The sequence below is a fragment of the Columba livia genome, chromosome 1 (assembly GCF_036013475.1).
Source record: "Columba livia isolate bColLiv1 breed racing homer chromosome 1, bColLiv1.pat.W.v2, whole genome shotgun sequence".
Taxonomy (NCBI): Eukaryota; Metazoa; Chordata; class Aves; order Columbiformes; family Columbidae; genus Columba; species Columba livia.
In genome coordinates this window covers 98,749,319-98,821,407 of record NC_088602.1, presented here as the reverse complement: position 1 = coordinate 98,821,407, position 72,089 = coordinate 98,749,319, and the positions used below count along the sequence as shown (strand labels likewise).

Below are 72,089 nucleotides of genomic sequence, written 5' to 3'. Positions count from 1 at the left end.
CTGTGCTGTCCTCTGCGTGTGCGTATGTGTAGCATATACACGCCTCTGTGTGTTTGCCTGCTGTTAGAACATGCTCAGCCTCGCTACAGGTTGGACTTGGGGGCATGGGGCTGTGGCAGCCTCACCTCTGTTTGCTTACCGGCTTTGCTAACTCCCTAGCAAACAGTGGTTTGGATGAACAGGTTATTCGGAAATTGCAACAGAGTGGAGGAATGAACCAGGAAAATGACGATCAGTGTCAGAGGAGAGAGAACTGGCATTTGCCTTTGTTCAGTCCCAAGGGAGCCACAGACACAGTGCCTCTGGGGCTTGGCAAGACCTGAGCACTCAGGCTCCTCTCCCTGCCCCATTTCCATTCCCTGACAGTGGGTTGGCCTTTCTGCTAGTGACCCAAAGCTGTGACCAGACCAGAGTGCCTTGAACTACTACTGGAAGCCTCTGTCTTGTCTTTGGTATTGGCTTGGCATTTCTGAAGGGCCAGGGAACACAAGCAGAGAGAGATAGGTGGAATATAAGCTTCTTGAATCTGAGCCAGAGACAATGCTAATGACTTAAACATTATTTCTCTTGCTAAGGCAATCATCACAAAGACAAGCTTATCCTCCTGAATATTGAAGAATCATGCATTTTTTATTATGCATTTTCCGAACATGTATTTCCTGACTGTGCATGTTTACCTGTTTATAAAATAATGTTTATCAGGAATGCCAAAAGTGGTTGATTTGACCTTTCTATGTATCATCCCATGTGCCAGAAGAGTAAAAGGCACTGGCGTAAATGCATTGGTAAGCATGCATGTGAATCTGCATCTAAAGCTAGGAAGGTAGGATGCATGCCTATGGTATTTCTTCTGATTTACTAGAGGTTAAGTGATGGAGAATTTGATGACAGAGAAAATAATGTTAACATCACAGAGAGCAGGACCATTCCCTTTCACTCTACATAGCTGTGGCCTAAAGGTTTAGCTACTCAGAAAGGTGCCTATATTGAAGCATGCTGGGCATGGTGAGAAAGCAGCCTTGCCATTGTCACCTGAAACTCACTTCTTTCTGCTTACTTCTACAGGATAATGTATCCTAAGAGACAACAGAAACATGGGTTCTTTAATTTTTGAAATAAATGTCAGTGAAGTAGTGTCAAGAAATCACTAAGATTACAGAAGTCTATGACTGGTCCCACAAAGCAGGCATTCCTTTGTTCGGGGAAGAATCACCTTCACCTACCTACATTGAGCAAACTGCTGAGGAGGTTTAAACTGGATAGTAGGAAAAATTTATTCACGGAAAGGGTTGTCAGGCACTGGAACAGGCTGCCCAGGGAAGTGATGGAGTCACCATCCCTGCCCGTGTTTAAAAGACACATAGATGTGGTGCTGTGGTTTAGTGGTGTACTTGGTAGTGTTAGGTTAACTGTTTGACTTGATAATCTTAATTCTATGATTCTATAATTTTTACTTGTCAAATTACAAAATAATCTTTGCCAGAAAAAGGAGGTAACTGTAATACTTCTAAAATCTGCCTTTCTTTATAAACACATGTATGTGCATGTAAATATGTGAGGCTCAGACCTGTGCTGCCTATGGATTCTCTGATGCCTAATAAAGGTTGAGTTCATTCTGTTTCCTCTCTTGGTCCAGTTGTTTTCACAAAGTTTGTGGGAACTGAGATCTGTCCAGCTCTGTCAAAAGTGGTGGTGACTATGAAAAAAGGGATTCAAAAGTAACTGGGGGCAGATGGGGCAGACACACAAGCAGCAAACATGGTTATACAAGCTTAAAAATGAGGCTGAAAATAATTTACTGCTACAGCAGTATGTGATTCTCTAGCTTTGCAGAGCCACGTTCTACACAGTGGAGAGATATCCTAGAGAAAGAGAAGAGTGAGATCCCAAAGCAGTTGCAAAACCTCTCTGAAGTACTAATGAGCTAAGGCAAAAATTGTGTAATGCCTGGAGAGTTTCTCTCTTCCACCCCCTTCCCATCTTGTTTTGGTTTTGCTCTTTTATCTGGGCAGCAGTTTTGAGAAAAAAAAAAATTAACAAATCATGTCATTTGCAAAAAAACCCAATTAATATTGCAGGAACACAGTACATACAGACAGTAGGATCTAAAACTTAAATTATTAAATTATCAAATAGTAAAAGCAGAGTTTCGTTGAAAAGACCCAGGGACCTGATATGTAGATGTCTTAGAAGATGATAGTTTGTTGGCTCTCCCTGTTCACAAACCATGTGTTCTATGTAGAAAAAAAATTATCAAATTATTTATTCCTAGATGACTTCTGACAGTCGTTCTGACAACAGACTACTCTCATGACTTGTACCAACCAACTTTGGTGAAAAAATACACCAGATATACCATGGAAATACAATTTTCGGTGTTACTTGCACATGGTGTTGGTAGGAAAACCATGCAAAATCCTACCCTTCAACCACACTTAGTGTTAGGGCCCTGAGGGTGCTCAGATGTCTTAATTGCCCAACCAACTTCACCTGTGGCATTCACCCACATCAACTGCCCATAAGTCTAGGAACATATTTAAGTCCAGTCCTGGGTCTTTACTATCTACTTGAGTTATGCTGTTGGAGTGCAGCTCAGCTACAGATGTGCTGTGCTGAGTCATGAGTCCAGTTGGTCCAAACCAGGACTTCAAGGCCGATTTCCCAGCTGTCTTGCTGGGCAACCATAAGATTTGACCTGTGGATTGACTTCCTCCATTGACCTTGAACCTTTCTCATTGCCATGAACTTGCCTGATGACATGGACTCTTTGTTGGGCCTGGCCAGAATCTCTAGGTTTTCCTTGTGGTGGGATGGGCTTGGCTGGTGAGACTGTGGGGATCCCTTGGGCATCCTGTCATGCAGGTTGTCTTGCTGTGTTGTCCTACTGCAGATAGGAGATGGGCAGGAGGATAGACCACTATTTGCTTGAGTGATGAACAAGCCTGACCACAGTAAGTATGATGTCTTTCCCAGGAACATACCCAGTTTCTGTTCTCCTTATGCAGGCTGCCAACAACTACAGATACATGTTTTGTGCAGACCCAGACAACTCTTTTGCAAGAAACAATGAAGGTCTGTGCTACCTTTCTGTTATTCTTGTGCCAGTGGGATCACTAGGTGTGCTCTATGGAACATTCCCATTCTTCTTCTCCTTCCTTTGGCTTCCATGGTGCAGAGTAATGCACCATGAGAAGCACTTTGACCTTGACCACGTGAGCTGGTATCTTTGGTTGCTGCAGTTACAAACTTTGAATGAAGCTTTTGCATCTTGGTTAGAGATGTAATATCTAGCTTGGATTGGATCATGGATGCTAGACTGACAAAAAAAGTAATTAAATTACTTTTTAATTGGCGTCCTGCAATTCCATTTAGGTTGATTCAAAACGGGCATCCCATTTTTAGCATAATGTGACCAGTATTATACATGGAATAGTAAATATTTTGGTTTGACCCTTGAGCTAAGGCTGAGAACTATACAATATAGGTCAAAAGTATGAGCTCTGAGGCTGATGAGCTGCTGATCTGCTTCCTAGAGGAAGTTTTGACAGCCATTGGACACAGCCTGCCTTTGTCTTTTTATGTGATGATGTTCTGCAGTTGTTGCTCATCTTCAGCTGCAGATTCAGGGAGGGACTCCTTTTCTTCTCGGAAATGTCCAAGGCTCCCACGTCATCTGGAGGGACAGAGAACCAGGCTTTCTTTCCAAAATTCAGTAGGCACATAACATATCTGGATAGGCTGCTGACGCTTTCGTCTTCTTTTGCCAAATAGAAATTACAGTGAGGGTGTCATTAATGGAAGAGTGTTATGGGTAGGTCTTGCTATAACACCCAAGGGTGACAGAGCTATTTCAAAGCTGCTGCTCAGGCTGTCTGCAGGCTTTGGAAGGTGTTTTGACATCTACTACATTTGTTTCCATTGTCATGCTCTACTTAAATATGTATGAAAGAACAGCCAAGCTGGGAATGTCTCTCACAATTCTTGAAGCAAGCCTCTGTAATGGCTGGGTTGGCAATGTCTGTGATTACATAGCCTGTATAGGAGCTGGTCCCTTTCCTCTTTTAGTTCACTTCAGGTTTTCAATTTCCCGCTGACTTAATGAGCTCACTTCCTCAGAATTTCTAAGATCTGGTTTTAAAATGACTTATGTTATTACTGTAGTTCACTGACTTGAAAACTGATGTGGTTTCTATGGTTTTATGTAAAGGGCAGGATGATCTCATTGCTATTGCTTTTAAAGTGATCAGCAGTGCTTGATGGGAACTTATTACAATACGAATATTTGGGAAAGGCTAGAAAGAGACACAAAGGTATAAGCATGTAGAACAAACTGGCAAAGTAATCCTACCATGCCCTTCAATTTAACTGAGCAGTCTGCAAATAACTCAAGCCTTTACTGAGTGTTTTCTGCTTTGAACAAAGTGATTACAAAGGGTCACAATGCACAGCAAAGAAAGAAGCAGCTGCAAACCACAATGGCACATCACATATCTCCATGATCTTAGGCATTTCTTCATCAGATCATCATGTAATGAGGCAGAAGAAGCAGTGCCATCTGCAGCTTTCAGACGGATAGAGCGGATAGAGAAAAAGAGTATTAATGTCACTGTTTTGCACTGAAAAACCACAGATAATCATTGTGACAGGCTAGGACAATATTGCCAAAGCAAGCTGGCAATGATAATATTCTTGACCACTGTTTGGTGTCCCTTCAAATCTGTACAATGGACTGACACACACCGAAAGCTCACTGCAATTTTAAGTCATTAGTAGGTGAGCTGCTCACATTATGATTGTGAGCAACATGTGGCTTTTTGTGCCTTTTTGGGCTAAGAATGGAACATGCATTGTATGGGATTAAACTTTTAATTACCTCAGACTTCAAATGAAGAAGTTCCTGGGCATTGGGCACTGTTATCTGGAGACTGAATTGGGAAGTAAAATCTCTCTTCTTGTCTATCAGTTCTGAATACCAGAGACTCTTGTATGTCCTGCTGATAGATCCAGCTGCAGAAGTGCAGGGGACTTGCTCTAAGCCATGTGCTGTGGCCATTACCTACTTCTCACATAGTTCTTTTACTAAGATGTTATGTGGTCTGTATGTTGTTAGAAAAGCTGTATTGCACACCCAGCACCCAATTTACTCTTTTTCTGGAGGGCTAAGTACAGGCCTTTATTTTGAAATAGACAGGAGCGTGTCAGGGCAGAAGAACATATGGTCCACCAAAGCCTATTCCCATAAAGCTTTAAAAATAATCAGCCACTTTTCTATGGTTCAAATCTAATTACTGACAACATCTTTCCAACCTTTTCCCTTGGCAAAGTGTGTCCAGTCATCTTGCAGGCACTCTTTTTACACGTCAAGTGCTGACTTTGAATATTTATTTTGCACTACAATCGCTTTTTTTAAACAGTCTGTCTACACAATGTAATGTGCTTGCTACCAGGGCAGGAGTGTCAGGTTCTGACTCATGGTTCACAACTTAGACACTATCTTAAACAGCTTACTGCATCAATCTGTTGCCCTTTTTATCTTATGGCTTCTTTACCTCTTGCAGTCTCTTTATTCACTAAGCCAGAGGCCACCTTAGGCAAATCTTTTTGCTTGAGTCATGCTCTCTGAACCCAACATTAGCTGTGGTTTCCATCCTACCAATCCCTCCTTAATGAGTAAAGGTGAAGAGCTAAACACCTCTTAGTTAAAATGCTATGTGATCTTGTCAAAGCTTGTGACAACCAATGCTGTGTTATTTCACACATCTGTTATATATTATTAATACATGACAAAAGTTAAGTTAATATAGCTTGAAATGTCTAATTTGCATCTCCTAACATCAGGAAATTCAACATGAAGTCTGAATGTTATCCTTTCAAGAGTATACTAAATTCTACTTATGCATCCCTAGGCTTCAAAATATGTGTAGTAACATCCAATAGACCGTATCACATTGGCAATGAAGAGAGGTGAAACTGTGCCCCATCTGAAAGTGCTAAAGGAAGGCTTGGTCGATATAAAATCATATAGTTCTGACTGCTAATGATTCCTAGGAATCAGAGAATGAGAACTTACCAGCAAAATATTTTTTTTAAACTTATTTAAATTCACTGTGTAATACAAAAGAGATTTGAGTGCCTTCATGGCATTAATTAAAAAGGTTAGTAACTTCACAGAGACTGAACTTCAGAAAGCTCACTGCTTTGAAAGATTCCATCAGTGTAAAAATAAATTCTTTATAGTGAGAATGGAAAGCATAATAAAATCCATGAGGATATCGCCTTGCCTAAGGCAACTGTGAGTGGTAATCTTCTGTTGATTCTGTTGGTGCCAGTATTTCACTTGGGGACTCAATGACAGGGAGTAGGAAGGAAATTATTTGTTTTATCCCAGAGGAGGTTTTGAGATCACTTTTTTTCCCTGCACAGACCAGGGAAAGAAAACTGATATCCTGAAAGCTTTCAAGGACTGGTAATCTGAAAATTACAGATAATTTCATTTTCAAGTACCTTTTTAGAGGAAATTAGTAGGAATTATTGAACAGAAGTGTTGCAAACTGGAAAAACTCCCGAAGTTCATATTTAAATTTTTGTATTCTAAAACCTGTGAAAGGGAAATCACCTATTTTAATAAAAAAGATTTATCAACAATTCTAAATAAATTCTATGATCAAATAATTTTTCACTGAGTCGAGGAATGATTGAGGTTGTATGGGACCTCCAGAGGTCATCTTGTCCAGCTCTCCTGCTCAGACAGGGACATCTAGAGCATGTTGCCCCGGACCATGTGCAGGCAGCTTTCCATTACCTCCAAGGATGGAGACTCCACAACCTTTCTGGGCAACCTGCACCAGTGCTCAGTCACCCTCACAGGAAAAAAAGTGTTTCCTGATGTTCAGATGGAGTCTCCTGTGTTTCAGTTTGTGCCTGTTGCCTCTGGCCCTGTCACTGGGCGACACTGAAAAGAGCCTGGATCCATTTTCTTTGCACCCTCCCTCCAGATATTTCTACTCATTGATTAGATCCTTCCTGAGTCTTCTCCTTTCTGGCTGATCAGTCCCAGCTCTCTCAGCCTTTGCTCCAGTCACTTCATCTTCTTAGTGGTGGGCCTTTGCTGGAGTCTGTGCAGTCTGTCCATGTCTTTCTTGTACTGGGGAGCCCAGAACTGGACACAGCACTCCAGGTGTGGCCTCAACAGTGCTGAGCAGAGGGCAAGGATCATTTCCCTAAGCCTGCTGGCAACAGCCCCTTTGGGACAGCCCAACATACGGTTGGCCTTTTCTGTTGCAAGGGTACCTTGCTACCTCATGTTCAACTTGGTGTCCACCAGGACCCCCACAGGGCCTTTTCTACAAAGCTGCTTTCCAGCTGGTCAGCCCTCAGCATGTACTGGTGCATAGTGTTGTTCCTTCCCAGGTGCAGGATGTGGCACTTATTGTTGTTGAACATTATTAGGTTCCTGCCAGCCCAATTGTCCAGCCTTTTGAGGTCCTTCTGGACGACAGCAAGACTCTCTGGCGTACCAGTTACACCTCTCAGTTTGGTGCCATTAGCAAACTTGCTTAGGGTACACTCTGCACCATCATCCAGGTCATTAATGAAGATGTTGAAGAGGATTGGAATCAATATTGACCCCTGGGGTACAACGGTAGTTACTGACCTCCACCAAGATGTCATGTCACTGATCACCACTCTCTGGCCATTCAGCCAGTTTTCAGTCCACCTCACCATCTGCTCGTCCATCTCATACTTCACCAGCTTCTCTTTTACAGTCTTATGGGAGACAGTGTCAAAAGCCTTTCTGAAGTCTGGGCGGATAATGTCCACTGCTCTCCCCTGGTCTATCAAGCCAGTCATTTTTTGCTTTCTAAAAGTAGACAAGTGCCAAGTGTGAAAGGATAACGAAGATTGACATTCCCTGATGAAAACAGAGAGGTGTGGATGGTATTTCTGAAGTCTGACAGTAGCCTTTAATATGCTTCTGTATACATAAGATATATTGTGTAAATATATACTTGAAGTTTATATGCTAACTTAGCAGTCTTGTCTGAGAATGAAAAAGAACAAACGAACTACATAAATGAAATAGGTTTCAGGCTGACTGGCATAACCTGTTTTTGAGCTTTTCTTCACTGGATTTGTATCCCATATAAAGTCTTTATGCAGATCAGTCAGTCCAGTCATGCTGTAGCTGTCCATCTGTACAGCAAAGGTGATGCTTTTTCTTTTGCCTGTCCCTGCTATCCAGATTGCAAGCTGTGTACAGGCCTGCTACTTCAGGTGGAATTCAGGTCCTCCTGCTTTATCCTTCTGCAAGCTCAGTGTTTAGTTCAAATGCTTCTCCATCGAATGCCAGAGAACCCTCCCCCATGTTCAGAGATAGGTAACTCCAAACTTTAGAGGGATGGTTGAGTCAGAGAACTGGACCACCCTTTGCTCTTCATGGGCAGTAGTGCCAGGTCACAAGCAAAATTTACTATGCTGAGTGGAGTCGAGAGAAGCAGACATCAGACACAGCAGCTTCTGGGTTTGCTTTGAGAACTTTTAGATCCTCAGGGAGCTGCTTCTGGGATTGCAGTGACCTCCCAGAAAACCTCTGAGGAACGTCAGGGTGGCAGCTGCTGCTGGGTAGGTAGACTTAGAGGAGTCATAGACTACTGGCAAGCCCTGGCAGCCTCTTATGAGCTCTGTCAGCTGTGGCTGATTAAGGGATGCATTAAGGTTTTGGATTGATATGACTCCTGATAAAGCAGAGGAAAGAACCCTCTGAGCAGCTATGAAGGGGAAAGCCTATGTAAAGGCCCACCTCAGGGCACATAACTGTTGTCCATCATCGTATTTCACAGAGACAGTAATGGCCATTGCTCATTATGTAGGGTGAATTATTTTTCTCCATTTTTTGCCTTCACAATGATGTATGAAAACTGCTTACAAAACATGCTTCTTAGTTAACATCGCAAATAGGTAATGTCGTTCTTTTTCTTAGTAAATATGCTTTGTAGTTGTATTTCATATCAATAGCTCCAAACTTCTCCATGTAACAGTTCAACAGATTTAGTATACTTGCCACAAAGATACTTCTTTCAGTGCTGTGCTGCACAACCCTACTCTCAAGAAGATGAGATGTTCAAGGGTGAGTGTGCTTTCTCTCTTCGGGAAAGCAAGACTATTTCTTGCCAACACCTTCCTAACAGATCATCTTCCTCCACTCCTACTGGCTAATGCACTTAGTTCTGCTGTTTCCCAGTCCTCTGCTTGTATTGCTCTTCTGAAGGGTTTGAGCAGCTGAGTTGAGATAGATCAGCAAGAAGCTCCCAAGTTCATCAAAGAAACCCAAATGTTAACCTTATGCCCAATGAAGACATTATCATTCTGTAAGGATGCAGAGGGTTTTACAATCAACACTGCCTACCGTGGGAACCCCTTTGTCTCTTCAAATATAGATATGTCTGTTTTCATGGATCTGGTCTGATGTGTCCTTCTGTCTTTCTGTTTAGAAGCAGATCTTAACTACTGATCAAACCTGAAAGAGTGAAAACAACCAAAGAACTTCCAGCCTGATATCACAGATGCTGTGGTTGCAAGCACAATACAGAAAGAGATTAATTACTTTCTTTTTCTGTAATTAAATAATCGGTATTTAATGTGGATCTGGACATATCTAACCATTCAGTCTCTTGACAAAGCAGCAACTGCTTGCTTCTAATTAACCTTAGCCTCTGTCGCACTCACAGACTCCAGTTTGTGCAACATCCAGCAACAGGACTCCTCAACATGGAATGGGACAGGGGGTCACTGCACCCACGCCTGTATTCTGCACAGGCTCCTACTATCAGATGCCCCTTCCTGTTCTGGGTCCTATTCCCCATTCTGTAAGCCATAGACTGCCCACGACCATAATCTTCCAGACAGCTCCACCTGAGCCAGCCCAACCCAAAGATAAGAGTCTCTCTGAATATGCATATGCAAGATCTTACCTGGAGATGGGGAAGAGCCAACTGTAGAGTGAAAAGTAACTCTGTCAAGCATGATTTGTTTGGCTAAATATGAGCATGTAAGGTCACACTGGATGCCCTCACATGTATTTTGCAGATGTTTGCAGAGGACTGGGAGATGTCACACAGGGCTTCGTGCAAGCAATACCTTCTAGAGAGACAGCTAGTGGCTGGTTGGGGTATCCAAACAGGAAATAAAATCTCAGACACATTTACACTGCTGAATACTCCCCTCAGAAGCAAGAACAAGAACAGGAAAAACCCTCAACCCTGGTGTAGCAGAAAATCATTACAGGGTATAGCAGAGGCTGGCTGCATCTGACCTGCTAGCATGAAAGAAGGCTGCGGTGTTGCACCTTCCCTGACCTTCCTCATTTCCAGAAGGGCAATAAAGTCTAATGTTCACTCCGATTGTCAGTCTGACCAATAAGCCTCACTGTTGCAGAAATAGTAATGAAAAAAAAGTGATGGTTTAGGTATATCCATCATTTTTAATGGAATTTGCCATACAAGTACTCACCAGTGAGAACAGAGACTGGATTACATGTTTCTGCATTTGTTCTTGTACCCAAGTACTGAAATGACTGTGCAAAAAAAGATCACATTGGAAATGGCTTATAGTTTGGGTTTCAGGAACATGAGCACAATTTTTTCTCATGAAAGTGAGACCCAAGGAGACAGCAAAACTCCCAGAGACTCTAATAAAAGTAGTAACAGACCTCTCAACTTTACTATGAGAATGAAATAAAGACAAAACAGAAGGGCAAGGGGGATCAGTCACTATCTGAACAGCCATCACTCTGGAAATCACCACACATACTGAAAAAATGTTAAAGCTATCATGGGACTGCATGAAAGATGAAAAGTTTTTATATAATTACAGGGTTTTTTGTATAAATATTCTATGTATTTTCTTAACTTTCTGTTTATACAGTGTTCCTATTTCAACCCCTAGGTGAACAAGGATATTTTTTAAGTCCACAAGCTTATTAACTTGACAAAAAGTCAACACAAAAGGGAAAAAATAGATTTCCAAACTTTCTTTAATAAGCAATGCAAATTTTTGTTTGTATTTTTTCCTTTTTATGTTTTTGCTGAAGTAAAGATGCATTCTGAGAAAGCTGACAGTTCTTCTTCCAGAAAGAAGCTTTTATATTTGGTTCTCTTTTAATGTCATTCGATTCTCTGTTGTGTTTTTAGCAATGCGAGAAGAACCATGAATTAATCAATTTTTTATTTCCTTTTTCGCTTTGCTATGTTTTGTTTTGTTTTTTTCACTGTGTTTTAACATATTTTTACCAGGTGTTTCAATCTTTATTTCTCATATGTCTTTGACATTGTAGTAAATGAGGTTCTTAACAATATTTAAACTTCCTTTTTTGGTGTGTGTGCATTTAGTTTAGTTTTGGTTTATATCATACTCAGAAGTCTCAGCTACGTAATAATACCATTTATTCTCCATAACTTATAAAGTCCTGCTGAAGTGACTTGGGAGCTTGGGATGATACCTCACAAATGCCTCATTTCAAGGAGCTTTACTCATTGAGACAAATGTATCATTTCAAGAAGCATCAGCCATTATAGTCTTATAGTCAGTTCTACTGCACATATGTTTGCTCTTTCTGGCACATATTGATCAAAATAATTTACATTAGGAATGCCAGATCACAGAGATGAGGTCACTGTTATTAAAGAAATGGTATTTTCAGTTATTTAAATTGTTTCTATGCCTTTCAGTCAGGACCTTCTATTGTAACCTCTTTCTTTAATTTGAATCTTTGCAAGCAGAGGATCATGCTTGCACTACTTACCCCAGAAATTATAGCAAGTATTTCTAATATGTCCTCCTGAACTTTCTGATGCTTCTCCAAAGCCCTAGCCAGATTCTAGAATTATTAGCAAGACAAAACCAAAACTAAACCCAGAAAATTATGCTAACAAACAGGAAGAAAACGTATGCATGTATTCAAACCAGTTTTTTATTTGAATAGATATGATCTCAATATTTTGACATAATCCTATCCTGAGCCCAGCTGTAATATATCAAAGTGTTTAATATCTAAGTTCCATCTTCAAAAAGTATTTAGAAACTTCATTTTTGTCAGGGACTTAGACAAAGATATGAAGGTATGTGTAAGAAAGATATCTTTTACATATACCTTGATAACAAGTTATATCAACAGGGTTTTAATTTACAGATACAATTAAGTACCTTAATTTTGAAAGATGATGTCCTGATTAAGAATTTAGAAAACTCTTAAAGCAAGTTAAGCATATTCAGCTATGTCTGCTCAGTGTGTCAAATAGCCTTAACTCTACCCTGAAGTTTTGCTATAAAAACAAGTTTGCCCTTAAGTACTCTGTTTTTTAACTGCAAACACTAGTTGTGTGTATGTCATGAAATTGGAGCACTATATTTTTAAAAGAAGGCAATTCAGAAAGGAGAACAGGAAAATGGCTACTTGCTGCTTTTAATTAATAAACTTAAATCATCTGCTCAGTACCCATGAACAGCAACAGGGCAAACAAGTATTTGCGAAGAACTTTATTCCAACAGTTACTGTAAGCTCAATTCTAGTTTACAGTGTGCTTTTTTCAAAGTACTAAAAGGTTATATTTTCTGAAATGTATTTTGACAAGAATGAATATTTGCAGTTATGACTGGTATAAAAAAATTACTTTAAATGAGCTAATGAGCACTCATACTTCACTTTTTAGATTTTTTTAAAAATATAAAATAATAGAATAACTCCTATGCTGCTACAGGAACATGAATTAATTGATGCGTGTCTGTCCAGCTAACTGGAGAAATCCATTTACCACCACACTCACACAGAACTCTGTGTACACCGGTGAATTAATGTATGTTAAGAAAATGTTTTATCATTGCAATACGCTCATCTGTTCTTGGTTTTAGTAGCACACTAAGAAAACAATTTGGCTATTTTAATGTTAAATCAGTGCAGAAATGAAGCTTTTGACATTCCAGAAGTGTCTGCTTTCCCCCTATTCCAAGCCCAGGCTCCCTGCTGTATGGATACATAGTGAGATTTGTCTTCCTTAACTGGAAGTCTGTGATCACAGGGCTGCTGAGGTGGGAAGGGACCTCTGAGTATCCCCTAGTCCAACCCCTCACTCAGAGCAGGGTCAGCTAGAGCAGATTGCTTGGGGTTGTGTCCACTCAGATTTTTAATATCTCCAAGGTCAGAGACTCCACAACCTGCCTGGGCAATCTTCTCCAATGTTTGACCACATTCACAATAAAAAGGTATTTTCTTATGTTTAAATCCCTATTCTAATTTGTACTTACTGCCACTTGCCCTGTGTCACTGGGCACCACTGAAAAGGGACTGTCTCTTCTCCAGGCTGAAGAGTCCCAGCTCTCTCAGTGACTCCTCAGGCATCAGATGCTCCAAGTCCTTAACCATCTCTGTGATCCTGTGCTGGACTTGGTCTGGTGTATCCCTGTCTCTCTTCTACTGGGAAGCTCAGCCCTAGACCCAGCACTCCAGGTATTTCTCTCCATGGCTGAGTAGAGGGGAAGGATCACCTCCCTTGACCTGCTGATGATACTATTTGCTTTCTCTGCTGCAATGGCATGTTGCTGGCTCTTGTGTCACCTGGTGTTCACCAGGACCCACAGGACATTTTCTGTAAAGCTGCTTTCCAGCTGATTGACTCCTACCAGTGCTGGTACCTGGAGTATTTCACCCCAGGTGTAGGGCTTGACATTTCTCTTTGTTGAAGTATATGAGGCTTCTGTCAGCCCATTTCTCCAGTTTGTTGAGGTCCCTCTGAATGGCAGCAAAACCACCTGGTGTGCCAGCCACTCTTCTCCGTTTTGTGTTGTTTGCAAACTTGCCGAGGGCACACTCTGTCCCATGATCCAGATCATGGAGCCTGGCATTTTGACCAGTTTTCAGTCCACCTCTTTGTCTAATTTCCTGGTTTGTATTTAATAATAGAATCACAGAATCACAGAATGTCCTGAGTTGGAAGGGACCCACAAGGATCATTGAGTCCAGCTCCTGTGATCACCGAGTTTGGAAATGGGGATGTTATGTGAATTAGTGTTGAAAGCCTTACTAAACTCAAGATAAAAAATATCCAGTGCTCTCCCCTTATCCACTGACACAGTCAAAGGCTACCAAGTTGTTTAGTCCTGATTTTCTCTTCAGAAATCTATGCTGAGTACTTCCATTCACCTTATTTTCCATTATGTTTGGAAACAGCTACCACGATTATTGTTCCATCACATGACCAGGGACTGATTTGAGCCTGATGAGCCTGTTATCTCCCAGATCCTCCTTCTTGGCAACAGCAGTGACATTTGTTTTCTCCCAGTCCTTGAGGAACTTCCCACAGTTACCTCAACTTTTCAAAGATAATTGAGAGTGGCCTCGCCATGACATGGGCCAATTATTCCAGCAGTGTTTCTTCCAGCTGCCTGAAGAAAGTCTCATCCACTATTTCGTCCTGATCAGGCAGTTTGACGATAGTGACAATGTGAAGATGTGGATGCTGTCTTTGAAGATCAGCTGAGAAACTACCTGGGACATGATCCAACTTTCCTCTGAAACCCTATAGTGCAAGTGCAGATGCAGCTCACAGCTGCAGCTGTTGAACATTCCTACAATATTTTAATCAAATTCCTCTCCTTATTCTTTCAGTAGAGGATTTCTTTGTATTTTTTCCCCTCCTCTCTCCTGACTTATTACTCCCCTTGCACAGGTAAAGCAGTTAGAAAGACCTGCTGTTAAACACTTCAACAGTAACAGTGCTGCCCTTGTATCAGAGATGTGGTGTCACTTCATCTCTTCTGTTTCTCCAGCTGTTTGCATTTTGTATCTGGGTGATGTACATAGAGGGTTTCCCTGGGGGAGGGACAGCACCACCCTATGTGTCATAAAGCTAAAGTAAGATGCTTCTATAGGAAATTAAAATCATAAACACAAAGCCTGAGCCTTTTCAGCAAGTAACTGAAGGACTGGAAGTAAGCAGCTCCCTGCAAAACTTTGTTTCCGCATCAGCCAGGCCAGTCACCAATTGCCCTGTTTCAGCTTCCTTTGGACTGGGACCATTAAAATGTCTCTACAGCATCTGGAAAGAATATTTTCCATATATATATATTTTTAATTTTAATTTTAATGTTATTTTTATTTTTATATAATTTTGGGCTAGTTTAAAGTTTCTTTATCATCAATGTCATCAGCTAGCAGTCCTTCATCTAGGGACAAAAAGGTGTCTTTGGCCCAAATAACTTTGTAAGTTATGATTTTTGCCAGTCATCTGACAAGTCCTTTAGATGATTTTTGCTTGTTTGAGCTACAGATTAAGAACTCCTCAGATATTATACGTGTGCCACCAGTTACCAAGTGTGATACACTGTCCATACAGCAACACATATCAATAAGATGCTGCTTGGCATTTAAAAATAGATTTAGCATATTCAGTTAGTCAGTAACGCCTCTGGTAACCTTATTCAATGTTATGGTGCTAATCATTTCTGGAAGGCCTTGACATATTTTATAATTGGACTGCCAGGTTTGCAATTTGCTGCAATTCATTCATATCTAAATGTGACTTGTTAACCACATTAAGTTGATTTCTTTTGAAGGCTGGTGGGAAGCTTGGAGTCCTGATTCCTGTGTTTGTATGTAACCACAGTATTCCAGCGGAGTACTGGGATGGTAAAGGATTTTGCTATAATTTCGTGAGCTAAATGAAAGGTTGAGGATGGCTCATCTGCAGATGCACTGCATACTGACTAACTGGTATTCACTGCCGGTTTCTTTTTGATTTCATGGAATCATAGAATAGTTTGGGTTGCAAGGGACCTTTTTGGACCGTCCAGTCCAACCCGCTGCAGTGTGCAAGGACATCTTCAACTACATCAGGTTGCTCAGAACCCCATCCAGCCTGGCCTTCAGTGTTTCCAGGGATGGGGCATCTACAGCCTCTCTAGGCAACCTGTGTCAGTGTTTCAGCACCATCATAATAAAATTTTCTTCCTGCATGTCTATCGTCACATATGTCTTCCTTCTTGTCTAAAACTCTGGTCTTATATTTTTGAGGCAGAGATCCTATTCAATTTTATTTACACAGCCCTTAACAGAGTGCCATGACTTTGAGTTCTAAGTCACATAGTAAATAAACTAGTGCCTTAGTATCTTCCTCTTCAATTTCCTTCCCTATTTGTCAGCTTAGCAGACTTGGCAGCTAGAAGAATGGGACATATTTCCTAATGTAGATTACTAAGTAGCTTTAAGCCTGCTTCAATAAACCTTTGCATCAGTAGCATCATAGTATATATCCCTGTGAAACACAATCTTCATGTGAAATTGCATGTTATTGGGATAACATCAAAATGGAAAGACAAGTGTCCACACTTCTGGCATCTCTCTGCCATGCCTGCCTGGACTTACTTTCTAAAATGAGACTAAAAGTTGCTTGAATCGAAATCTGTATGTCATGCGTGGTACTGAATGGGGTTACAAAGAGGGTCTATATGCAGCTGAGACAAAATAGTTTAAGAAGATAATGTTTTAATGGGGCTTTATGTTCAGAATTCTTGGGTACCTAAAAGCAGCAATGTCCATAAGCTTTGCAGCAGATTAAGGGAGGGAAAGATAACCAATTCATTTGTGTGACCCTTTAAATACTACCATCAGGCTGCAAGGTACCTGTTCTTCATGTATTGCTCAGTACGGTTCCAACTCTCAGTAGCATCAATCTGTTTGTTTGTTTTTGCTGGACACATTCGAAATCTGGCACATTTGGAGTTTTAATGCTTTGAATTTCAAGGAACCAGGTAGCATGAACTACTTCTGTTTCTCTGTGCAGGGCATGTGAGCCATGAATAAACAATAAGTCCTGCAACCAGTCTGCAGCTGATTCCCATCACTTTCAGTACATTAAACCAAATTCGTACTATCCATGGCTTCGGAAGACTGGCACTTATTTTGACTTTAACCTGTTTCATCTTGGTACCGCATAGTATTGGACGCTCTACTTTCTCCAATGGGCCTGCTTAAACTTTTGATGCTTAGTAGTTACTTTAAATTAAGATGGTCATCAGTTCTCCACTATGAACAGAGTAAGTCAGTTCTTATTCCAGTCCACTGGAATAAGTGTCCACTTTATGAAGAGAAAATTGACTACTCTTACTGGGGCATTAGAGCATAAAAACATAAGTAAATCTGAGATAGCTATTTCTTGAAAAAGGTGATAAATTTGTTGTCCAAAATGAATTCTCAGCTGTGTTCTTTGGTAGAACAAAATTAATCTCTGAGTCTCAATAAGCCCTTGCTCTTCTGGAAAAGATCCCTGTTTATCACTGGTTAGTGGTCTGCCTTTCAAAAGTTCCAGGACAACAATAGGTCTGACAGTATTTTTTAACCTGTTTAAATTCTGCTTATCACAAGCCACCTAGAAACATCCCAGCAGAGGTCCCAGACAGGTAGCTGTTTGTTCAAACTGTAGCGTTCTTTTTCAGCTTTCAGAACATCTGTCCTATATTTCACTTGCCACTTTCGCAGGGTGCAAATAACAGCAGGCACACAGACAGAGCTATTAAAAATGTAAGAGCTATTCCAGTAAATCAGTTAGTTTGCAGTAAATCAGTTAGTTTACCATTACTGAAGTTCTATATGCAGTGAGTCTTGCTGTTGGCAGAACAGAATTTTGTAATAAATAATACAAAATATTCTCTGTTTTTTAAAAGGGATTTTATAAGAGACTTCAACAATAAATGATTTAATGGGATACATGATGATCAATGGAGCTGCCTTGTTGTATCTCAGAACATTGAAAATCCTGGTGTACACAGAATCCTTGGAGGACCTCTGCCTTTTAAAAGATTGTTACTAGCAGCTGACACTTACTCTACTGGTTCTGCAAAGGTGAAAATCTGAACTTGTAAAGCTTCTAAAGAGTTCAGGAGAGTGCATTATCTCTCCCTACTGGAGGCTGCAGTAGCATTAAGTGAAGTACATTATGGTCAACAGAGGCACCTACCTACCTGGGCAGAGATTCTTTGGAGATTAGAGTGTGCAAAAGAAATTATTCTCCACTGGAAAGGGAGACCACTGTAGAGAATTAGATGGGCACTCAGGAGAGGGCATCTCAGAAACATATGGGCTCTTCCAAACAGATTTCCTGCTTTTCAGAGAAGGACAGTGGCAAAAGTGCATTAAGACTTGGGGAAGCTGGAAAAGGTAGTAAGAAGAAAGACTTCAGGTATTATCCCATGTCCAACCCACCCCTTCATCATAGCTTGTTGCCATCGGCAGACATATTGATACGCCAAAATCTCATAGATATGGCTCTGTACTCCTCTCAGATACTGGAGCTACATGTGTCCCATGGGTTGGTTCTACCCTAAATCAGTCATGATAAAGAAAAACTTCCAGTTCTGTACAATTCTTGAAGTTTTCAGATTCTCCCACATTCATCTATATCTATTACATTGTTTAACACAACTGGATTCAAGAGCAGTTTCATCAGTGCGAAATATAAATTTAATGTAAAAGGCCTACATTTATTCTGCTTATACATCTATGGACCACACTAATTCTATCGGGTTCTTTCCTCTTTTTTGTTTTCTACTCCTTCAGTTTCCTGTCATCTGCATGGTTTGAAGATAAAGATGTTCTTTCATTATAGACTGGAAAACTTATTCAAAAGCCTAAGGCCAGGGACTAGTCCCTGCAGAACCTCCTTAGAAACACCTTCGCTCAACCGTAGTCTCCTCTTTACAGAAGTGAAAAAAATATTGGAACTTGCATGCAAAGCAAAGCCAAAAAAAGAGTAGGTCTTGGAAGCTCGTGCGTAAATAATCACAGCAGGAAGATCTGTAGGAAAAAGCCTGCAGGAAGAGAGAAAAGGAGGGATCAACAAAGAAAACTACATCTCAATGATCATGAAGTATCAGAATAGACAAACAGCACCTGGGATTATGAAAACCAATCCAGGGAAAAACAAATGGAGCAATTTTCCCAGTAGGATGTTATCATCCTACACCTAAATGAATACTTAATCTTTCAGAAACAAAATGGTTTCCATTTGAGTAAGCCAGGGCACAGATGCTGGTTAGTGGAATGAGTGTAAGGAAATGCAATTTACTGTTCCCAAGGTGGAATTAGAACTCATGGAGGTTTAATGCACGTGGATCAGATGGTCTGGACAGTGTTCATACTATACACCAAATGAACTAGCATGGAAATCAGTGTTTTTTTTCAAATGAAACTAGCAAGTTGAGAGCTTGTGCCATATGAGCACCAAGTAGTAAACGTACTGCCTACACTACCAGAAGGTAAAAAAGTGACTTAAGCAACAGCAGGCCTATTAGTCTGAATACAGTGGCATACAAGGTTAAAGAACAAATTTTAAAAGAAAGGATACTTAAATACTAATAAAATGCAACTTAGTTTCACCAAAAATAATTTATGTCTGACTTGCTTCATGTTTTTCTTTGATGAGATAACTGATTTTTCAGGCAAGAGTAGATCTAATGTATCTAGATTGTCTTTTATATGGTACCACACAAGAAGTTATTAACTTTGTTGAAAATGATGTACAATGCTTGTAAGGGGATAAGGCATAGACTGGAAGGGAGAGAACAGTCTTGCAATGAAAGGAGAATCATTCAGATTGAATGGAATTGTTAGCGCATTGTTCAAAGGCTGCTCTTGTAACTGATACTCAATTTTTTCATTAACAATGGCCAGAACAGTTAATCCCATCTCCCTTGCATTTTGTTGTCGTATGATAGTTCCAGTAGGAATTTCCTTTAGCTGATCAAATAAATTCTTGGAAAATCTAGGGCTGAGGGAAGGTCAGTCATCAAGGACTGTTTTGGGAAGCAATGTTTAATGTCTTTTATAGATTAGCTTGGCATAAAAAAAAGGATATTTGTTAAGGAAATTAGGAGGCTTTGTTAATGCAGAGATAGATAAAGATATTTTATAGAAGAATAGGGCAACCTTGCACACTAGAGTGATGGAAATACAGCAAAATGTAAAAAAAAGACAATGAAAAGCTATGACTTCAGGATCCATATGCAGTCTGCTTCCTGTATAAAGGGGTCTCATCAGTAGGAAACAGATGAGAAGGAGAAAAACCCAGGTGATAACCTGAAATTAAATCTTATTAACCTAGACTGTTTGGAGAAAAAAATGTAAGTCTTTAACCTGAGGTGGCTGTTTTTTCAGATTATCCTCTTAGGTCAGCTCCTTTGAATTACAGCCTACCGTTTCATGGAGACATTAATCTCTTATCTTACTGGGATCCTTCCACTCTGAGCTGAGGTTCTGTCGTGCCAAGGTCAGCAAACCAGCTGCTCTGATTGGAAGGAAGATCCCACACCTGACAACGCTGTAGCAGAATATTGGAGTGCATACCACTGTGGATTACTCAAAGGAGTGATAAACTGCCATTGAATTATAAAACACAGGAGACTGCAAAAACAGCATCTCTGAGGAGTTTACTCAGACAGCAGGAAACTGTGATGGAAGCAAAAAGAAAAATATGAGTATCCAGGAAATATTAGTAAAAATCCCAGGTGCATGGCATGCCTCTGAATGTTCAGAGTATGGGCAAATATTGACTCCGTCTCTAGCTGCTTATTATGACTGCTTTGCCAAGTCATAATGATGGAGGGTGACTATTTGCTTTTTCTTTTCCACCTCACTCCCATTTTTTTTTCCCTTACATCTTTTCTTGTTACAGATGGTTGATTTTACTGTGGAAAAAAAAAAAAAAAAAAAGAAAAAGAAAAGCCCTAGAAATGCAGAAAAGCCCTAAAAATACAGCTCAAATATTCAGTAGGCTACAAAGAGCAAAGAATTATCTGGGGGCAAGTAGTCTCTAGCCAGACTCCAACAAAGGACCCATCAGTCAGAAATGAGCATTATATCATAGTTTCCAGAGTATTCACAGGATTAAAGCAACTGTGCATACAGTGAGGTCTCTTTACAGATCTGAGACCAGCACAGGCATTGAGACCCATTCATTTTGGGTGGTTTTCAAGACACAGTATTTGTTTATGTTGTGCCTCGGCCCAGAGCTGTGGAAGAGGAAACCGTAGGTTGTAATGAGCAAACGGGAGCATGCACAGGGCTGTGCTCCAGGAAACATCGGCTCTCCAGCTGGAGATGGAGGCATTGGGAGCAACTGGAACAACAGGGATGTTGACGTTGGAAGTGGGCTCTTACGTTACAGGGAAGAGAACCAAAAACGAAAGAAAATGCTTCAAGGTGATATAGTCAGCTAAGCCTGGCACTGACTCTACTTCCAGATGTGCTATTCAGACCAGTTCCATTGAAAATAGTGGTAAAAACTAGAGAAAACAAGATAATCAGAAGCAGAATTTAGCAATAAAATATCTAAGCTTTCTTTCTTTTTTTTCTAGGGCTGAATTTTTAGTCACAAATTTATATTTTGGGGATTGGTAAAATTCAGTATGTTGCAGGATCCAATATATAAGTATTAGGCAGGCCTGTTCAGAGATCATCTGCTGGCTGTGAGCAGGTTGTTGGGGAGGGAACCATGCGCTTACAAAAGTCATAACAAACACTTGCTTTTGCACCCTGCCTGATAAATGCAGAACAGACAAGTATCTTAACTCTCCCTTGCCCTGTGAGGTAGCCTACATATCACCTGGAGGGCAAGAGATAGGAGAAGGTTGTGGGAAATCGTACTTTTCTGAAACACTTGAGAGAGGTCAGTAATGAGGAGGAACGAGTGACTGAGGTGGTCTGGCATGCGGCTGGTGTTACTAGAAGGAAGGCAGCTGTTGACCCTCAAGCTTAAAAACTAATCTATGATACATCAAAAAGTGGGGTCACAAAATGGAGAAACACGGTATTTGTCCAGATGAGTAAAATCCTTAGGAAATGTGCAGTCTGCTAAGCAGAAGAAGGCAGTGGGTAAAACACATGGGCAGTGAGTAAAACACATGTGCCACATCAGCTGTGGCCTGGCACAACGGCAGACCTGGAGGCAAGAAGTAGAGGCAAAGGCTGGTGGTGCAGGCCGATTCTTTTTTTAAAATTTCCATTATTTAAAAAATAACAAAAAAAAACCCCAACAAATCAAACCAAACCAAACAAAAAAACTCTGTCAAAATGTGCCAAGCAGCATGATGGTTTCCTACTAGGAGCTGTTTAAAACAAAAATTGGTTGTACGGCACAATGGTGAGATAGTTCAATTCTACTTTGCTAATATGTGTGCCCCTGCCTGTAGGCAGGGTTGTGCTGAATCTCCTTTCCTCCCAGTCCCTGTCGAACAGGACTCACATCTGAACATTGCCATGCAATACTTCAGCAGGAAAAAATACAAAGAAACCTAAAGAGGGAAACCAGCAGGGAAGTGAGTGTCACGAGCAGTAGCTTAGCTGAGGCTTTTGGGAATAGAGAAGGTTTAGAGACTGTCACCTGATGTTGCTAACTCTACCAAAACCCAGAAAGCTCGGTGATTGCAGTTTAGAGGATTGAGAAAGTGTAAACTAAAAAATTAAAATAATGCAACATGAAGGAGCAATGATGCAACTGGACCCTGACAGACATCTGGAGAGAAGCCCAGTCTCTCCAGAGCAGAGTTTAAGTGGATGGATTTCAGGACTGCCCGAATACTGCTCCTTTCCCCATGCAAAACATCACTGGTTTTAGCGAGCTCAGAAGATGGGCTTAGCAGATAGCGTGTTTCATCTGCCTTTTGTAAAGATGTTTAACAGTGCTTCTGAGCAAGCTTAAGTGAAAGTTAATGGGGCTGTCCTTCCTGCACTGTGAACAAGGTGTACGTTTCCCTCCCCTCAACCTGCGGGGAATAAGACTTTGCATATTCTCCTGCAAGAAATTAGTGTTCAGGAAACCAAACTGTGTGAATCAGCGCATCTCTGTGGGCTGTAATGGAACAACTTCTGTTCACACGACTGATGTGTCTGGCCTCTTACCCTCTGCTTATGTTTTCAGTCACCTGTAAAGAAAATGAATGTAAGTCCTTGAGTGATTGGTTATTGCACAGGTTTGTCAAGTCTGAGGTTTTGAGCGTGAGAGTTGCTCTTTTGTGCTTCTATTTTGTGCTGTGCTGCCTTTTCCCTGCTCAGAGATTCCATGTCCCCAACAAGCCCTTTCTCTGGGTCTTCTCCCACATGAAGATACTCCCATGGTGTGCCCTTGACCCACATGGACCATTGCCCCCACCATGCAGCTTGGTGTGGGAAGTGCACATGCTGAGAGCTGGAGCTGCCTGTATGGCTCTCACATGCGTTTTCCTAATAGCAAACATGGAGTATATCATTACCAAATTCACACATAGACTGCTAATAAACACCCACACTCGTCTCCTCAAAGAAAAGATGTCATAACTCATTTCATCGTTTTCACTGTTATGAGTGAATGTTATCTATTTATGGGGAGTAGTTCAGATTGGCACAGTGAAGACACCAGTCTAAAGGCTGAAGCACACTGAAGTTATTGTCAAATCAAAACAGGACTGGCTGAACATCTTAATTTTATAAAACTTCCGAACTGTGAATATATATATTTTTTGACAAAACTGATCTTCCTGCCAAAAGCATTCCTTTGTAAAAGAAAAAACAGGCTTGGAAACTCGTTTCGAAATGAGAATTTCTACCTGAAGGCAGAAAACAAATTGCTGTAATGATTTTGGGAATCATAGGGTGCTCATGGTACCCTCAAAACTGTGCTGCCTTGGCCAGTTTGTCTCTCATCATGTCATTCCAGAATTAGTAATTCTTAATTCACTTTATCTCATCTCCAAAAAGTTAGGATCTGGTACTTGGAGGGAAACCAAGCTTGGCCCAAGACCCTGACCCATGGAGGGGAATAAGGGCAAAGTTTGCGCTGTACAGCTCATATGAGACCATTGTGGCAACCCTTCTCACCTCAGGTTTGGTGTGCTTGAAAAGAAATATTTGGATTTTATTTGATGGGTTTTGAAACACAATTTCCATCAAAGATCAATAGAATTTTGTAATCTTCAATTACTTTTTTTACTCAATGGATTTTATTCCAGTGGAAATCTTCCTGGGTCCGAGCTAGCTCCATAGTACATGTATAGGTCAATCAGCTCTCTTTTAACAAAATGCAACTTCAAGTCTGTAGCCTTTGCTGGTTCCTGTACAGCAAAGATTCTGCACAGTTTCACTTCTCAACACTCATCTGTGCCAGAAATAATGCATGCCTATGAAAAGAAAGGTTTTTTTCCGAAACAATAACTTTCAGTTAAAAACACTGTAGAGAATAAGGTTAAGGGTTAGGGGCTAAAATTCTTGAATGCTTCTGGGAGAGACTCCTGTGTAGCTCTGTGCTGGCAGTCACTGAGACTCTTAGTGAGATTGATTAGGAATTTTCCATTACGTTTGTCCTTTTGCTGTCAGAAAAAAGATTTTCCAGAAATGTGAAAATATCCAAAGGGGATTTTCTACTTTCTACCAAAACGTTTCCTTTTTCCTTAAGCCATCAAAATGAAATATTTCATCGCTGTTCAAACCAAATCATTATGTTTGACTGTTTTAAATAAAAAGAGAGCCATTTTGTTTTGTGCTCAGCACTGAAGTACAGGTGCCTCAAAGGAGGTGTAATTCACGTTCCCAACTTTTCTTATGAGTATACTACATCTTCCCTGGGACCCCTGGCGCCCTCCTAGTATTACACTGCCTGATATTTCCCAGAAACTGAACGATTCAGCTGGACTTTCTGAAGTTGTGTTAGAATGTAGAAATGTTTTTGTCCCACAGAAAGCTTTGTTAATCACCCATTCCTTTGATCTGGGATTAAATATATATATATAGGCATTTCCCGCAGGACAGAAATTGTGATTTTTTTGTTCAGCTCAGTGGCCTCTCTGGCTATTGCTCATTCCCTCACCTTGTGAAAAGGGAAGAGAAATTGCTCCAAACAGAAGTTCTTTAGTGTGGTCACGGCTTCAGTTTGAATTACATTACACTTAGAATAAGCCTAGGAGAGAGTTTGGAAGACACTTAATGTATTAAATGACAGAAAAATGTAATTATTATGATATGGCATGCATTAACTGAGAATTTCCGATATAGGAAAAAAAAGCAACAGTGCTTAGAAATGGATATTCCCGAGGAATAAATGGTAGGCAAGTGCCAGGAAAGTGAGACATACCTTTTACATTTTTTTAATGATTAACTTTGGCTCTAAAAATAAAAATGCTGATTAATTACCTTTTTAAAGCACTTTAATAATGTCACTATTTAACCTTTACAGCAACCTGGTGGAGCAACTGACTTTTAGTACTGCCAATTTAAAGATAATTAAGAAGCAGATCTGTTAAAATGTCTTCATTTTGTATGCCTTCTTTGATTTTAATGCCCACCTTGAGATACCCTGTGGCTGAAGAGCCTCTGGACATTCTGTTCATCTCAGGCCCAGTTTTGGCACCTCAAAACATTTTGCCCCCGAGACCCCACTGTAAGAACCTGCATCCACGGGCATCTACAGTGATAAACTGCTCCTAAAAACACACCCTTGTGACTGTGTTGCTCCAAGCAGAATCAGGCAGACAGTTCTCAGATCATTGAACAGATGCACGGTACAGGCATTCATCCTGGCTTTCCACCGCAAGTGTTGTCCAGGGGTTTCCAGTGGCTTGTTGAAATCAGTCCCATAGTAAAACAGACTGAGAGTTAAGGTTAGATTTTTGGAGCAGGAATCATTCTGATGTGCATCTGGAGAAGAGGAGAAAAGGTCAAAGTATTGTCCCCAAGTCAGATGCTTTTGGTAAGTGTTACAGAAGGGTTTGACCCCTTTGAGCATCACATAACGTTTGGCCTCAGGTAGCACCCTGCAGTCCTAAACTGTAATTGTTACAGTGTATTTTATCAGCTCGAAATGTCTGAAATAACATCAGGGCTGTCTTACAACCCCTCAAGTTGGGGACAGGGCTTTTGCAGGCACCTAGAGGCATGTGCAGCATGTACTGGAGTGTGGAATAAAGATTTTTGAGACTGAAAACCATCTGGGATAGTGTTGGACAACTGAATATGGTGGAGATGGCCGCATCTGCATTTTCTTCCGGGAGGTGCTCCTGCAGTGAGCACAGGCAGGTCGCTCCCCAACAGGCACTGAGAAACCAGCATGAGGGTGGTCAGAGGTCCAGAGCTTCCACTTGCTCCCTGGCCACCTCCTACTGATCAGGGTGGGTGTCTCCAGCAAAGCTGGCCCGTTTGGTTGCCACAGGCACAATTATAACCATACTTCTTAGGGCAGATAAGAGCAGTTTCATTCCCTGGGGTGGTTGACCATCTTAGAAATACTATAGCGTCTGCTTTACTCCTGCATGCCTCTGACAGATTCCCATAGCCTAAAGGTCAGTGCTGTTCACCAGAAGGAAGGTCTGATGTCTTGCTTAGACTTGTTCTGGTGTTTTCACAGCCCAGATAAACTTCACTGAGGACAACAAAGGCCAAAATTTTGTGCTAGGACATCCCTCATCTTACTTTGAAGGGATGAAAACATTATGGCTATCATCAGTAGGAATATGTAAACTCCTCTGTTGCAGGTTTTGGGGCAGTTGCTGGTTCTAAAGTGAAAAAAAAAAAAAGAGAGAGGGAGGGAGGAAAAAAAAGGGCCAAAGAGGATACTAGTGTTTAAAAATGCTTAATCAGAGCTTCTGTTCTTACAGAATAGCTGGCAGAGATGGAGAAAGCTTGAAAGCATACAGACAAAGGAGCAAGTATGGGAAAATATGTGTACTTCCCTGCCACAGATTAATAAGAGAAGGAACATATTTTAAGTCAATGGATAAAGCACTTGCTCATCTGAATGGCAGAAGTTTAGTTCTGGAAGGAAACCAACCATTTGTCAAATCTGCACATTTTTTCAGTTAATTAATAAATGAAGTGACCTGTTGGAACAAGAAAACAGAAACTTTCCTGTTTAAGGTCTATACAATCTGGACCCCTGTCTCTGACGACAACTAGCACCAAATGCTTCAAATAAAACTGCAAGAAGCAGCTCAGTACTGGGTTATTAAACAAATTGAAAAGCCAGTTTCTTCCTAAACTTCAACAGTCAGAAGGTGGTTTATGCCTTAATGGTTTGTGCCCTATTTCTAGTGTTTCCAGCTCTCACAGCGTATGGTGTCCTTCTTGAAGCCTTGACTGTGCACCTCTGTTATTAAATGTCAGCTTTTAAAATAACAATTGAATAAATAAAACAAAAAGAAGAAAAAAAACAAGAAAGGAAACTGACAGCTTCCCCATTTGTGAGGGATAACTTGACAAGAGTTTTCAAAGGTTGACATGGGTTCAAGGCAAGACTGGACAAACACATAAAGAAGTGTACTGTGTGTTACTAGTTACATAGAAACCACTTCTAGCACAGCAACTGTCTCTACTTTAAAACAGTTGTAGACTGGAAGAATATGAGAGCAGAATATCACATGTTCTTTTCCTGCTCTTACTCTTCCCTTGGGAAAAGCAGCTATTGGAGATGGAACTAAATGGACTTTTGGTATGATGCAGAATGGCCTTTCATACAGTAGTTAACATTAACATTTTGAAAAATCCTACCCAAATCCATAAGGCTAAAGCAAGAATCTCAAATTACGTATGTTTCATCCACAAGCTAGTTGTCATATATTATCTGGAAGAGCTGTGGATAGTTTCTCTAATGGTTAGGATTAAGCATGACTTAAAATCTCCAGTCTTATAATAGTCAGTGTTGAAACTGTAGTTTTAGAAAGGTATTATTTTATTAGAAAGGTATTATTTTATTTTATTTTATTTTATTTTATTTTATTTTATTTTATTTTTTATTTTATTTTATTATTTATTTTATTTTATTTTATGAAAAATGTGCTGCACCTTCACAGAATTTTCCAGTAAGAGTTCTTCTTAAAAATAAGAACTTATGAGGACAGTTTTATTTTAGCAACAAGTCAAAATAGCTGTGTTTTTTAATAAATAGTAGAAAAACCCCGATCAACAGTGATTGCTTCTACTGCAAGACTGACACCACAGCACAAAGTTACATTCTCCCACAGGAAACCACTTTCCCATGTGGAAGAGAACTTGCTGGAGTTGAATGGGTGCTCAGTGACCTGCCACAACGAGGTCCTGGCTAAGGAGAACCATGGTGTGTTAAATTGGCAGCACCCAGCAAGAGTCCCTGGGCTCCTGCAAAGATGCAAATTTGGATGGAGGTGAAAACTGTGAGAGAGGAAATGAGCCCGTTGGCTATTTGTGATACAAAAAGAAATGCAAAATTTGTGCATGCCAGCACAAACAGTGTTTTTAAGGACACAGATAGCATCTTTGGGGATGTTTTATTTTTAGCTTGAAACTTTAATACATCTAATTAACTTCAATTGGGATGTACAGCATAAACAGGAAGAAGCCTGCTGGTGAAATTAATTTTTCACCCTAGGAAGGGACAAGGTGTATATGAGGATGCTCAAGATGGGAAAAGGGAATTTTCTGCCTGGAAATGACTAAAAGCAAGGCATAACCTGAGCTCTGTGTGTAGTGCAAGTGGTTTATATTTCTCTGATGCTTACAAGGGACTAAAGTTAAGAAAGCAGCAAAATGCAACTTGTGAGGATTTCTTTGCACAGCACTTCTATCTGAAGGTACAGAAGTTACAGCACCTAAGAAGGTCTCAGTTCATGGGGCCTGCACTGGACAAAGTTTGTGTTTGATGTCATCTAGCATAGCACATACAGCAGGGACAGAACTGCAGCTAAGTCACTGTAGAAACAGTGGTTAAAAATAATTTACTAGAAAGGGGAAGACAAACTCTTTAAAAACACCTTTAGGATGATTTGATCAGCCTGAACTCTGCTGTAGCATACTGACATGAAACAGGCATATGAACAGACTGAGTCTGGCTCAAATTGATTGGCACAAAGATAATTCACCTTGGCTGGAAGTGAAGCAAAAAAACCCAGCCCCTTCAGTGATCAAACCTATAGCTCTTCCCAGTCACACTTGGATTAAATACCTTGTAGGTGAAGCAATAGGGAATTGCAAAGGCAAAGATGCTAAGTTTTACTCCCATTGGAACACTCCCATTTTCACAAATCTGTCTAATGCAGTCCTGTGGAAAAGAAGCCCTTGCAGTCTTACTGGTGCCATCCTGCTGCCATGCAGCTCTGGTGAACCCTACAGACACTGCAGCAGGGACAAAGCTGGAGGTGGCATGTTCTTCCTCTCTAGAGCGGGCATATCCTTCAGGTCAGGAGGAGTGCTGCATCATTAATTTCTGAGTTTTCTGTGTGTGTGTGTGTATGTGTATATGAAACAAAAAGAGGGAGGGGGAGACTGTTCAATTTTTGTGTCCCTTAATTAGGAGCATTGTTACCATGGCTCTGAGAAGAATTCAGCCATCGAGACACCTGTCATCACTCCCCCATGATACAGTTTACAGCAGGCCAGCTTTTTGACTGATATAGAGGTCAGAGTGGGAAGTGGAGGACCTACGTATCAGCTCTGCTCATTAGAGAATATAAAATAAGGTGCTCATGAGACACTGCCCAACATGTGCCTGTGTACAATTTTCTGGACTCTCCACTCTGGATGCCTCCAGCCAGGATTCAAGCCCACTGCTGCTGGCTGTGCTACACTCCAATGGCTGGATCCATCTCCTAGCAAACTGAGCACATAACCTTCCATTTCATGGGTGGGCTATTTCTTACTGAGAAAAAAGAGTGGGAGATTTTCTTCTCCTGGCTACACCCATCTTCTTCATCAGCGTAATGTGGTGCTCACACTGCCTGAGCAGTACAGGCATCACTGGGGATGAGCCTTTTCACAGCTTTTTGACATGAACAGGGCGGCTCAAGCTTCACAGGTCTGTTTGTGTCTATGCTGCCTACATAGGTATTAATCCCTGCACCCCATGACCCACCAGTGCCTTCTACAAGGTTTTCTTTGTTTACATCTCCATTTTCAAATCGTGGCAGATGCAGAGAAATGGGAGAAGTTTGCCATGAAGTTTGCCAAGTCTCTGTGAGACCTGTTCAGATATTATCCTCGAAGACACAAAGGGAGGGATGAAGGGACAGCAGTACCTTACTGACCCGTCCATGAGCCAGCATCCTTTCCCAGTGAATGAGTGTGTGTGAGCACCTGTGATGGCAACTTATAAACACCAACAATTAATTGTAAGCTGGACCAGCCAGCAGCGTTCCCTTCCTTGTAGGTGACTCAGTTCAGCAGGAGCTGCTTCTACATTCTGGCTGAGTACTTCATCTTAGCAAACACATGATGCACAGCCTGTCTGTGTGCTGCTGCTTTGCTTACCATCTGTGAGGATGCTATTGTCCACAGGCTGATCCCATCTCTTTCCATTGTAGACAGGATATGACCAGAGGACCCTATTGACACTGTTGTTAGGGAAGAAAATGGCACATAATTGACTTTGTTTTGCATCATTTTGCTAATAAGCCAGCTGTAAAGGGAATAGTCATTTAGGCCTCACTTTTGAGAGAAAAGATTTTTTCCTGTCTAATTTAAAGCACTTAAATCTGCCAAATCTTCCCATTAAAACTCTACACGTAAATTCAAGCCATAAAGTTACCCAAACACTTAGAGCTTAAGTAAATTTGCAGTAAGATGTGTGTAGATTTATGCCACATATGGCTCCCCTATGGGAGTTTTACAGCTAAATCCCTGTGCATCTTGTATCTTATTGTAAATACACGTGCTAATGATGCATAGAATTTGTCTCACAACTGTGAACCACCAGTAATTTTTGTTTGCATTACTTTTTATATTGTATTGTAAAAATCAGAGATGATTTAATATTGAGGAATCCCAATCACTTTGTTATGGCCATCTACCAAGGAGAAATGAGCACAGATATCTACAAACAACATTTTAATTTGCCCAGCCACTGTATCTCACCTACTTGCGTATCAGTAATAGTCCATCTGCTGCTGACAGTGTGTTCCAAACATAGTAATATAAGAAGTAATAGTATTATAGTAATGTAACACATCGCAGCAAACCATCCCATAAAGAACACAAAGTGTTTGCAGGATAGGTTTCAAAATACTTGGTTTGTGTGTTATCTTTTTTTGCCAGTGCCGTTATGTTAGGAATGAGGCTTATGTGAATAATTGCTTGAAGCTGGAGCAGAAAAGTTAATAATTTTTCAGGGGAATTGTCTGTACGGAGAAGCATTGATGCAACTGCACACGTCTGTCATCGAAAGAGGTTTTTAATATTTTGATGGTGGCAATTTTTTTTCTGAGTGTTCTAACTGATTTTACTCCTTTTTTTCTTCTGAAACCAAGGGTAAAAGTAGCATTATATTGCTGGACTTCGCAGTGGGATACCTATTGGTGTGATGAAAAGGAGCATGACCGTCTGCATAATCAACCCTACTGAACTTTTCATTCCAAGATACACTGAAAAACTTTTGTTCTCAACTGTGTTTGAAACACACATTTTCTTTAATGGGGAATGAGCCACAAGAAGCCGTGGCAGCTGACAGAGGGAAGTACTGGAGCTGCCTAAGAGGGAAGGACTGCAGGACCCCTAAACAAGACAAGGAGATCTGCTGAACCCTGTTCAGACCTGTATCCTCTCTGCAATTAAATAATTCATCAGGCCATGTAGCCTTCACATACAGAGTTATGTGTCCATACTAGTGCTTAAGCTTTTATATTGTACAAATGCTTGCATCTGGAGTATACAATTCTTATGGTTTGGTTAGGGTTTGGGCATTTGGCATTTTTTAGATTAATGCTAGTGGTTTTATTCTTCCAAGAAATTACACTAATGGCATTCTGGATATAACACAGTTTTGTTGATAAAATGAAAGCACTGAACTGTGTGCTTGATGGATACTCTTGTTTATGTATTGCAGTCAACACTTTTGTGTAAGTGATTAATCTTTAAATATTTGTAAATGCCCTCCAGATACTACCCCGTTCCAGTGGTCAGTATTACACTATCCCTCAGGTCTATATTTTAGTCCAAGGGAAAACGATCAGAAGCCTCTGAATTTTTTCTCCTCTTCCTCATGAATGCTCTTCAGACAGTGTGAGAGGTGGCCACATAGACAGCAGCCCCAGACTACCTGGCCTGTGTTAATTAAATAAATACAGACAGAAAAAAAATGAAAATGAAAAGGAAAGAGTGGAGGAGAGGAGAGGAGAGGAGGGGAGGGGAGGGGAGGGGAGGGGAGGGGAGGGGAGGGGAGGGAAGGGAAGGGAAGGGAAGGGAAGGGAAGGGAAGGGAAGGGAAGGGAAGGGAAGGGAAGGGAAGGGAAGGGAAGGGAAGGGAAGGGAAGGGAAGGGAAGGGAAGGGAAGGGAAGGGAAGGGAAGGGAAGGGAAGGGAAGGGAAGGGAAGGGAAGGGAAGGGAAGGGAAGGGAAGGGAAGGGAAGGGAAGGGAAGGGAAGGGAAGGGAAGGGAAGGGAAGGGAAGGGAAGGGAAGGGAAGGGAAGGGGAAGAAAACCAGCACTGCAGATGTCTGTCCATTCTGATCACCCTCTCAGGACAAAGGAGGGATGAGGCTGAGCCCCCACGACCTGTGCTGCTGGATGAGACACTGCTGCATCTCGCAGTAGTATTAATTTGATGTGGGTTAGGCATGGGCACATGCCTGCATTTCTGTCCAGATAGTCCATGCACGTGACAGAGTCTATGCTGGCATCCTGCCAGCTGTGGCAGGACAGATGATGACTGTTCAGGAGCACGGCATGGTGTGAATACATGATATGGTATGAAGCCTCCCTGTACGAACATAACCTCTTGATATTGTTTCAGCAGATTTGAGCTGGCAGAGTGAATTTATATTGGATCAATGCTTTGCATTATGTGGCCATAGCACTTCTGCTCCTGTGTTAGCAGCCCTGAAGTCAGACTTGCTGTATAGTCAACCCGTGGCTTGAATTGGCATAGAAAGAAAAGCTGTTTAAGGTCATGGTTGTGGCAGACTGCTGGGTCTGTCTTGAGCAGCTTGTGTAACTGCTCCACAAGCTCTACTGCCTCCGAGCTTTGTGGTGGCTGAGTCTGTCACAGTATTTATTTATGAAAAGGGGAAAATAGCTAGAGAAGTACGAAGGGAATGTTTCTGCTTGTTGCCCATGTCACACCAAAATTTCATCCAGCTGTATCATGTGGTGAGGTTGTGGTTTGAGTGGGTTCTGCTCTCCAAGACCAAGTTTTCTGAAACGAAGAGCTCCATTTCAGACACACTTCTTTCTTTAGAGAAAAAGCATTACTCATTAAAATCAAACTCTCTGCTGTTGAGATGGAACTTTCCTGGGACTTAATTATATCAGTTTTAAAAGGACAACAGCCAAAGATGTTAGGCTTTCCCTCCCATGAGAAGTTGTTCCATTTCCATAATTTTAAACTCCCCTTAAAATTAAGGGCTTGGAGAAAGACTTCCAAATAATTCTTTCTCTGGTTGGGAATTAGAAATGAATAGATCTGAATCGTTGCATGAATACCGGTGAAAAATGGGTCACAAAGTTCATAAACTGTTCTACTCTCTAGTAAGAGCAGAGGACACCAGCTCCCTAGATTTCATCTAAATGTTTCAGGGCAGAGGTTTTTCAGTCTAGACAGACACTAGGCCTTCTTTGCAGAACAAAAAACTTTAAGGTGAGTAGGGGGAATAATTACTGAAGTATATGAAGTTATATTAAAATATTGGGTATGCATGCCATCATAGATATGTTTTTGATAACATCTCTTCCACACAGATTTTTTTTTTTCAATGGAAAAACACCTACTCAAGACCCAAGACTCATCCCTCAGACAGAGTTGCTTGGCATCTTTCCTCTCCCAGACACAGCATGAAAGTAGGCCCCTATTTTTAAAAGTAGCTTGCGCATATACAACTGCAGAATAATTGTATACTTAGTATAAAAAAAAATCCTGATGTATCTAAAAAGTACATATTCTTTATTATTATGGCATAAAACCACTAAAATGACTTCTCAGAAGTCTAGAGGCACTAGTATAGCAGACATCTTCAAGTCATGCACCAGTATTTAAATCCAGACACTTGTACCACATAGAAAGAGGAGGTGGGAGGTGCTGGTGACAGAAAGCAAGAGCCGGGACGGGATGACAAGACAGAATTTCTCCAGGTTTATGCTGGAACTGTAATTCAGGCTGGAGATCCTCTAATCAGACTGGATATGTATTAACTGCAGGAGAATAAAACCCCAAGTACTGCACGGAGCTATTCTCTTACTTCATTGAAAAGTACTGCATGTATTGGGAATCCTTTCAGGATGGCATAAATCTCCTCATAGCTAACAATCAATCAGTCCTACACCATTTTAAAATGCAGCAAGGACTTAGGACTAAGGACTCATTAATTAAACCATCTTCCATTAATATAGACGGGGTTACTATTAGTATCTTTCTCTGAAAGTTCCTTTTGAAATTAACTGACTTAAGGAAAAAAGCTCTATACAATAAAGTACAGCCCTGCTTTGTCTCTTTGTGTAATAAAATGACAGTAAAAGCTGAGACTGTTGATTTAAAATGCAAATAAGTAATGTGCTCTGCAGGACTCGTGACCTCTTCTGTGTAGACTCAGGTGGAACTCAGGGAGAGATTTCTTCCTCTTCTACAGTTGACACTTAAATAAAACTACCTTAATTGGTCACTTAATAAAGTGTTGTGTCTTGATGATTGTTTTTTTTCCCAAAGAGGTGTCGGGGATTGGCTCAAGGAGCACAGACATGAGTCCACCAAGCAACTGTACGAGCAGAGCCCATTTTAGTTGACATAAGTAGGCCTTAGTTAGCTTGTCTATTAGGCCGTGGGAAAGGGGGGAACAGAAAAGTACTAACTAAGGCAGGGTTAGGATATTTTTGAAGAGATAAGAGTCAGAAGAATGTGGGATGCGCATAGCTAGCTAAACCCAAGTAGGTGGAGTAAGTAAATGTGCTTAGCCTATTAGATAGAGACAAGTATGCATAATTATGGTATTTGGTATAAATGCACGCTATCTCGGGCAATAAAGTTGAAGTATGCTTTATCACTCATATTGAGTCGGCTGCATTTCTTCCTCCGTCCGCTCGGGTCTGGAACTCTGATGGGACTTTTCTCTGCAAAGAGGCAGGGAAATGAAAACCAAACCAAACCAAACCTAGCAACCCCCAAAAACCCCAAACAAACAAACAAACAAAAACAACAACAGAGACCAAAAAACCCCAGAAAACCACCATCAAATGCATCTGAAACATTTGCATTTCTGTAACATCTGCAAATACACATGTATTTCACTCCAGACTTTAGCACAACAATAACATTCTAGAGTGAAAAAAACCCCAAATGTTTTTAATTCGATGTTATGCCTTGACATGATCACATTTTAAAAAAGCTGTTTCACTTTTGCTGTGGACAGACACTGCCTTCCAGGTTGAACTCTGCTGGTGGAAAAGGATACTCACCACAGCCTTGCCTTCAGCTTCTTGACACAACCTTGCTGCTAGAGGCTATTGCTCTGTATCTGTTGGCAGAGGTACTCATATGAACACCTCCAAGCTTGCTACAGTCCAGAAGGGACTGGCTAACTTGAAGAAGTCAAGTGGCAGGTGTTTGCTCATAGAGGTCATTTTAACTAAATGGCTTAGGGAACAATCAGATGAGCAGTGCTGCTCACAGGTAGCAAAAAATCAGACATGAGCACAGATGATAATCTTACCACCAGCTTAAAGTCAAATGTTTGTCTGTCCTGTGTGGGGCAGATGGCAGATTATCTTACCTGACTATAACAGAAATTGGATGTGGAACTGTGTGAATGGAAGAGGAGAAAATCTTGTTCTTACAGACTAAGTCATATGAATCAGCTACAGGCATTCACTCAAGTATTTGTCACAAGTGCATTTGTCATGAGAACCTTTACAGATTTGGGTTTTTATAATATAATCATTTTAATTAAGTAATCAATCATGATGAAACATGTTTCCGTGGCTTCACATAGGTACCTTATTGTGGTCTTTCATTATTTAAAAGGGGCCCATAAGAAAGATGGGGACAGACTTTTCAGAAGGCCCTGTTACAACAGGGCAAGGCGTAACAGTTTTAAAGTAAAAGAGGGAGACTCAGAATAGATATAAGGAAGAAATTTTTTACCATGAGGGTGGTGAGACACTGGCCCAGGTTGCCCAGAGAGGTGGTAGATGCCCCATCCCTGGAGACATTCCAGGCCAGGCTGGACGGGGCTCTGAGCAACCTCATCTAGTTGAAGATGTCCCTGCTCATGTCAGGGGGGTTGGACTGGATGACTTTTGAAGGTCCCTTCCAACCCAAACTATTCTACGATTCCATGAAAGGATATCCACACATACCTTTTTATGCTCTCTCTGGAATCTTGGCACTCCACAAACTCCTTAAGGGAAAGATTTTGCATCCTTGCTCCTTTTCTCTAGAGGAAGGATTTGAAAGCCCCTATTACTGTTACTGTGGCAGTGATGGTACTTTGTATTGCCCTTTTGTTGTTGGTACAATTTGAAGGAATTAGGAACCATATCCCTACACTTACCGCCATTTGAAGAAAACAGTAATGAGGCATTTTAGTTATTACTACCCCTAGGAACATCACTGACCTGTGCCAAATCTTGCTCTGTGCCATCTCCTGTGCCACTACACTTCCCAATAATTTTGATTTACCAGAACATTTAGGCAACGAGTAAATGGCAGGGATGAAGAAGTCTCAGAGAATGATAACTGCTTGCAGAGGAGTCACCCAGGGTGGTCTATAGATTGCTGTCAGGGTTTCCCCTCCTGATAATCCAGAAACACTTAAGAAACTGCCATGGATCAATTCTGCCATCATTTGTCTTATTTTTGAAGCTGTGATTTCTGTTATCTCAAACATGATGAAGGAGGTAGCAAATGCTCAGTTCCATTTTATCCCTCAGCTTGGAAAATCAAAAGACAAAGCAGATCTGGATCTGATGCTTAAAGAGGATCAGGTACTTCAAAGACTATTTTTCTCTCGAGATGTTCAAGAACATTCTCCTCCCCAAACCCCCTGTCTTTGTGCCCGTGTTTTAGAATATAGAAAACAGGCAGCACTAACGCTTGTGCCCCTTATTCACACAACTTCCATCTTCCTAGAAAATCAAAGTACCACAGAGGAGGTGGAAGCTTAAAACTATCTATTCTTCTACCACTAAAAGGTGTCTTTTGTATTCAATTTCAACAGCTTTGAATGTGAAAAACAAAAGAATCTGTTTCTAAAAAATTATTCCTTATCAAATGTAATTATAAACCAATTAAACTCTCCCGAAGCTTGCTTCTTCCTAGTAAGAAGTAACAACCCACAAAGATCTTCCACAAAGAAAAACTTTAAAGCCTTTATATATATTTCTTAATATACATTCACGTACACTTCAAACTTGAAACGATGTTGCCCAGTTAACTAATTCCCTAGATGCATTAACTGTAATTTCGATGGCAGTCACAACTTTAGTGAGACAATACATGTGAAACAGTTCACTGAACTGAACAACAAAATCCTGAAACATGCCTGGGGCAAAGGTAATTTACTTTATAACAATTTTTAAGTGTATGTGTTAGTGCCAAATCTATCCATCTGTATTTTTCTATCAACGTCTTCTTCCTCCTGGGTCCATTTTGAAAACTATTCCTAAGCTAAGTATAAATGTGGTTTTGTTTCTTTGTTTGTTTGGCTGGTTGCTTTATTTTTTGGGGGGGGGGGCTGATTTTGTTGCTCTTGATTTTGTTTGGTTGTTTGGTTGTTTGTTTTGTGTGTGTGTGTGAAAGCAAACAAAAAAGTTCTGGTTATTTAGAAAAAAAAATATTTTGGTCAGTAATACCAAAGTATTTGGTCTGTAATACCAAAGGAAATTACCACAAAGTAGTATACCACATTCTGGGTATAATCTTGATTAATTATCAGGTAGCTTTTCTGAACAGCTCTATGGATCAATAGGATCTAAACTAAGGAGATGAAGCCCAGGAAGGTCTCAGGAATCATGAGCATACAGAGCACTTTGTGGTCATATCCTCTTCTGATTCAGAAAACTTCTCCAACTGCTTATCTTCTACAGTAAAATGAAATCTGTTTTTCTGGGTGGGGTGGGGTGGGTGGGTTTTGTCACTCAACATACTTATTTACCTGCTTATTTGTGTCTAGCCTCTGCAAAAAAGTTTTAGGGGAATTCCCAAGTTCTCTCCATGTTCCTGTTGTGCTGATATCAAGTAACTGCCACCACTTCAGCTGTTCCCGGCCTTCAAACCACTGCTCAAAAAATGGAGCAGTAAAGTCTTTCTCGTGGGCACACACAGAGTTTTCTGGCCAATTTTGGCGGAGCTCTCATGGGCACACATTGATAGCATTTGGATGGCACCTCAGACATCCAGATCTTCAGTTTCTGTCTGAACTTGTAGAGGGGTACACCCTTTCCTAGCTATCGTTCTGCAAAAGTGTGACAGGTTATAAACGAGACAGTCAAAATGAGTGAATGATCATTAATGTGAACACCTCCCTGCATTTACATAACACATCAGATAGACAATCAAATTAAAGGGGGGCTGTGTTAACGGTGCCAGACACCCCCAGATACCATGTGTATTACACAGTTGTGCTTCACATGCACATAAAAGGCAGTTTTGCTGTGCTTTTGCTGCACATGTACCATAAACTTGACTGAGCTGACACTGAATTTATGGGACTTTGGCCTTCAAACAGTGCTGAATTAAAGCAAGGTACAAAGCTATCTGATCAATGTATTCTCATTAATGATATAAACCACCTGTATCATGGCATCAAAGACACTGATGCAAGGAAATGATTGTGCTTCAAGTCTGAACTTGACACTAGATCCTTGCTGCTGGCTGAATGTCAGGTATCAAACAAGACTGGTAGAGAAGAGGGAGGGGAACCTCAGAGTTCTGGCACACTGAGACGTGTTTGCATTACTCTGATCCTGACTTTAAAAAGTGGAGAATGTTTCATGCTAGAAGGAAAGTATGGTTCAGCATAGTCTCCCCAAAACTGTTCCACAGATCTGCAGCAGGACATTTACTTCTAGGTGGAACATTTGAAAAGGTTTTATGTCAGTTTAAAGTAATACTATGACAAATCACACAGTTAAGTTGTACATTAAGGTGTCTGCCAGTCATCCCTTCACACTGGTTCTTGACTTCGATTTCCATCTAAGGAGGAGATCTGTTGAGAGCACTGTCAGTGGGACACTTACCATCTTCCCTTCCCTTCCCTTCCCTTCCCTTCCCTTCCCTTCCCTTCCCTTCCCTTCCCTTCCCTTCCCTTCCCTTCCCTTCCCTTCCCTTCCCTTCCCTTCCCTTCCCTTCCCTTCCCTTCCCTTCCCTTCCCTTCCCTTCCCTTTCTCCTCTCTCCTGCTCTATAATGCCAGCAGTCTGCCACATTACTTGAAGGTATTTTCTATGGGGTTATCTACAGTAGATGTTACAAGCATTTTGTTTTCACTGACATTTTTCTCTAAAGACCAAGCTGCACTGATGAGGGCTGTCTCTTTGTCTATGGGAAGAAAAGGCCTTACACCGAAAACAACATCTGGTTGCCCCTAGATATGATGTTTTATGCAGCGAAGTGCTGGTGGGTTTTGACTGTGCTGATTTTTACCCTTGCACTGCCTATAGTTAGTGCCAATTGTTATTGCCTCTGTGTATGTTATTTTTGTTGTTTGCAAATGTTGTCTTGCCCCATACAGTTGCATGTGAACCTTATCTCCACCACAATTAACACCATATCCAATCAATGATTCATTTTGCCAAACAGATTTGAGGTCTTAACCAACTGCTTGCTTGCTCCGGGACGTGATATGGTAAAAGGACCTGCACAATTATTTTAGAATAATTTATCTTTTGGGAATTAATATTGTTAACATTTATCCCTTGTATGCTTCTGTGGATTATCTGCATTTCTGGGAAGATAGCCAGTGGGCAGTTCAAGATATAATAAAGCTAGAAGAAACACACCTTCTTATTGCCCCTCGTTCTTCCTGGATACTGGAAGGCTGAATGGCAAGGTTGGTTGTTACTAACAAGTTTCTCCCTCTTTCTGAGTTACTGCTTTTTCTTTCTCTTGGCTTATTTTTAAATTTTAATTTTATTTTATTTTGCTCTTCATGCTAACCTGGATACATTTTTGGCAACAGTTTCTCTTTTGTAAAAACCCCAACCAATCATGCTCCTCCACACCCTCTACTCCCCTCAGAGAGACACCAGGTGAGATAACACTTCCACAGATTCATATTAAGCACAAGTATTTTCCCAAAGATTACGCACCAGATGAATCTCTCCATTTCAGCACACGGTTTATTACCAAATGTATTGTCTGTCTGCACACGCAGGAAGAGATAACCAGTGAAGTATATTTTCATAATGACTACTTCAGTAATTTGTTTACTCTGTGGCATATTGGTGTCAGGTGAAATCATTTATAGAAAAGGGGAGAGAGATCAAGGAATGGATGGCAATATAAAGTGACACAAAAAGGAAGAGGGTAAAAAAAAGGCCTGGACAGACTTGAATACTTTCAATGACTTGGGAAAAATTGTGGCAAAAGAGTTTTGCTGTTCTTCCTGCTTTTTGTCACCTTCTCCATGTTTTGCTTTCTGGATTTACTGCTCTACAGAAGTATGTTGCTCAGGAATAGAAGAGCCAAAACTTCCTTCTTTGGGAGGTTAATTCAAGCAGCAGCATGGCGTGGAGCTTGGAGTCATGTAATGTGCTCACTGATGTTCCTGCTTCAAACCTTACACTGATCAGGGCAACTCCTGACCTCTGAGCAGAAAGCCAGAGGGTCTCAGGGGAGCAGCTGTCTGCAGGTGTGTGGCTTGTCAAATTGGCTTGGCTCAGCTCAGAGATGTGCTACAGGTCCCTTCAGAATAACTTGTTAGTAGCATTTCCACGCATGTGAACAGCAATGCTTTGAATTTGAACTGTCTGTAAGAATTCTGAAAAGCAGCCACTCGATCTAGCGCAAGAGTAAGAAGCACCCGATGCCATGAAAAATATTTTACAATATTTTACAATATTTTTCATGGCATCGGGTGGTTGCTTTTCAGGTTGAACATATTTAGCATTATCTGGGATTTCTTTCCATTCCTGAAGAAACCATGATGAGTTTAATCTTTCCCTATGCTTTACTTAGGGGTAATCCTGTACCCAGTTATTTTGAAAGACCTTTAAAAAAACATCCTCAGAGAAGCACTATTAATGTGCTTAGGACATTACACAGAAGAGGCAGTTCGCAGTCACCTCTAACCATGAAAATTCTAACTGAAGTTGGTAAGAACTGGTATAGCTAAATCTTTCATCAGTGCTGTTTACAAGAGTGCTTTATCTGGTGCTGACCAGCTGTTGGCTGATAATTACATATAGGACATTATTTGTTTGCAAGTTTATTCATGCAAAGAAATGATGTTGTGAATTCTTGTGCAAGTGTGTGCACAGGTGTGTAAATCAGGATGGGAAGTCCTGCATGGGTTAGAGCAGGGGTGTCAAACTCATTTACACTGGGGGCCACATCGGCCTTGCAGTTGCATCTAAAGGGCTGAATGTAATTTTAGGACTGGATAAATGTAGGAGTAGTTACATTGATACAGTCCTAAAATTGCATTCAACCCTTTGAAGGCACCACGAAGCTGATGTGGCCCCCAGTGAAAATGAGCTTGACATCCCTGGGTTAGAGGCTCAGAAAACAGTGACTTACCCAAACAAAGAAAAACTCACAGCAAATGCTCAGAATTAAAATCCTATGAATACTTGTTATGCATACTGAATGCTTATTTGAAAAACTGTTGGCAATGACCACATTTGTGATTGCTTAATGTATTCACCAGTACTTTGCAAATAAAAAAGGAGGCTAAGGTTATGAATACATTGTTCAGTGTTTCTACATTTAACTTTGGAATATTTGCTGAAAGAATTGTTGAAATCAGAGAGGGAACTTGTGTGATAATATTGAATAGGTTCAAGAAGAGATAACATCAAGACACAGTATATTCTGAAAGAATCTCCTATCATTAGGAGAAATAGCGATTTTCTCCCTGTAACTATTTTCATAACTGCCTTTCAGTATTGCCAAGTAAATCAGCTTTTTTGTTGGTTACTTGTGAGCTGAGACTTGCTGTATCTACTGATCCAGAAATATTTAGTGGCAGAAAGTATGTCACAGCTAGACTTCAGCAATTTTTATTTCAAAGAAAAATGCAGCTTTTAGTTAATATAAAGCTATTCAGGAATAAATGGAAAAAATGGTGAGTGCTTTTTGGTCAAAGTCAAATATTTCACTTGAACATTTTCATATTTTGGGGGTTTTCTCACTTAATTTGGATATTTGAAATAGATTTCACTTACCTCCTATTAAGGTTTTTTAAAAGTAAAATCAAATAAATGTGGGTGGAGGGAAGAAAAGAACATGAAGCGTAATTCATCCTCGGTTCCCTAGTCTTCCATCATGTTGACCAAAGAGAGTTAAATTATTTTTTTGGCTAGCAAACTGTGTTATCTGTCACTCGCCTATCTTTAGTTACCTCAGTCATATAGTAAGCAGGCTGCTGTTTGTTTGCCTTTCAAATCACTGGGCTTGTTTTACACCCACTGCCAAAGTGATGTGGGACAGGTTTTATATTTTGCAACTTGCCATGCTGCATAGAGGCAGATGAATCCTGGATGGTAGGCTGGGGAAGGCTTTTAACTGGAAGTCAGGCAGGTTTTGCACCACTATCTTGTCCTGGAGGAATTTCTTGAGGAAGAAATGTGTTTTACTCTGTCATCAAATCTTCTCCCCTAAGGAAGTCAGTACACTCCCCTGTCTTGCATCTGAAACACCTTGGGGCAGGGCTGTTCCAGGTCTCTGGCAGGAGTTCGCACTTGCCTGCATCCAGATCTTTTCAGGCTTTCCATTGCGGAGCCCTGAATCTTGCTGCCTAGTCAGAGGACAAACTAGATGTATTACGTGTGTTCAGTTTTTTTGCTGCACTTGACCAATCACTCTTATTTCCTGCTCTAAAAACCAGAAGTTTTCCTTGTCTTTTTCTCATCTGATGTGCTACAGGATGCAGGTAAGAGATAGGAAAGGTACCAGTGAAACAGTACTGTATGTATCTTTTATCAGTGAGCTGTCAGAGCTGCAAGGCATGAGAAAGAAAATAGCATGGGGAACAGCTGAGCAGTGCCTTTCAGCCTTCCAGAAAACAAAGCAACAATAGCTCAACTCAAACTAAAACACTGGAAATAGTATGGTTATTTTTAAATCCTGCAGGTTGTCTTCACAGATCCCAAGTACACTTTCACTTGAGCAGTAAGAATTAACCATAGTATTGTTTCTGTCAGAAAGTGGGTTAAATGTGGTGTAAACAGCTTACAGACAAGTGCAAATAGAGAGCCTCCTGAGGAACCACCAAAGCATAGAATTTGAATCCCTTAAATCACCTTTTCCTCACACTTCTTGCTGTATCTCCTCCTTTGGTAATGGGAGTACAGGGAGAGAAATGCACAGACGAGTCTGATTCAGTACTGAACCTACATGTGCAAGGAGAAATGAACTGGTGGAACTGGATAATACTGCAAGCAAATCCAAGTCCCAAAGCACGAAGTGGGACCCCTCTAATATGCCTCTTTCTTGAACATTATCTCCTTCCGCCTCCAATCAGCAGCTGACGAGGACCAATAAATGCCAGCAGAACAGCTCTTGCGAGAGATGTATTGGCATCATTTTGCCTGTGGGAACTAGATGGAATTGCAGTGTATCTGGACTGTTTATTTTCCCAACTTTTAAATATTCATATCAATACTTCTGAAGTTTTCTTTTGCCCATTGCCTTGAATGAAAGATAGCAGAAGTCATTTGGTGTTAATGTTTCTGCCAAGAAAAAATAGTTTCATTTTAGCCAGGATGCTGTTGTTTATAACTTGGCTGATGGAGAAGCACAAATGCCTGTGAAATGTAGACAATGACCTTCTCCATTCTAAAGAGAATTTTATCCTCTCTGAAATAAGCACTGTACTGCATGCAAGAAAACAGCAGCTGCAGGCAAAACAAGGGAGATCTAAGTCAAAACAGTGCTATCCCCTTCACCTCATCTGAAACAAAGAGAAGATGCTGTTCCTAGGCCCTGGGGATTTTTGGTTTCGCTTGTTTGTAATGTTTTCCAACCCCAGCTTTCACTACTCCCTGGTTTGTTTCACTGAATCCTTCTCCCTCCTGCTTCCTCTCTCTTTTCTCTCTCCAGTGCCTGTTTGCTTCCCCTTCATGTCCTTACAATTCATGTACCTGCAGAGCTTCTGACGAGATTTCTCTGTTCCTTTACCTTCCCAATCTCTTCCCTTCTCCCACCAGACAAGCCATGACCCATATTCACATATTTCTAGTATGTGCCTGGTTTTGCTTATTTCTCCCATCTTTGTCTTCCTTCCAGCCCACACTCCACATGTCTCCGCTCCCTGTCCTTCTTCTCCTGCATGCCACCACATCCCCACTTTGACTGTCACTACTCACCTCATCTTGCTTCTTCTCCTTACCTCTCCTCTGTCATCCATGTCATGTCTGAAAAGAGTACAGCCAATCAGATAATGCGAGAGATTTGTTTGACTTTTGGTGCTTAGAGACCTGTACCCCTTTGCCTAATATTTTGTCTGCAGAAGCCCTCTCCTTCCTTCACATCTCCCATCTTGGTGCTAAGTGTGGTGACATGATGCTCCCCTCTCTATTCTTTTCATTTTTTTTTAAGAAGCTCTGGTTTCTGCTCTTCTCTCCTGCCATGTTGATGTTATATATCTCTGTCCTTTGACATGGCTCCTCCAATTTAACCTTATTGCCAAAATGTTACTCCTGGCTCTGTCCCTTCCTCTTGCTATTTTATTTTGTGCCCACTTTACATAACTTCAGTGGAGAGCTTGAGGAGTCTTCTGACCCTTTACTTGTGCTCTGCTTGGGGTTTAAATTGCTTTTCAAAGAAAGGATAAATCTCTTTTCAAAGAAAGGACCTGCTGCTACCTATTTCTGATCACACTGACCATAGCTTGTCCTTTTCTCTAACCATGTAAAATTCATGTTGTATTCATTTTGTTGCCTTAAACTTACTGCAGTTATCATGAATTTACAGTCATGCCTCCAACCAGTCAGCTTTCATTTGGAATTGTAAAGTCAAGTTTGCATGCCAGCCAGACTGTTGTGCCAGGTTTTGTTGTTCTCCTGACAACTTCCTTCTACCTCATCCTTTTTACCTAGGAGGAGTTCCCAGACATTTCAGAGACCTTGTTAAAATTCTCCTTGTCTATGGGTGCCTGTAAGACAGAACACCATTGAGGCTGCACTGTTTATTAGTGTTTCATTACTATTTCATGTTCACCCCTTTGTTTTCATCTAAATACTGTCACTCCTTTTGAGGCAGTCTCTCCTCTTTTGTTCAGAGTCTGTACCATACCCAGGTCCCTAAAGTCTTGGTCCACAAAAAGTGATGCTTGATATACTGCCAATGCAAATATTGAGGACAGTAAAATGTGACTAAAAATATTAGCAGCAATTGTATGCATCTTTTCTCTTATATCCCTAAATTTCACATATCCTGAAATGAGTTTAAGACATTTGGAAACATATCAGGAACAGGATCCATCATGCTGCTTTTTCTATTTGAAGGGTGTGTTCATTTCTGCTGTACTTCTTGGTGAGTCTCAAACTTCACTCGTAGCTTTTAAGGTTGTTATTCTCACTCAGTCTCCTAACTGTCCAACTCCAACTGTTTGTGAGTGGAAGTCATAAATCCTAAAATAACAGTTATTTTAAACGTGTTTGAAATGTCAGGAATTATCATCAGGCATTTCTTCTACCAATACTGCTAAAATCAGATTAAAATAAAATATGACCAGTCACAAGAAAATTCATTTTAGTTGGTTGCTTGAAGTAAAAGTAATCTAAATAATTAAATATTAATCAAGACTGCAGAGAAATTTGTGACGTTTTGTATTTAGAGATGGATCTGATAAAATGCATAGTTGTTGTGTTAGTTATTTGAAAACAAGCACCACCACATGCATCTTAGAAGTGAAACTCTTGTTATATTTTCTGAAGTGTTTATTTAACCTCAGTATTTTATTTTCTGTCAAACAGAAGTGTTTTCAGTAATGTCTAGATGGATTTAAAAAAAGCTGAAAACAATTAATAAGAAATTCTGATTCTGATAGTTTTGGACTGAAAAAATCTTAAACTCTAATTGCTTTCAGACCTCTCCTATCACTTCCTATGCAGAGAGAGCATGGTTTCAAATGTGGTATTAGCAGAAGGAATGGAAGGACACTTAAAGGAAACAACTTGTCTAAAAGATAGAAAATATGGAAATGCGTCATTGTGTCTCTCTAATGCTTCCTTTTAGCTATGAGGAACCCAGCAGGTTTGGTAGCCTTTGGAAGCCTTTTTACTGAGCCCCATCTGCCTGCCAATTATGAATGCTACATGCCTCGCATGGAAAGCTGCTCTCAGAAGATGGTTCATGACGCATGAGGAAGAAGCACCCCTCAGATTTCACTTCTGTGCAAGAGCCTCAAATGGCAAAAAAACTGCCATGGTGATAAATGTTTCCTAACATACGGTCACCGAGCAGCACCAGGACTGGTTTCCTCTTCCATTCTTCGTGTTGCAAAGACTTAATCCTACCTTGTCTAAAGTTTTGTGGAGATTATGTAGCATAATGATTAGTTAGGCCATGTTAAAGTATTTACAGAAGGAATTTAAGGAAGGCAGCAATAAGCACTTTATTCATTAATCCATATGGCTAACCATGCTTAGTTTCGAAATCTATGTTATCCTCCAAGGAAATGTCTAGATAATCCATTCAAAATGAAATATTGATGTATGTTTCTTCAGTTTGTCAAGCACCCTTCAATACGCTAGATAACGTCTCACCTTCTGTTCAGTGGTGTCCTTCCCTGCAGCTAAGAGTGAGCTCAGAAACCTGCCTGCTCACTTTCACGTACCGCTGCTGTGTTGTGTTAGACAATCACATGGTGTGAAAGTTTAAAGGATACTCGGGGCTCAGACACAGACCTCAGGCAGTCAGGGCTCCCTAGCCAGATCTCCACCTCTGCAGGGAAAGAAATCCTCATCTCTCCTGACCATCACTGGGTATGACAGTTGATGGGAGGACTTAACACAGCTCAGCGGGCTTATGAAATGAGGTAGATGAGGGGACATGGTGATCACCAGCCAGACTGTGAGTCATATCATCAGTATCTGTAGTAGAAGACAGAAGAAATGCTTGAGGAGATCTCGTAATGGCTTCCAGCTGCCTCAGTTTAGTCAAACTTTGTGCATTAAATCAGTTTGGAATTGAGGTTTTGGGCACCAATAGCTTAGTTGGACATTCTTTTGAAAGCAGGATGCTGTGATTTGCTAGACACCCCATAGTCATCCATCATGCTAGATAGACCTCAGAGTAAATTCAAGATAATTCAGTATAGCAAATTTGACTGTATTTGAGGTGTGTTAGGGAAAGCTATAGAGGGGAAAAAAAAAAAAAAAAGGAAAAACAAAAAGGAGAAGAGAAAACCCATTTTTTAATACATATCTATACTTTTCCTAACTTGAGATTGTCTATATCAATACCATTCAGCTGAAAAGACATCTGGCAGTTTCTACATCTGTCAGATGGGAACTGATTCTCTGACAAGTCTGTTTGCAGAATTGCTTTTCCCGAAAACAATACTGAGCTGGAAACAAGTGCCTTCTCCCATACTCTTTTTCTCCCTCAGCTTCCTTTCAAATGTCCCCTTGAGAGCTTATTACAATTCATATACTTGATACTTATTGAAGATCTCATGTTTTAATACTTCCCAAAAAGGATAATTGTTTTCTAAAGATGCTTGGGAAATGCTTGTGTCCCTTGGGCATCGAGATACGGAGCTAGTACCTGGGTAGACAGTAAACAAACCGTTTACCAAAGTGAATGCAACATCTAGTGAAGGAACTGATACCTGACTCAGTAGAAACATAACCTTTATCCACCATGAATGAAATTCTCCCTGCAGCCAAATAAAGAAGATTTTCAACTTCCATAGTAATTTATGCACCTTTATAAAATATACAATGAAAAACATACTTTAGACAAACATGAAGAACTAGAAATGTGGCTCCTTGCTAAGTCATGGTGGAGACTAGACATGATATCAAAGAAGTAAAATCTTCTACAAAAGCATGCCTGAGTGTCCTGGTTGAATCTCAGCCAGCAACTAGGTACCACACAGCTGCTTGCTCACTCCCCTGCAATGTACTATGATGGGGGAAAGAGAACTGGAAGCATAAAAGTAAAAAAACTCATAGATTCAGGTAAAAACAGTTTAATAAATAAAATATAATAATATAAAATAAAGTAAAGTAAAATAACCCCAGCCTAAAGCAGCACACTGAATCAAGTGGGGAAATAGTTTTGCTGCTTTTCCTAAAAGAGTGATAAGAAAAGGCAGTCATCTGAGCAAACCTTTAGTAAGCTGTTGTAGTAGGATTAGGAGAACAGATTATTGAAGATGATTTTAAACTAAAAGATGAGCGCTTCAGGCTAGGCATGAGGAAGAAATGTTTTACAATGAGGGTGGTGAAACACAGGCATAGGTTGCCCAGAGAGGTGGTAGATGCCCCATCCCTGGAGACGTTCCAGGCCAGGCTGGACGGGGCTCTGAGCAACTTGATCTAGTTGAAGATGTCCCTGCTCATGGCAGGGTGTTGGACTAGATGAGCTTTGAAGCTTCCAGCCCAAACTGTTCTGTGATTCTATGTGACTTCTAAATGGCTTTCCAGAAGACAACCAAGCTGAAGTGCATTTATGTACCCTGAAGTTTTCCACACAAAGGCAACAATCTCAAATGATTAAAATTTATTTGAAATAGCAGAATTATGAGGCTTTTAAAAATAATAGTATTGTTTCAGTTGTTTATTAGATATTCAGAACATGTATGATTTTTTAATGTCCAGCAGTAGTAACTGGATTGCTTAGAAGTTGCTGAGGTCATGAGATCAATCAGCAAAACCAGTCTGCAACCTTAATGCTTATTGATTCAGTCACTTTTCCCCAGGAAAATACAATTATTGCTGTGCTACAAAAAGACAACTATTCACTGTTTAGTATGTGTACCATTTTTTATCATTCGCAAAATAAATGATTTGATCTAGAACTTAAGTCTCCTCTCGTCACTTTGGGTATCACTTTTTAAACTGACATGTGTAGCTACGCTTTCTCTTTCCTGTTTGCACGGTTAAGGACAGTGCTTCTAAGATTAAGTTATGAATGCAAAGATCACATTGAAAGAAAGGAATGGGGGAGATTAAATGGATGTTGATATTATATGCCTGTGGAAAAATTTGGAAAATTTAGAGTGCAGTAATGGTGTAATGTACAGTCAAATGATCAAAAAGCTCTCTGTGTTAATGACTGAGATGAAATAAGAAACTACAATACTTTCTTACATTGGTATGGCTGATTTTAACTCCTGAGGAATAGGAAAGAAGTAGTAAGGAGATGAGCAGGACAACATATTCTGCACAAGCTAGAAAAGACAACTCCAAGGATAAAATCCTTATTGGCTTAAGCAGTGCAGCTTTTTGTTGTACATTGGTTGCTGCTCATCACGTGAGTGTGCCCAACTTCTGCTATGTGATTCACCTACATTCAACCTTACAAAATCCCTGCAGGCTTATTCTCCCTGGGAACTACCAATGGACATAGTATAGGGCACAAGCAGACCTCCATGAGCTGGAGCATAAAAGCCTTTTTTGCAGAGAGAGCAGATGGCCCCAGCAAAATGAGACCTACCATCTGAGGTCACAGTGCCCACCTGGTCTAGTGGACCACACAGTGCGTTGAAGTGACACCACTTGGAAATTGTTCATCTATATGATGGTGTGCACACCAACCTGCAAAACCTCTGTGTAAACAGCTAGAAATGTCTGCTTAAAGAGACTTCCATCCTACTTGACCTGACCTGCAGAGGGTATTTCTTGCACTCTATACTCATGCATTAGTCAGGTTTTGGGTGCTGCATGTTCAGGGCCTAAAACAATTGGCCTGTCTCTTGGATAACAAATGAAAGGCAGCCATGCCATGCTCCAAAACCCAGAGGAAAATGAGACAATAGGTTTTTTACACATTTTTTTTTTTTCTAAATTGAATAAATGTAAATATATATTAAAATAAAATTACTATAGTGTTCCCATAGGACATAGAAGAGAACTCAGCCCTGTCTGGATGGACCTTGCCATAACGATAAATAAATTGATCAATGCATTGGCCTGGAAGAATTAAAGTTAAAAAAAGAAAAAAAAACATCTAGCAAAGTCAGCCCTTTGGGAGACTAGATGAGGAAAGATTTTCATGGCCTCTCTACCGTGTTTTAAATCTCTTCATATCACTTGTACACACCTCTGCTGTTTTGTGCCAGAGAAAAAAAAAAACAAGTTAAAACAATGCTGCAAGTATGTCAGTAGGTTTGTTCGCATCTCCTCTGCTAAATGCAGAGGTAATTTTTTTACTCCTTTCCGGCCAGTTTGTATACAGAAGTAAGAGGAGAACACTAAGCCTTTATTTGCAACATGTGGACAACAGAACTACAGCTACATTCCTGCAGAATTGCATCATTCACTCACCAAAATCAGTGATAAAGTATGATGGGAAGCAGGTATTTTTTACAGTGTAGAAAGTACAGAACAAACAGGTCTGTTGAGATTTTGAGGCCAGATTAATACATTACATCCCCCAAAAATCTGTGCAAATATTGTTTTTTTTTAAGAACTGAAATAATGACAAAGGAAATAGAGTTAAATTTACCCAATAATTTTCAGTTTTTGAGCTTCAGAAAAAACCTGGGCTTTAATTCTGAATCCGGCAACGCACTGGGTTTATTTCTTTGTCCTACATTTTTTTCACCCTTTTAAATGTTAAATCTGAGGGTAAATTTCAGAAAGAAATATTGCAAAATGCTGAATCAATGTTTAACTAGATACTTCAACATTTTCTATAAAAATTTAAAAATCACATCAGTTTTAACCAAAGCAGTTGTAGGAATTCGACAACTTGCGTATATATATTTTGAAAGTTGTAGTCTTAAGAGGTCCATGAAAATGTGTGCTAATAAAACTTGTATCCTTTCCTGCTTTCATATTCTTTAAGCTTTGTGGATTTTTTACTGCTGCTGTGTTTCAAAATTAGAGTTGAATTGTGAATCAATGCCCTTCTTTCCTGAAGTCTTCATGGTTTCCCTTTTACCACTCCTCTCTTCTTCATCTGTCTTCACCCAAGCAGTTACTGCTTAAACATTTCAAGAGGGAAACGAGGGACCGCCAGGACTATGAATAGAACTACCTCTGCTAAACAAACACTGGAGTCACTGGAGAAAAAATAATACAGGCTTAGCTGATGACATTGTAGGTGATACAAATAAGTATGTCCCTGCAACAGCGTTCCAGCTTTTCTGATATCATATCTATAAATCAGTCTAAGAATCATTTTGAGCTTGACTGCATAGATAGACATAAAGATGGAAAGGATTGGTTGTTCTTCAGCTATTAATACTAAAGGACACAATTTCTCTAACAGCCAACCCTGTATTTGATGTACAACTTTTTATAATATTACACTTACAAAAGGCTGTCTGACAAGTGGTAAATGTGATTGTCCTGCACATGAGACTAATAAAAGAGATTTTCAAGCCTCTTAGTTTATTTCTATCACTCCTAAGAAAAAATATTTTCAGAAGGCAGTAAGTACATCAGCAGTCAGTTCTTTTCTAAGAATGCTAATTATATTCTCACTGTATGAATTAATTATAATTCCTTTTGACTTGGTGATATTGTTTAGAGAAATTATCTCTCAAGTCAGATGAAAAGGTTTGACTTTGTGTGACATACCAGAGTGATTTCTTCTCCATTGTGATATTAGTATTCCTTAGTGGGAACTTTGTGAAAAACTAAAACCAAATTAAACTGAGAAAGGGGCCCCTCTCCACTGACTTCATCATTTAAAACATTATATAGGGAAGCTCCTCCATGATCTGTGATGTACAAGCAAACAATGAAACAGGGATTTTCTTCTTCACAGAGCACCTTCCAAGCAGCATCGCAGCATGTGTCCCCCAAGCATACTTTGCCATGATGTGGTTACACTGGCGACAAATTGAGATTTGGGTGCAGGTGGGAGTTATCAGTAGAGTTGCAGAAAAGACCTGAGACACATTGTGTGTGTGATGTTGATTAGAAGGCATCAGGAAAAAGTAGATAAGCTACATGGAGGAGACTGGGCCGAAGAGCCCCAGCACCCATCTGCAGCAAGTTTGTCCACAAGAACTTTCTAAGACTTTGGAAGAGCCAGAGCTACATACTCTGGCTACCAGAATGGCCCGAAGGGGTGCTCTGGCAGGACATTAGTATGACAGGTTAGTGAATTCAGCTTTGAAACTGCTTTTGGTTACATGTCTTACTGCTGCTTACCTTGAAACTCACAAGAGAGGGCCATAAGCAGTCCTGTCATAGTTATTTTTATTCTCCCACCCCTACTTCAGAAGATACTAAAATGCTAAGAAAACATAAGAATCATTTCAGTTGGAAGAGACCCTCAGGATCATCAAGTCCAACCATAACCTAACCTAACACTGGCACTAAACCATGTCCCTAAGAACCTTGTCTAAATGCCTTTTAAGACCTCCAGGGATGGTGACTCCACCACTTCCCTGGGCAGCCTGTTCCAGTACCTGACAACCCTTTCCATGAAGAATATTTTTCTAATACCAATCTAAACCTCTCCTGGTACAACTTGAGGCCATTTCCTCTCATCTTATCACTTGTTACTTGGGAGAAGAGATCAACACCCTCCACGCTACAACCTCCTTTCAGGTAGTTGTAGACAGCAATAAGATCTCCCCTCAGCCTCCTTTTCTCCAGGCCAAACAGCCCCAGTTCCCTCAGCTGCTCCTCATCAGACTTGTGCTCCAGACCCCTCACCAGCTTCGTTGCCCTTCTCTGAACTATCTCTAACACCTCACACAGGATTCAAGCTGGGGCCTCACCAGTGCCGAGTACAGTGGCACAATCACTTCTCTAGTCCTGCTGGCCACACTATTGCTGATACAAGCCAGGATGCTGTTGGTGTCTTTGGCCAGCTGGGCACATTGCTGGCTCATGTTCAGCTGGCTGTCAATCAACGCCCCCAGATCCCTTTCTACCAGGCAGCTTTCCAGTCACTCTTCCCTGAGCCTGTAGCGCTGCTTGGGGTTATGACCCAAGTGTAGGACCTGGCACTTGGCCTTGTTAAACCACATACAATTGGCCTTAGCCCAATGATCCAGCCAGTCCAGATCCCTCTGGATGGCCTTCCTACCCTCCAGCAGATCAGCACTCCCAGCCAATTTGGTGTCATCTGCAAACTTACTAGGGGTGCACTCAATCCCCTCATCCAGATCATTGATAAAGACATTAAACAGGACTGGTCCCAGTAGTGAGCTCTGGGGAACACCACCTGAGACTGGCTGCCAACTGGATGTGGTTGCGTTCGCCACAAGTCTTTGGGCCCGGCCATCCAGCCAGTTCTTTATCCATCGCAGAGTACACCCACCCAGGCCATGAGCTGCCAGCTTCTGCAGGAGAATGCTGTGGGATACGGTATCAAAGGCCTTACTGAAGACTTAAGTCCACAAGATGCACAGCTTTTCCCTCATCTACTAGGTGGGTCACCTTGTCATGGAAGTGAGATCAGGTGGGTCAAACAGGACCTGCCTTTCATAAACCCATGTTGACTGGGCCTGATCACTCGGTTTTCTTGTATGTGCCATGTGATGTCACTCAGGATGGTCTGCTCCATGACCCTCCCCAGCACGGAGGTTAGACTGACAGGTCTGCAGTTCCCCAGATCCTCCTTCCAGCCCTTCTAGGAGATGCGTGTGAAGTTGGCCAACTTCCAGTCAACTGGGACCTTCCCAGTTAGCCAGGATTGCTGAGAGATAATGGAAAGTGGCTAAGTGATCCCTTCCGCCAGCTCCCTCAGCGCTCTCAGATGTATCCCATCTGGTCCCATAGTCTAGTGGGTGTCAAAGCGGGGCTTCATTCTGCTCACCATGCCTGTCTTCTGGCTCAGGGAGCTGGGTACCTGGAACACAACTATTCTGACTATGAAAGACTGAGGCAAAGTAGGCATCTAGTAGCTCAGCCTTTTCCTCATCTTCTGTCACTATGTTTCCCCCCACATTCATCAGAGGATGGAGGTTCTCCTTAGCCCTCCTCTTCTTGCTAATCTATTTCTAGAAACATTTCTTGTTGCCTTCCACAGTGGTGGCCAGGCGCAGCTCTAGTTGGTCTTTGGCCCTCCTGATTTTCTCCATGCAGAACCTCACAGAATATGTGTGTTCCTCTTGAGTAGCCTGCCTCTCCTTCCAAAGCTTATACATTCTCTTTTTCTTCCACTGTTCCAGCCGCAGCTCTCTATTCAGCCAGGCTGGCCTTCTTGCCCACTGGCTGGCCTTCCGGCACAAGTCGACAGCCTGCTCCTGCGCCTCTAAGATGACCTTCCTGAAGAGAGACCAGCCTTCCTGGACTCCTTTATCCCTCAGAACTGCCTCCCAAGGGATTCTGCCAACTGGCCTTCTAAACAGGTCCAAGTCTGCCCTTTGGAAGTCCAAAGCAGCACTTCTGCTGACCCTTCTAACTTCTCCAAGGGTAGAAAACTCAATCATTCCATAATCACTATACCCCAGGGCATTTCCAGTCGACATGCCGCCCATGCGTCCCTCTCTGTTTACAAACAACAGATCCCACGGGGCTCCTTCCCTGGTAGGCTCACTAACCAGCTGAGTCAGGAAGTTGTCTTCCATGCACTGCAGGAGCCTCCTAGACTGCTTCCTTTCTGCTGTGTCGGATCTCCAGCAGATAGCTGGTATGTTGATGTCCCCCATAAGAACAAGGGCTAGTGATCGGGAGACTTCTCCTAGCTACCTGCAACATGCTTGATCTGCCTCTTCATGCCGGTTGGGTGGTTTGTAACAGAACCCCACCAGGATGTCTGCCTTGTTGCTCCCAGGTCCTTGGGGCCTGGAGGTGGGAGTGGGTTCAATCAGAGGTGCACCCTTGCTCTGTTGGCTAGTATGAAGGTGAAGGACAAAAGCTTCTCATGGCTTGTCCTCAAGCAGAGGAGCTAAGTCGTACTCATGTCAAACCCAAGTACATGGCACTTCTGCTGAAGTGGATAGAGTTCCTCAGACTTCTCTGGCTGGCCATACCCACAAGTATCTGCTAGAACTGACATCTGAGTTTCAGCAAAGTCAAGTAATAGTATGGGAGAATGAAGCGGTGTCTACGTGTGTGTGTATGGGTAGGGGAGAGGCGGGTGGACAGTCATTCTGAGCACGCTCACTTTGAAAGGTATTTAGAAATGATGAACTGTGCACATTCCAACATATTTGATCCTCATGCAGTGGTCAATCTCTGAGGCTCGGTATTCAGTCAGGCATTGACCAAAATGGTGTTCTACAAAGTCGTGACCAGTAGAGGTGGCACAAACCACTGCAGCACTAGGAAAATGTAGATTTGGATTGCTGTTTTTCAACTGGCCTCTATCCAGTCAGGCAGCAAAAAGCTTTGTGAAGAAAACCTAAGGTGCCAGAGGAACTTCCAGGATGGTGCCCTGGTGTCTGTCAGGAACCAGAGAGGCCTGAAATGCCATGGGAGTCCAGCACCCTGATCATGCGGGCATGATCACCTGTCTTAGCGACACGAGTGTGTGTCCCTGCAAAGGCACGAGTGGGACCATCTCACTAGCTAGTTAGATCTCCAGGGTACAGTGGTAGCTACTGGCACTGAGGTAAGATCGATAATTTGGAATCCAGAAATTCATAGGGTTCAATGCTGTTTCTAGGAGAATTTGACTCCCTTTAAGAAACTATTATCCAATTCTTGATGTTGCAGCCTTAAAAAGTCACCCAGAATGTAAGGCAGCACCAAAGCAGGAAGGTGGGCAAGGAAATGGAAAGTTTCCAAAAAGGGCCTCCTAGTCAAAGACAGGGACCAGGAGATGTCACAGGAGTGCAGGCACAGTTGCCAAGGTGTGAAAGAAGAGAGAAGAAAAGCATTTTTATTCTTTTCTTTTTGTTTATTGTCTCTTGCTGAAGGTGTGGTGGCTGGGCTGCCAGCAGGGAGACAGCTGGGCGCTCCTGCGACGCTGTTTGCCACCATGTCATGCATGGGAAGCCTGGATGGCTGGGGAACTGCCAGACGATCCCTGTAGCAGGTGGAGCCAGCACCATGGATGATGGTTCTTGAGGTGGATCCTCCTTCATGGACTTCTTGGTGTCTTGTGCTACTGAACAGCCAGTGGCCCCACGCCATAGTCTGGTCAATCCACCTCCATGGGCTCCTCCGTGTCCTGTGCTGGCTGAAGAGCCAGTGGCCCCATGCCGTAGTCCGGCGGATCCACCTCCATGGGCTCCACGTTGTCCTTTGCTGGCATGTCACACCTGGGCCTCATCAGATAGACATGCTGCAGCCCTATGTTGTTCCTCTGCCTGCCCATAGGTGCTCGCTGCATGACGTTGTTGACGTGAGCATGGGCAATGGCTCTCATGGCCCGAGGGGGGATGTTCCTCTTCCTCCTCTGCTCCTTTGCCTTCCTCAGGCTCCCGGGAGGTCCCAGCCGCACAATGCGTCTTTCGCGTCTCCTCCGCCAGGGTGGGCAGCCATCCACCCTGCTGCTTGAGCTGCTGCTTGGCAGGCAGACACGCTTGGGCTCCACGCCGTTCATTGGTGGTCCCACAGCCATGTTCTGCATGGCAGAGATCAGAGATGTGATGTCTGTCCCGGTTGTGGCATGAGGGTTGATGTTCCTCTTTCTCCCCCTCCTCCTCCTCCGCTGCCTCTGCTGCCTCCTCTGGGGATGTGTTTTGGTCTTCCAGGGTAGCGGGGAGCGACTCTGTGGCTTCCCACGCCATGCTGGGCAGCCACCCGCCTGGCTGCTCCCGCTGCTGCCTGGCAGGCACACACGTTTGGGCTCCACACCATTCCCTGGTGGGCCCACAGTCAGGTGCCGCATGCCATTGATCAGAGAAGTGAGATCGATGGCGCTCATGGCACACGAGCTGACATTGCTCCCAGTGGAAGGTGCCGTGCTCCCCTGTGGTGTTGGGATGTGGCTCTCTGGTGTCCCACCCTGAGGTGGGCAGCCAGCCGCCTGGTTGCTCAGCGTCCTCTTCCTTCCAAGCATGCTTGGTGGCCGAGGGCCTCGCACTGTGGGCCAGCTGCAGGGGCCCCTGCTTTTATAGGGCTGGAACAAAGGGCAGTGAGGTGGCTGGTGAAAGGCAGGAGGTCACTGTGGTGGCGATTGTGACTGTGGTCAATGGGTATGGTCAGAGCTGGCAGGTGTGGGTGTGGGGGCCTGTGTCCTGACAGATGCCTGAATGTGGGACAAGGAGGAGTGTGGGGGGGGTCTGAGGGCCCCTCTTCTGGGGCGCGCTGCCACCTGTCATGGTTCTTGCCCAAGAGAAAGGCTGCCTCTTGGGCACAGGGACTGCCCGCCACCTCGCCTCATTAGCACTGGGCTCCAGCCCCTTCTCACCCCGTGCCTGGGATGGTCTTGATGAGATGGTGGCAAGAACGTTCCAGGAGGGCTGGGGTTCCTCAGGGACCCCCCATTGACCTTACACCCTGCAAGAGCCACAGCCCCCTGTGCGCAACAGTGGCTGAGAGGGAGCAAAGCATCCAGAGATCCCGCCGGTGGGAAAAGGAGGCCCGGCCACCTGCACACCGTCTCCCAGCACTCCATAAAGGAATTGCTGATTGCCAAGTGTTGCGTGGACTCTTCTTCCTGGGGATCCCTTGGCCCTGCCCCTGGAGCGTGGCAACATGCCACCTCTTGTGCTCCGAGCCCTGGGGGAGAGGGGAGCAGAGGGCCTGGTGTCCTTTGGGCTGTTGTGCCAGCCCGACACGAGGAGCCTGTGGGAGGTCATCAAGAGAGGTCATGGGATCACAGAATCATAGAATTGTTTTGGTTGGCAGAGACCCTCAGAGCCATTGAGTGCAACCGTAACCTAACCTAACTTTGGCACTAAACCATGTCCCTAAGAACCTCATCTAAATGCCTTCTAAACACCTCCAGAGATGGTGAGTCCACCACCTCCCTGGGTAGCCTTTTCCAGTGTCTTAGAACCCTTTCCGTGTAGAGTTTTTTTCCTAATATCCAATTTAAACCTCCCCTGGCGCAATTTGAGTCCATTTCCTCTTGTCCTATCACTTGCTACTCTGGAGAAGAGACCAACACCCTCCATGTTACAACCTCCTTTCAGGGAGTTGTGGACAGCAATGAGGTCTCCCCTCAGCCTCCTTTTCTCCAGGCTAAACAGCCCAAGTTCCCTCAGCTGCTCTGCATCAGACTTGTGCTGCAGACCCCTCACCAGCTTCGTTGCACTTTTCTGAACTGTCTCCAGAACCTGGATGTCTTTACTGTAGTGAGGGGCCCAAAACTGAACACAGGGTTCAAGCTGGGGCCTCACCAGCACCGAGTATGGGGGGACAGTTGCTTCCCTAGTCCTGCTGGCCACATGGTTCCTGATACAAGCCAGGATGCTGTTGGTGTCTTTGGCCACCTGGGCACGCTGCTGGCTCCTGTTCAGCCAGCTGTCAATCAACACCCTCAGATCCCCCTTTGCCAGGCAGCTTTCCAGTCACTCTTCCCCGAGCCTGTAGCGCTGCCTGGGGTTGTTGTGACCCAAATGCAGGACCCAGCACTTGGCCTTGTTGAACCTCATGGAGTCGGCCTCAGCCCAGCAATCCAGCCGATCTGTTAGTGTGACTCTGAATGAACCCAAGAGTCTATGAATTGGAACCTTTTAGGACATACCCTGACACTGGTCCTCACGGCACTGGCTCTGGCCATCAAGTCCCCTTCCCCCTCCCCCACAGGCTGCTTTCAACAGCTCAGTCACTGATAAGCTGGCAATGAGTGCAAGACTTGAGCTGAAGCTATGGGGTTGTGACCACAAGATTTTTTCTGCATACACCCCAAATGTAGGAGTCCTAGGAGGGCCTCAGTATCATAATGAACTCAGCAACTTCAGAACACAAAGCTCATTTGATCTGATCCAACTTCCCTGCAGAAGAGTACCGAGAGCAAAATTAGATGGAAGATAGAAGGAAAACTGAGACCAAAAATGCCAGAAGAAAATAATTGCTTTTCAAGTTGGAAGGTACCAAGTGTGAACTGGGAAATCTGGGTGTGCCTGTCAGGAGTCAAGTAGGCAGAAACAAAGTTGCAAGCAAAGTGACCACCACTGGGAGACTGTACATAAAATGCAGCTGTGCACGATCACCATACTCAGAGGAATCAATGTATTTTGCTCATCCTTCAGCTGTTACTTTCTTTAAAACAAAAAATAAGAGAAAGAAAAAACCCCACTGCTGTGGCATCCTTTTGCTGTCAGATGTAGGAAGCAAGGTGTCCAGGGCAGGCATAAATAGCTCCTCTTCCAGGAGCAACAAGACAGCAATGGCCACACAACCCTTCGTCCATGATACTCAGGGATATTTGCTATGTATATTCCCCTCTTTCAGTGAGCGGTGGAGGTGGAGGAGAGTGGTCTGTGACACAGTAGTTGTACTCTTCCTCTTCTCCACCAAGCATTGAGCTGAGCATTGGTCAGTGTCACAGCAGCACCCCAAAAGTCAATTTAGGCAGGCAACAAGCTCTGAACAGATTTTATTCTAATCAGAACTGTTTAGCAGAAAACCAACTACAAATAGGGTTTATCCAAAATTATTAATCACTCCGACAACATTATACAACACAAGTTTGGATACCAGATAGGAATTCAGTTACTACACAGGCAACTCAAACTCAAGGGGATCAGATCCCGAAACTCTAGAGTGGTGGTTCGAAATGCGCGTCTTCCCACTCTGTGTTAAAGTGAGGACTCTCAAGGGTATCCATATCCCTTACCAGGTGTCTCAGTCCCCAAGGAATGTTACTTAGATGGCCAGTCTAAGGAGGAGAGTCTTCAGCTGCAAACCTGCTGCTCCAAGGGGGTCTCCAACAGGCTCCATTTATACCCTAGTTGAATCTGAGCTGTGGTCACTTGCAGTAGTTGTCGAGAAACTTCTCTCAACCAAGGTGTCTCATTGGTCAAAAGCCCTGTCTGTCAGCCAGGGGGCATGTGAATGACCATCGTGGTCCATCAGCCTAGAAGTTTCTATTTTTCTCAGGACGGGGTGGTGAGGCCATCTGCCACAGTCAGAACTGAGGGAGGAAAGTGTAAGAGCTCCCATTGTGCCATTACAACCACCACACCGTAGAGCTGCCAGTCCCTTGAAAGGAAAGCAAACAAACATGTACTCCTTCAACTCATGTTCCGGCTCTCTTTTTAAAATTTATTTATTGCAGTGTTAAAAAAAGTCTATGTTCTTCTCAGCCTGAAACCCAGAGCCTTTTGTTTTGAAGATTTCCAGTTTCAATAGTTCAATTTTAGTTCCACCTTCTAATTTGTATTCATGGTATCAGCTGCTAAGAAGCAAGTTAAATTATTTGAATTCACGCTGACTTAACATTACTAATTGTACTGCCAATTGCTTTCCAACGTTGTATTTTTTAAAAAGGCATCAAAACCTGTGATAGATTTAAGATCATCGATACTTAAAGGAAAGAAGGCAAGAGCAAATAAGCCAACAGACCCGAGTGGAACAAATTATCTATTACAATCCGTTAACTGTGTTATCTAACACTGTGCCTGCTGCAAAAATGAAAATCAGCCTTTTCATTCTCTGTAGGTGGCTATACATATGTTGCAATAGAAGTATATGATGCTGTCTCAACCAGCTCAAAGAATGACATGGAGCAGCATTGCACTGAACACAGTTAAAAGGCAAAATCTGGGGGAGAGGGGAAAACCCTTGTTCCCATAGTAACCAGCAAGCCATTAAGAAGATACATATCTCCAAAAGCTGGATTTAAGAAGTGCTTTTAACTCAACACATTTTACTTATTTTCAGCATTTTTTTCTTAAGTATTGTAATACTGGGTGGGTTGCATCGGCTGCTGCGAGACCTTTGTAGTACTCAACCTTCAACAGCTGCCACAAGGGAGCCAAGAACACACTCTTGAGAGGAGAAAGAACCTTAAAATAAGGGATGGGGGGAAGGATAGTATTGCTCTACATGCAGTTTTTGTACCACTCTGACTACATGTATGAGGGGTGCAAATATGTAAGCCAAAACAATAATAAGAGTATTGTGGATTTGAGGTGCATGCAGGTCTAGTGACAGCACAGCTTTTTTTCTTTTTCTGTAGTAAAATAAGCTATGCTCATATAAGCACCAATGTAATTGTATTTACTCTGTGTGTTGGTATGTGAGTATGGGATTTGTACTTCTGTAACTATACTAGTGTGTATAGCAGTCTGTGTAAAGATAAGTTCTTAAAATTATTTTCAGGAGTCACATTTTCCCCTTGAAACCTCCTGCCTTTGTTTGCTGTTATATAACCACATTTTGCTTTGCTTTGAAATATTTTCTCTTCTCTGTTGCTGTTGGAAATACCCACGCAAACCAAGAGGGGAAATGGGCTATAAAGGGAATAAATGAAACCAAGTATTGACTTAAATTGGTTTTGGTCTGGTTCCAAATGTTGCCAAACACACAAGATAAATACATAGAGAGCAGAGAAAAACTGTCCCACTCTCTCGCTTGTTTATAATGTTAGTAAGTGTAGATGCCAGTTCCAAATACTGTAAGCAAAAAAAAAAAGGTTAGCAGTGCTCCTCATAATACTAACACACGCAGACTGCTTATGTTTATGACCCTAGTTCTCAGAAGCATTTAATATAAACATCTTTGAGGACCTGGAAAGAATCAAAAGTAGATGTAGGTAAATAGAAGGCAACAGTCTGTTTTCATTATGTTTATCTCAAAGGTAAGAATTTTATATTCCATTTTTTCTTTTTTACTGTTGACAGTCTTATAATTTTCATATCATTCAGGCCTACAATTTTACAGTAATGCTTTATTGATAAACTGAAGCTTGTTTTACAGTATTTTATCGAGGGTCAGCTGAAAACTCGACTCTGTTATAAAAGACTGCACCCACACATGCATATACACACATATACAGGGTCTTCCTCCCCCAGCAAATTTACAGCTGGGTACTTAAAACCAAGGCAAGCATTAGAAATGAAATATGACTAGCACTTCATAAATGGAAAACTGGGAGAGACAAGTAATGACATGTCCAAAATCACATGGGAGGCCTGTGGCAGAGCTTGACAACAAACTGAGGCCTTACCCGATGCCTAAATAACCAAGATCCTCCTCCCTTACCTTGGGCCATACTCTCTGCTTGGCATTACAGGTACATGATAGCTTTACAATTTCCTTTTAGGATGTTTTCGTTTAGGGTAATTTATTTTATGGCATTTTTGGCATCTCACCTTTGAATTCCACCCCAGTCTATCATCTTGCCACAGTCCTCGAGTAGCACAAACCTCCTTGGCTGTGCCTCTCCTCACCCTGGGTTATCCTCTGCAGAAAGCAGCTGCCAACAGCAGCTTTTCTCTTCCTCCCTTTCACAGAGTCATTCCCAGCCCATGGGAATCCAGAACCACTGGAGCTTCAAGTCACAACCTTCATCGTTAATACTGTTAAACATCTTATTATCCCCTTGTCGAGGGTTAAGATTGCGGGGTGACAATAAAACCCTGGCAGATGTATTGTTAACCCCCTCTCTCCCCCCCAATTCCCCCTTTTTGCCCCTCCCTCTCCCCCCTTCCCACAGGTGATCAGGAGGGAAAGAAGGACAGAGAGAAGAGAGTTGGAAAAATTAACAATGTTTTACTAATGCTACTAATAAGAATAGAGAAAATAATACAAAATATACAAAACCAATCTTGAAAGTCTCAGCAACTGCAGAGCCGGCACCTGAAGTCCTGGACTGGACTCTGCAGCCAACCAGGGCTGGATTCAGTCTGTCACTAGGCCTCAGTTTGCAGGGACGTCTAGCAAGGTCCTCTCCTAATGTCGGCCATAAGCAGAAGGGAAAAGGGAAAAAGGGACGAGATCCTCGTGATCTCGCACTTTTATATGAAGTATTCACGTGAATGGAATGTTATACACAGTTGGTCAGTTTCTTGGTCACTGGTTTCTCGTTGCCCCTCTCGCGAGATGTCCATCCGTGCTTATCAATAAGTTTGCATTCCATTGCTAGGTTTACCAAAACATGTGTCTGGTTCTCAAGGAAAATGCAGCTAATATGAAGGCTTTAGCTGACAGGCAAATTCACTAAAAGAGAAACTTGTTTTTAGCAAAACCAGGACACCCCTGTGTCACCATGTTGTGTCCTGCTTCTTCTGCCTTGCTACCAACACTTGATTTGACTGCATGTGTGACTCTTTTAGCCAACACTGTCTGTAGCGTATGTGTAGGCAAAAGGCTTGAGGCACATAAATCAGGTGTTGCTGCTGTGAAGAGATTTAATAGAGAAAGGAGTAAATCTTGGTGCCAGCATCACTGCCAGACTTCATATTCACTGGAGAGAAGAGGCTACAATGAGTAAATTACACATCAATAGCAGACAATCTGAATACAGCTCTTTTTACTTTCTACAGTCCTGACTTCATGGATGGATTGGCAGATAAAACCTGAATCACAAGGTCATTTCCTCCCTCATGATACATCTCAAAAACGATTTTTACTGAGATACCTGGAGGAAATTAGCCATTATATGATGGAAAAGGCAGGAACGTCACTGGCGCAAGCCTAGTCTGAAGGGAGAATTTTCATGTACACTCTCTGTATTGTCTCTGTAAACTGTGAGATCTCTAGGCATGTCCATAGCTCTGTTGGAGAACACTCCCCATGAGTGCTACTGGAATCCTATAATTACCAAGAAATAGCAGTGATAACATTTAGGACTACATTTAAAAAGATCCATATGAGTGACATTCCCTAAATAGGCGATTGGTGCAATCCTATGCCATGAGGTTGAGACTCATAAGGCACTTAGTAGCCTAAGAATGCCTGAGAATACCTAAATGCATTTGTGAATTTGGACCCCAACCTACATGTTCATGCTTAATTTGTATTCTAGAAATATTTGCCTGCTATGTTTAACGGATCTGGGAGCAAATTCATTTAAAAAAAATAAATTCAAATAGACTTTTCTGAATCAATATTGCAGCATTTCACATTCTTGATAACTTGAATCATAGTGCCGAAGCAATATTCAGCTACTGTAAATTGCTGTAGCTCCACTGAAGCCAATAAAGTTATAGCAATTTATTTCATCTGAGGATGTGATTTTTACAGAATTGCCTTGACCTTATTTAAATGTGGGGTTTATTTGCCTTTTTTTTTTGTATAATAAATACAGAAAAAAAAGGCAGATACCTGTATTTGGAGATAAAATGAAGGGATTACTTCTGAAAAATAAACTGGAGGTACAAGTAACAAAAATAGGTATGTCAACAGCCTGTATTTTGGGAGGAAAAGATTTCAATCACAGAATGGAAATGGGGAGGCTGTGCCTCTTCTTTTTCCTTCCCCTCTCTAAAAGTCAACATTGAGCTATGGAAACACATTGGAGACATTTCAAAAATAGCGTGATGTAAGCTCATCCAAGTATACTAAAGCTGCAAACACATACATGTCCCAGTGAGGATTTCTTGCGGCATCTTAAACTTCAGAGAAGGGACAAATACACAGGGATTATTTTTTTTCCAGCACAAACTGGCAACTTTGGAAAATGCTCAGTGAGGAATTTTCTGACCTGGGTTGGATGTTTCTAGGCTGGAGGTGCCGCTAGCCCTACATTCAGCACCTCACTGACACCCCTGCATTCAGCAGCTCTCACTGGCACTTGGGAGCAAATAAATGCTGTAGCTTCCAGATCATCCTGTGAGAATTAATTCCCTGGACTTGTGTGAAAAGATCTTTTTTTTTCCTCTGCTTTCAAACTGCTGGTTGATAATTTCATTATCAGTCTACCTGCTGTTGTATTGTGAGAAACAGTGAATAAATCTTTTCCTATTAATCATATCTACCACAGCCATATTGCATCTCTGTCATCTATTATCTAGTATATTATTATATATTATTTGTCATCTAGTCTATCTACTCGCCTTGTAACAAAACTGTTCCATAAGTTTTGTCTTCCCTTCTCTGTCTTAGTTCCAGTACATCCTTTTGAGATGGGCTGAAGCGAATAATAATTACATAATGTACAGTAATAATATACAGTGGCATAATGTTATTTGATTTTTTTCTGTTCTTTCCTAATAATTATTCATGTCCTTTGTTTCTTAGTTGCTGAACAGTGAACTGTTGTATTCAAAGAATCCTGAAGCACTCCAACTATTCTTCTCAAATTACATTAGGTAATTTACCATCTAACTGCCTATATTTAACAGCTTGTACATACATGTATATATATACATACACATGTACATCTGCATTACCTGTCTATATATGAGCAGAATGTTACCTTTCTGCATCACACTGAAGTTACTAACATGGAATTAAATACAAAAACTTATGACATTTTGGCATACCTCATGGTTAACTTTAGATTGGTCTTTCCTGAAAAATTTTGCATCAGCTAATGTTACCAGTGCCCTTCTTATCTGCTTCCTGCAAAGTTTATGAATATGTTCAGGAGCACTGGGCCCAGCTCCTGTTTGTTAGTAGTACTGACAGTATTATGCTGTAAAGAATCAAATTATTCTTAGATAGATAGGTAGATAGATAGATAGATAGATATTTTTACAGCAGCTACTAATTGACTGTTGCCATTTATGCCTTGAATACTTTGTTTTCATAAGGCCCTTTGATAGAGACTCTCATTGCCATTTTTTTAGCAGTCCAAGCAGACCATATTAGCTGTAATGTTTTTTGCTCCTCACTTCTGAGAACTGTGTGATATGTGAGGCATGACTGTCCTTTGCAAAAGCCATGCTGGCTTTTCCCTCGTATTTCTTACACATAGTTGTGGGGTTTTTCTTTCATTATTATAGTTCCTAATAATGTTTATGGTCCAGAAACCAAGCTTATTGGTCTCTAGTACTCATGGTAGCTCTTCAAGCTATTAGAAAAAATTTTGCTGCCAGGTACCAAAATGAACTTAGCCCTTAGTAGCTCGGTAACTTTATACTGAACTTTTGTAGGATTGTCTGATGCATAGAATTTGATTTTCTTGTGTTTTTTTTTTTTTTTCTTTTACTTACATCCAGATTTATTTTACTGAATTTTAATTGTATAAAAAGTGTATGTGTTTCATCTACCACCCTAGTCAAAGGCAACAGGTAGGCACTTCCAGTGGAAAACTCTCCTTAAACTCTCCTTACCTCGTCTGGATATCAGTTTCTCTACATGATCTTTTTCTCTTTGTCTCTCTCTTTTAGATGCTTAAGTGATAAGCACCATGCAGTTTCCTAAACTTTAGATGGCAACAGCCAACTGAATTCCACCCTAGAAATTCAGTTCATCAGGTTGCTTTAGAACCTCATTAAAAGACACTTTGAAGCAGTGACCGGTTTGTTCTTACAATGTCTCCATGCAGAAGGTAGTGAGACAAGTTTGTGATAAGCTTAGTGTACATTAAAGATCCTCACTCTTCTAACACCTCAATTTTTTAACTATATTTTTCTTCCTTTAAAGATCTTACTCCCTTTGTAATGCAGTTCTCTGGAAAAAACACCTTCTCCAAAATGATTGTTTAATTCTTACCTTCTCACTCGTCATTCCCTCTCTTGCTTTATGTAAAGGCTATTAATGTCCTCTGGCAGGGACAGCTAGCCTGTCTTGAAGTCCCATTACTTTACTACCTTGCCCTGACTGCAACACCATGGTTACCTTCAGATTTTTCTATTGTGTTTCTTACTGTGAATGTTTGTCCATTAATTCCAAATGATTTTTGGTGTGAAAATAAGTATTTCAGATTCTGCTTCATTTCGGCTTCTCTCTCATGCAGACAAGCATGTCCATAGCCATGACTCCTTAGTGGTGGATAAAATCACTGTTTTCCCTATCACACTAAAGAAGTAGTGAGACATCTTGGGCTGGAAGAAACAGATTTTTTCGAGGACTATCGTGGAAGAGATGTGGCTTATTTCACACAAAAAGTGGGAGTGTACTAATCTGACTTGCTGCTGACACATCCTAGGTACAGACAGGTATTCAGAATATTTTACAGGTAGAATTTGAGGACAAAGCATTAGAAACTGTGTTAGTTTCATGGTACAAAGTGCAAAATCATATATGTGCATATGAGTTATATGAACACTTGCTGTCACTAAATGCCTTTCTGCAGGGATGGCAGACAACGACAAAATAAAGATACATCCTATACATGACAGAAAAGGCAAAGATCCTGGAAACCTGAGACAGATTAGGTGAGTTATTTCCTGCAGAGGGAGGCTACACAGTACTGCTGGCAGGTGGAATATAATTTGGTCACCCAGGATCAAAACCAATTGCTTTAAAGTAGAATACACGATTGACAAGGGCTATGAAGATGGTTAGGAAAATGAAGAGCATAATATATGAAAGGATATTAGAAGATCTTGGCTTGTTCAGTTCACCAGAATGGGGGTGTCAGAAAGCATGATTTCTGTTAATAGACACCTCAGTGGGGTGACTGCTAAATAAGGATACAGCTATTGTGGTTAGGGGGTAACGTTGGCAGCAGAACAAACAACATGCCTGCCACATGGGAGAAAATGGGGCCTGAATCTCTGAAGAAAGTCCCCTAGATGATAGCCAGGTGAGCTTTTGGAGGCTTCCACCTGGAGTACCTTAGCAAAGAAATGAAGCCTTTCTGAGAGGATGCACAGCATCATCACCACCTGCAGGTGAAGACTTTGAGTTCCTCCTGCTTTCCTACCGGTTCATTGCATGTCCTGAGATACAGCTTGCTGTTCACTGCACTCTGGTCTCCACATTGGTAAAATGCAGGTGATTATGCTCATGGCTGCTGCAAAGAAGCTTGAGACCTGCCAGCTAACAGGGCTAAGTAGCAGCAAGGTGTTGTTATTCTCATTTCCAGTTACTTCAAAGCAAAGCAGAATCTGCCTTTCCAGCCATCAGGTGAAACAAAGGTGTGTGAGTGGGTGAGAACAAGGACTGAGAGAATAATGGCTGTGGCACCTGCACAGCTGCAGGCAAAACCACAAGTAATAATCAGATTTTTGTAGAGAGAATATAAGTTAAAGAGAATCTTTATTTACTTTTTAATAATTCACCTCTCCAGATACCACTGATGATGCTTTGAAATTAATAAATTTCCTGACAGCAGGGACTGTAACTGTAACATTTTTTTGCTGATATTTTCATATGATCATTGCTTTTTCCAAAATAAACATCTCTCCTGAAAGTAGTTGACTCTTGCTGGCAAAGTAATATCTCCTTTCATGGTCTGTGCCACATGTATTTTAACTTGATCAGACTGGCTAAAATCAGATGGGTACTACTGAAATCTAAATCTCATTCAAAGGAGGTCCAAGTTAGCCAGATTAGTGTGTTGTCAGCTGCATTTTAAAATCTTAAAAGAGAAAAGGAAGTCCTAAAATATTGGTATATTGCCCACCAACTAGGGAACATTAATTGAGGGAATTGAGGGAAAAATGGCAACTGATTGCACAAATATTTCCACAATGGAATTTATGGAGCTGTTGGACACCCACAAATACATTCCTTATCTGTGTTGTCAGCAGTAACTTTTTGATAGGGATCCTTCAGGTATCTATCCTCTTTGGCCATATCTCCATTCCCCACAGGCTTTCCAAAGCTGGGAAACACCAACAGACTGTCACTGAAATTGTTAGCTGGTATTTCCCCCATGGCACAAGGCTGTCAGGCTGGGGTCAGTGCGGTTTGTTCAAAGCATTTTCAGCTCCAGTTTGACTGATGTGGGAAGTTCTTGACTTTGTACCGAGACCTCTATAGCACTGATAGTGCCGGGAGACTTTTTTTTTTTAAAAAATGTTTCATCCTCACTCTTTCAGAGGATGTTTAAATAAACAAATAATACGAATGTAATTTTGTAGCAATATTTCTTCTGGATAGGCTCACAGAAATACATACAGCAAGCATAGTTAGTCTTTTCAGTGCAAATGTGTGTTTTCTGATAGAAAGACAGAAATTTTTGCACATGGCAGGCAGAAATCTATGTTTAAGGGCAGATGCCTCCAAATGCAACAGGATATGATTCTCCATTACTCACACCATTAACTTTCTCAGGTAGTTCAGATGAACCCTTGACTACACTGGCAAATGCTAATACAAACAGAAAGCCAAATTGAAATAGGAAAAACAGGTATATAAGATAAAAGGGCTAGGAGCTCAAAAGCTTGTTGGGATAGTTAGAGCACGATCAGGATTGCAGTTTAAAGTACGATAAGGCTGGTAAGTGTTTGACAGTGCTAATTGTGGTCTTTAGCTGTTTAGGGTAGAGGTAGGTAGTAAGTACAAGCATCTGTCTGTCAGGAGGCTCACTGGACCAAAGCAACACAAAAGTTCTGCCTTCAATGTGACTTTCATGGTTTCCTTCTCAGTTTGTGTGTAAGGTTGTCTTCAGACAAATCAAGTGTGAAGTGTGATATGGACTCTGATAATACTACCACCTCAGCTGGATGGAGGCAAGATTTGCTTTGGGGTAGTGTCAGTTTAGAAGAGTTTCACTTAACAACATAAATTAATACATAACACAAATAACACAGTAGTCTCAAAATATGCTGGTGGTACTTCACTACTGCTTGTTTTCTCAGAACAGCTATGAAAATAATAAAACACTAGTATTTTGATCTTAAAATTGAAGGCAACACTGTGCATCCATTGATTAGGCCGAATCACTGATGTCCCCTCTGTAGCCAAAGGAGAGGGAAAGACAGTTCTATAGGACAAGTTCTTCCAGTTTACGTTGTCTATGTTCACACTGAACTAAGATAAAAAGCCTGTATTACTGATTGAGCCTTTAGATAATCCCACCTTCACTGCCAGTTGTATTTTAAATGAGTGATAAGCATCTCTGGTTTGTAAGCTTTCACCTTGAAGAAAGGTTTATTTTTTTCATGATTCGCTAAAAAAAACCCAAACCTGTTTGAAATAGAAGTAGTTTTTGTTTGGCCAGGTTTTCTTACATATGCTGTCTCTTTCCTAAACCACATACAATTGTTTGCCAGTTACTCCTGATTTGTTTCTTGCAATGAGATGGAACTTTCTAAAACATTGAACAGCACAGCAAAGGAATAAGTTACCCACAGAGGGTAGTGTTCCCATCACTGGAAGATGTTAGACACAGGCTGGTCATTAAGGAAGGTTTCAGTGTAGCTGAACTTGGAGCATGGACAGTATGGGTGACTTACTGAGGTTCCTTCCAGCCCATTTTCCAATATGTCTGGAATCAATCAAACACCAAAAGTATAATTAATCCAAACTGACTGAGAGATGGGAAAAAGAGTTACTGCATATAAACAGTGAGTGTTTAATGGGGGAAAAAAAAAATAAAGCATTTTTTATGTCCCAATCATGTGCTGCTGATTCCCTAGTCCTTCTGAAAAGCTCATTTCAAGATGTTAGTACTGTATTACTTGACAGCCTGCTGCTTCCAAAGCTCAGAATTCCTGGTGAGCTGCAGTCTGCAGTTAAGATATGAGTATTCAGAAAGGACTGTAAGTGAATTTAGATGTGTGTAACCCTTAAATTACATGGTGCTGTCAACTATTGATGTTTATACTTGATAGCTTTAATATTACTATATATGTCTCAATAAATTATGCTTGCAGAAGTAAAAATGGAAAAAACAGACTGCATTAATATCTATACTAAACATAAATCTCAAACCATAATTGATATGGATATTAGCAGTGTAATTTCAATAATATTAAACATGCCTATGGCTTGTGATAAGATCTTCCCAATGCAGCATACAAGTGATAAAGTGAATCAGGTAAGAAATATCTTTTGCAGAAGAGCTGGTTTGAATGAATAATTGAAGCCAAAGCATTGGATACCAGAAACTGATTTGAAGTGAGGAATTTAAGACCTTTGATAAAACAAAGCAAGATAAAATACACTGTTTTAAATATCACACTAAAATATGCCTTAAATTTGAGGTTTTCAATTTATTAATATAATTGTTGTGGTTTTTACAGTGGAGCACACTGGTGTTATTTTCTCTGGAGAGAAGATGATAACTTCTTACTTGCCAGTCATGCGCCACAACAATTGAAGACGGGAAGCATTTCCACAGAATAAAAGTGTATCTCTTAAATATTTAAAAATTAGCACGCTATAGCAGAAGATATCTGGTAAGTCAACTGCAAGCTTGCTGGTGCCTTAGATTATGTTTCTGAAATGGCAGGGCACCACATATTATCCTGAAGAGGGCTGTGTTTTTTGCAACAATAAATCTGTCTTCAGCTCCTTTTGATGATCTAACTTCCAAGACTGTTTTTCACATTATATATTTGTGCTTAATATGGGCTAAAGGAAGCTGAGAAGCTCATAAAATGAGCTTATCTTTTGTGTTAGGGTGAAAAGTGCTTTAAATTGTTTCAACCATAAACTCCATAGATAGTGTAGCTACCCATATGTGAAATTACATTCCATAAAATGGCAATTCCACTCAAATCCATTAATGAATTTTCTAGCCTCCACAGGTTCCAGCATAGTTTTAATTTGGGTAGTGCATCTGCAGAGGAGGAGATGATTGTTATTTGAAAAACATCATTGTACAGGGACAGACCACCCTCCTCTGTGGAGATGCCTGAGGTAAACCTCTGGAAAAGTTGGCAGGGTTGACCCTTGTGACTCCTTGGTGAACTTTCACATAGGAGAGAACCGGGTGGTGGAGGGTGAGGTACTAAGCAGCCCTGGTGCCATTGCTCCACTGGGTTCAGGAAAAATAAGGCTGAGTGCATATAAATGAATTTATTTTTTTATATTTAGCCTACAGATTCCTTTAAACATTGCTTTGCTTTACCCCAGTAATTGCCCTTTCTTCAGGTTGTTTAAAGACGCTTCATGGTCTTTGTGGCCTCCAGTGAATGCCATGGAGCAAGACTCTATGGCTTTGTAAAAAAATATTAAAGCTCTGAAATAAATAATTGTAAAAATAAAGAGAAT

At 41.4% G+C, this 72,089-nt stretch overlaps 1 long non-coding RNA gene across 1 annotated transcript; it reads right to left on the bottom strand.

Moving 5' to 3' along the window:
• Positions 1–33,937: 33,937 nt before the first annotated feature.
• On the bottom strand, positions 33,938–44,503 carry LOC135579918 (uncharacterized). Its single transcript, XR_010473882.1, has 3 exons — positions 44,475–44,503; positions 36,308–36,384; positions 33,938–35,062 (listed from the first exon to the last, which is right to left on the bottom strand). It is a non-coding gene; the product is annotated as an uncharacterized LOC135579918 (long non-coding RNA).
• Between the last annotated feature and the right edge of the window lie 27,586 nt (positions 44,504–72,089).